The sequence below is a fragment of the Pituophis catenifer genome, unplaced genomic scaffold (genome assembly GCF_029215685.1).
Source record: "Pituophis catenifer annectens isolate HBS135680 unplaced genomic scaffold, rPitCat1.0.hap2 SCAF_6, whole genome shotgun sequence".
Lineage (NCBI taxonomy): Eukaryota > Metazoa > Chordata > Lepidosauria > Squamata > Colubridae > Pituophis > Pituophis catenifer.
In genome coordinates this window covers 67,435,158-67,501,795 of record NW_027256886.1, presented here as the reverse complement: position 1 = coordinate 67,501,795, position 66,638 = coordinate 67,435,158, and the positions used below count along the sequence as shown (strand labels likewise).

The window sequence follows — 66,638 nt, the reverse complement described above, 5'->3', positions numbered from 1 at the left end:
AAAGAATTCCACACTACAAACCATGATTAGATGCACATTAGAGGATGCTGGTTTAGGCAAACAATTTTGGTCAGAAGCCTTACATTATTCAAATTACACTCAAAATAGAACATGGTCCAGTATTGTGAATAAGACACCATATGAGGTGATGTACAATAGAAAACCCAAATTAGCACACATGCACATATTTGGAGTTACTGCAGACGTACACATACCTAAACAATTGAGAAGAAAGGGAGAAAACGTATCCAGGAGATTAAGATTCATGGGATACGAAACTGGAACCAAAGGGTACAGATTCATTGATAATAATAACAAATTTATAGTATCCAGAACAGCTGTGTTCCATGAGCAGGCCAATTGGTCTAAATTGCACCTTAATGAAATATTTCCTAATAAAAGCAAAGATAATATATCTTGCGAGGAAGGAACAACAGAAAATCAAAATATTAACAAAAGTAAGAACAAAACCAAAACTTGGACAAATAGTCAGCATAAAATAAAGACAGACACATTAACAAAAAAGGAAGCCAGATATTTGCATGACAACCATAGCAAACCTGAAAGAAATATTAGAAACAATAGAAACCAAATACCAAATAAATACAAAGATTACATAATGCATATGGATGGAGAACAAATAACACCTAATACATATGAGGAAGTATTGAAACTTCCCCGTGAAGAAAGAGAAAAATGGGAACTAGCTATGGAAAAAGAGATGGAAAGTTTACAAGAATTAAATGTATTCACACCTGCGATCGCACCTAAGGACAAAACAATTATAGGTACCAGGTGGATTTATAAAATTAAGAATTTGGAAGGAGGTAATACCTTATACAAGGCCAGACTAGTTGCACAAGGTTATGCACAAAAATATCCAGAAGACTATACTGACACTTATTCACCAACAGTGAGAACAGAGAGTGTCAAAACAGCTCTTGTAGTAGCATCTGCACTCAATCTGGACGTGTTTCAATATGACATACAAACTGCATACTTACACGCAAAATTAGATAAGGAAATATATGTAAGAGCACCACACAGTCAATACACTAATAAGAACGAAATTTGGTTATTAAATAAGAGTCTGTACGGATTGAAGCAATCTGGCAAAAGATGGTACGATTGTTTGGTAAAAGTACTTAAGACCATGGATTTCAACGCCACCACTGCTGATAACTGTTTCTTTGTAAAAAAGAGTAATGATCATATTGAATTTGTATTAATTTATGTGGATGATATTTTATATATTGGAAAGCATAAAGAGAGCAGGGAAATCTTTGTAAATAAGTTAAACGAACATTTCTCATTGAAATCACTAGGTAGAGTGAATAAATACCTTGGTGTACAAATTAACAAAACAAAAAGGGGATTCAAACTTACTCAGAAAGATAAAATTATTGAACTCCTAAACAAATGTAACTTAAATAATGCCAAAACATGTGACACACCTATGCAAACTGATTTTCTTAGAAACACTGATGAATCTTCCCCTGAGTTTAAAGACAACACATTTTACAGATCAGTTATAGGTTCACTCCTTTATATATCTAATTGGACTAGGCCAGATATTGCATTACCTCTCAATTTATTGTCAAGATATGTTAGCAAACCAACCTTGTATCATTGGGAAGCTGTCAAAAGAATTTTAAGATATCTGAAAAGTACATTAGATTTTTGTTTAATATTGGAACCAAATAATGACAAAGAACCAAAAATTACTTGTTATGCTGATGCAGATTGGGCTGGTGATACATCATGCAGAAAGAGTACCTCTGGTTATGTTTTTCTATTGAACGATTGTCCAGTTTACTGGTATACTGGTAAACAAGAACTGGTAGCCACTTCTACCACAGAAGCGGAATATGTTTGCTTGTCTAAAGCTGCAAATAACCTTGTATGGTTCAATGATTTGATCACAGATGTTTGGAAGAAACCTACTTTACCATTTATTATGCATGAAGACAATAAAGCGGCCATTGAAATATCTAGATCCGATGCAATTGGACAAAGGTCCAGGCATATTGATATAAAATTTAAGCACGTGAGACAACTATCTCAAGACGGATTCATCAAAGCAATACATTGTGATACTTCTGAACAATTAGCTGATATATTAACAAAACCCTTACCTTCTAAACAACACAAATATTTAACTTCTAAATTATATGTATTATATTGTCCTGAATCTGAATGTAACTGGTGTTGTATAACGAACCGGCATTTAGAGGGGGATTTGTCAGATGTAAATGCCTTATTCTCTAATGTGTAAATAATGTATATATGGAACATCAGGGGTTAACTTATTCTTTGGACTTTAATGTATTCATAATTTACCACTCCCATTCCTGGCTCCACCCCTTGTATATATAAGGAGCCATCCTCCCCATTTTCCTTGCTTCTATCTTGAATATTCAGCGAATATAGAATGCCTATTATAAATAAAGAGAGATATATTTAAATCTCTAACTTCTATTATCTTTATTGAGTCTGATCCTGAAAATATTGCAACACCCATTTTTTAAAAAAAATCCTTTGTGTTTTATATTTTGATAAACTAATGAAAAAAAACTTGAAACAGGAAGAAAAAAAGGCAGCTTGTAAAAGAACAAGCCTATTCAATGTTTACTTGGAATTGAATTGAACTGTAGTTTCTTGGATGCTAAGTAGGCTTCCTCAGTTAGAAAACCTTTTTGACATGAGCAAGATGACAGTTGAACAGAGGATGTTGCTGTTGCAAGAGATGGAGGGGAAACTGATGATTTTTCTCTCCTTTCCTCTCCCTGTCATTCTAGAAATGTCTTGGTATTTTAGAAAATATAGGTAGGGATCATAAAGGAGAACCAATAAAAACTCTTTCTATAGATGTAAGCTTTTTAACTCTTCACAAGTCGGAATGGATTGAGGTTCCCTGCCACTGTGTTCAAAGGCGTTATCTGAATGTAAGATTGTAGTTGAAGGATTTGTAAGCGAGAATTATAATTTCAATGAATTCCATACTAGGAGAAAAATTCAGCTGTTCGTATTTCAAATGACCACAACTAGAGATTGAGATGGGGTTTCGTAAGCTGAAGGAAACCAAGGGCACCAGGCCGAAGAGAATCACAGAGGTGGAAGGTAGAAGGTGGAAGGTAGCTTAGAAGACATCTACTCCATTACTCCAACTCCATGCTCAGCACAGGTTCCATTAGAGAATCTTTGACAGATGAACATTCATCTGTCAGATGAATCAGCTGCTGTTTAAAGACTTCTAGCACAGAATTCAGTAGTGAATGTGGCAGCCTGTCCCAAAGGCTGAGAGCTCATATAGTCAGAAAGATACTGCTGGTGTCTTGTTTCTTTATTGCAGTTTTAGAGGGTCACCCTAAATTTGGTATTTCAGTCTATGGTTTTCCATAAAACTATGAACAAATTTAACTCCCCCCCCCCTTTATGTTGTTTTTGGCATTAAGTACAAAACCAACTTCCTTCCATCTATTAATTTGAAGTATTTTTTTCTCAATTCCCAGTTCAATGTTATTTGTTCTAGAGTTTAAAAAAAAAATTCAGCAGAATGCAGTTTTGCTTTGCTAGTTTTTAAATTCAACACAAAGCAGAAAACTTGGCCAGACTGCAAAACTGACTGGCAGGGGAGTACTGAGAATGAGATACAATAGTTCCCCCATTCCCAATTACAAAGTTGATTATAGAGACTACTGCCATGCACAAAAATTATCCTGCCAGTTGTTGTTTTTTTTTCCTTTCAGTTCTCATTCAACTTAAGGAATAATAATTTGCTTTCAAAATTAGCATCAAAGGAGAGGAAAAACTTTGATGAAATTCTCAAGAATGGGATGTGGAGTTCTTGCAATAACATGATTATAAGGTGGCCCAGTGGATGCATGAATGTTGCATCTTTCATGATTCAATCATCTCTTCCTCAGTCTGTAGCCTCCTTGACTTCCATTAAATCTCAAGAGACACATCATGGGAAACCCTTTCTCTGGATTCTTTTAGATAGTGAAATATAAGCAGCCAGGCAATATTTCAAAATGATAGAAAGATGTGTAGCAGAATATATAATGACCAGCCACAGGTCCTCCCTGTTCCAACTACCAAGTAACCCACAAAACTCCACCAAGAGAAGTTCAGAATAAATTCTCAAGCACTGTGAAAGTGAGTTTTTTTGTTTTGTTTTCCTTTAGTTTTCCTTTCTTTCTTTTTACAGAAGAAAACGTCTGAGAAATTTCAAGACAGATTTTGTTTATGGATTTTATACAGACTGTGTGAGCATTTCTCCTTGCTGATTATCTCCATGCTGGAATGCACACTTTGAAGGACTGTGGGGACTTTAAATGAGCCAGGTTTATACTTCATACGCCCCCCCCACCACCACCACCTCATTATTACTATCCAATAAATAGATCAGTAATATCACAGTTTAATAGATAATTTGTAATTTCTTAAAGTCTAAACGAAAGTCTATAATTTGCCTACCAATGTTCCTTTTCTGCTGTAGTAATGTTCCTGATAATCAGATATATCCTGTAAAGCACTCCAGTGCATGAGGGACAGCAATTAAGTTCAAAATGGCTAATTCAGTATATTTAACATGTGTTAAATCAGCAATTGTCCAGATGGCCCTTACCAGTGGCCAAATAACTAAGACAATGAGGCATTGCAGTTCAGCAACATCTGAAGGTCTATAGATTCTATATGCAATAGGTTACCCATCCCTAATGCAAGCATGCTACAGCACCCTTGGTCTACAGCAGTGTTTCTCAACTTGTGGTCTGCAGACGCCTGGGGGGGCTGCCAAGTCATCACGGGGTCCACAAAGGCTTGAAGAAATGTTAATGATTTAAATCTTGAGTCTTGGTGATCCATGGCTGTTCTGTTCCCCAGGCCTCTGGCTCCACTGGGAACAGGCAGATAAACTCTAGCAAACAGGTTTTCATACAGATCGTTTATTAGGGTATCCTCAAACATAGACTTACAATCGTGATGAGTCATGGTGAGTCATGTTGAGATTCATCCTTATTTCATAATCTGTCCCATTTCCTAGTGTAAAATGATGGTAGTTCTGCCTTCCTGTTCAGAAAGCATGCTTCTCCCTTCTGTGGTAATTCAAACCACAGCCTGGTGGCGCAGTGGACTAAGTGCTGTTAAAGTAGCACTTAGTTGCCAGCTGCCTGCAATAACTGCAAGTTCAAATCTCACCAGGCTCAAGGTTGACTTAGCCTTCCATCCTTTCGAGGTAGGTAAAATGAGGACCCGGATTGTGGGGGCAATAAGCTGACTTTGTATAAAAAAGAACACCGCTTGGGGGGGGAGGCGAAAGCCCTACTAAGCAGGTATATACAAACGTATGAAGGCTATTGCTTAATGCATTGTAAGCCGCCCTGAGTCTCCAGAGAAGGGCGGCATATAAATCGAACTAATAAGATATGGTCACATGTCATGGACTACATTTCCCATAATGCAATCTCTCTCTACATCTCCCACAATGCAATCTCTTAAGGAGACAGCTCTTAATCCTTAAGGTAAATAATTCACTATGACTCACTATCTGTAACAGCACAATGGCCATGGTCTGTGGCCACAAAAGGTATTTAAAGGGAATCTGTGGTGAAGAAAAAGTTGAGAACCACTAGTCTACAGCATATACATGCTATAGAAGATTTGAATTCAGCAGGAGTCCTAGGTAGAAGTGATGTACCTGAACTCTGGAAGTAATTAATCACCAGAATATTGCATTGGGGAAAATGCATATAACCAAAAGAATACAGTTGTCTGGGGTTCAGAGGTCAGGTATTTATGATTGCTAGCAGACTACTTCATTTTGTACTTGAGGGAATAACTAAATTTATTAAGAAATACATGAAGTTAGAAAAGCCTATCTAAACGACATCATGAAGGAAGGGAATGTTGTGATGAAGCTTGAAACATGGGGAAGAAAGAGAAGGAAGGATAGCTTCTCATTTAAACAAGAGATTCCCAGGCATGTCTTCCAAGTGTAGTGGGGGGAAATCCAGATGGTGGCCATGACAAATGTGGTTGAAGCACATAAACAGGTGGGGCTTCAATCACACTTTCATGGCAATCATCTTGATGTTGTTGATCACAACCAACAGACAACTTGGAGATTCATTTAACTAATGGGCTACATGACATACAGATGCAAGGACAGCCTGTGAAGATCCTTCCACTCAAATCCATCTTATCATGATCTTGTGGTCAAAGTCGAAAAGGATGAGGCATTCCAACACCCATCTAATTTTCATGATATGTGGCATATAAATAGTTGAAGCTTAGCTGTTGGTTTCAAGTACTGTAGAGCCACTGACAACTTTCTTAAGGTATGCTGAGCAATTAATTTATTTGGCAGGCACACAGATGTGGGAAGACCCTGAAAATCAAGAACTTAGATAGCATAATCCATGCTCTATTTAACTGATTCCCAGTTTCCAGCATTGGACAGGTAGGCAGTCTTCCCTATATTGATGTTTGACGTTAACATATTTTATGGTTTTATCTCAGCATCCAGTTTTATCATTTTACCTACCGTATTTTTTGGAATATAAGACGCACCTTAGTTTTTGGGGAGGAAAATAAGAAAAAAACTGATTGGTGGGTGGATCGGCCTCCCAGAATACCCCAAATCAGCTGTTTCCAGAGGTTAATTTTAGCAACAGATTCCTTGGTTCTGAGCTCTGTGCCTTGCTTTTTTTTCTGCCTCTGAAACTTTTGAAACTGTTTCAGAAAAAAACTTTTTTTCTCCCTCTGAAAGCCTCCGAAACAGAGCTTCAGAAAAAAAGCCTTTTTTTCTAAAGCTTCTTTCAGAGGCTTTTATTCTGAAGGACTATCTGTACTCTGTTCAATCTCCTTTCTTTGTTATTGGTATGTAGATTAACCTCTTTGGATCTGTTGGTTATTGTGTCATTCTCCAGGTTTATTAGCATAGTTTGGTTAGAACCTTTACTGATTCTTCTTTTGTTTCTTGCCATATTATTTTAGATAAAAGCCTTTCTGAGGCTTTTTTTCTGAAGCTTCTTTCAGAGGCTTCTTTCAGCTTCTGAAATCTCCGTTTGGGAGGCTGGGCGGGGCTACATTCGGAGTATAAGACGCACCCAGATTTTCACCCTCTTTTTTTGGGGGGGGGGGAAGGTGCGTCTTATACTCTGAAAAATACGGTATATTCTTTTGATGTTCATTGATGGTGATCAAGGGTGGGCTGCTGGGGGTTCGCAGGGGTTCGGGAGAGTCTCTAGCTAAGATTCTGTGCAATTTGGAGAACCCCCAAATCCCACTCCTGGCTGGCCCTGCCCACCTCGCCCTGCCACTCTCAGGAGTCCCCACGCGGCCCGTTTTGGAAGCAGGGCGTGCTCGGAGGCTCAGGGAGGGCAAAAAACAGGCCTACCAGAAGTTCAGGAAGGCCGGATACGGGCCTGTTTCCAGCCTCCAGAGAGCCTCCAGAGCCTGGGGAGGCTGTTTTCGTCTTCCTGGAGCCTGGGGAGGGCAAAAACATCCACCCACCCACCCACCATGGTGCAGGAGGCCAACTAGGCCACACCCACCATGACCACGCCACCCAATAACCGGGCAGAGAAACCCTTGCTAAAATTTTTGAAGCCCATCCCTGAGGGTAACCTATTAGTTCCCATTTTTCATTTTTCCCTTTTAACAGTGTTCCCCCATACACAAATACACATTTCATTTTTAAAGGATAAACACTCTGATTTTTACAGTACCTTTAGAAATTATGTAAGAGCAAGAAGCACTCCAAACCATCAAAACCTCACAAGTCTGTATTTATTTGTGAGCACAATGGTGTCTAAATGGTTACCATTGTTGTTGGAATCAATTCTGAAGTTATGTCACATTTAATATGATATTGATTCTCAACATAGAGAATTTTTCTTTTGACTTGTAGTAGAGCAGTTACAATTGCCTTCTTCTCCTCTGCAGTCTCTGAATTTGGTGCAAATAAATCTTGATGTTGGTCTTGTAACCAAAGGAGGGTGATAAAACTCATTTATCCAGTTTTGTCAAAATAAATTGTAACAACTTGACAAATAGATGAGAAATAAAGCTTTTACTGATATAAACACATTCTTTCTGACTCAATATATGTGAAATCAAACTCTCCCTCTGGATCTCTCCCTCTCTTTTTTTTTGCTGAAAAGCAGGGTAAATCATGGAAAGAAGTGTTTGTAGGCAAGGAAATCATACCATGGAAATAGCCAATATCCACAGTGAGACAGATACTTGCCATATTTTTGCCACAAGATGTTGAAAATTTTGTTTCTCAAAAGCAGTTAACTGAATTTTTTCTCCATTGAAGTATTCCAGTTTAGCACACCATGGGAACCTAAAAAACCTTAATACTTTGCCAGGGGAAGACTTAATTTTTTCATGATTGGCTATTAAGAAAAAATAGCCACTTAAAGCTTCAGCGCATAATTCAACAAAGAAAAAGACACAATAGCCAAAGGTTTCTGTACCCATATGCATAATAAAAAGGCAAAATAAATTATTAACACAAGCTCAGCAAGGAGCGGAAAGGGAATGAAGCCCCAGGGTTACATTAAAATCTACAGACATTCAAGCTTTATATAACAGCTTATTCCAGATACAAAAAGTCAGTTTGATGAAGATCAGCAAAGCAAGATTCTGATGAGACAGGACAGTTCAAAGACACCAGTTCTGTTTAATCACACACTTAACTCAGATAGCTTATTCCAAGGCCAGGTTGATTGACTATTGTAATGCTCTCTACATGGGGCTCCCCTTGAAGAGCACTCGGAGGCTCCAGCTGGTCCAGAATGCGGCCGCGCGAGTGGTTATGGGCGCAACCCATTGTGCCCACGTGACCCCCCTCCTGCGCGAGCTGCACTGGCTCCCAGTGGTCTTCCGGGTGCGATTCAAGGTGTTGGTCACCACCTTTAAAGCACTCCATGGCATAGGACCCGGGTACCTTCAAGACCTACTCCTGCCACAAACAGCCTCCCACTGGCCAGTTCGCTCCCACAGAGAGGGTCTCCTTAGGGTGCCATCTGCCAAGTTTATTTATTTTATTTTATTTTATTTATTAGATTTCTATACCGCCCTACTCCCGAAGGACTCAGGGCGGTGCACAGCCAGACAATAAAAACACATACAATACAAAATTTAAAAAATAGAATAAAATCAAATTAAATAATTTTGGCCCCGACAAATTTAAAACCCCAAACTTTTAAAACCAATTTAAAATTGAATATATAAATACTAAAAGATATTTAAAATTTTAAAAATCTTTTATAAAAGAGGGGGAAAATTAGGCCAGGCCGGCCTGGTGAAATAGTAAGGTCTTTAAGGCGCGGCGGAAAGTGCGCAGATCCGGGATCCTCCGTACCTCTGGGGGGAGCTCGTTCCAGATAGTAGGTGCCCCCACAGAGAAGGCTCTCCCCCTGGGGGCCGCCAGTCGGCATTGTTTGGCTGACGGCACCCGGAGGAGCCCCTCTCTATGGGAGCGTACCGGCCGGTGGGAGGCTATTGGTGGTAGTAGGCGGTCCCGCAAGTACCCGGGTCCTAAGCCATGGAGCGCTTTAAAGGTGGTAACCAAAACCTTGAAGCGCACCCGGAAGACCACCGGGAGCCAGTGCAGCTCGCGCAGGAGAGGTGTTACATGGGAACGCCATGTCGCTCCCATTACCACCCGCGCGGCCGCACTCTGCGCCAGTTGGAGCCTCCGGGTGCTCCTCAAGGGGAGCCCCATGTAGAGAGCGTTGCAATAGTCCAGGCGGGAGGTGACAAGGGCATGAGTGACCGTGCGTAAAGAGTCCCGATCCAGAAAGGGACGCAACTGGCGAATCAGGCGAACCTGATGAAAAATCCTCCCGGTCACGGCCGTCAAGTGCTCTTCTAAAGACAGCCGTGAATCCAGGAGGACGCCCAAGTTGCGAGCCCTCTCCGTGGGGGCCAATGATTCGCCCCCAATAGTCAGTGATGGCGTTATGTCAGCTGGAGACACCCAGGGGGAGGGCCTTCTCTGTGGGAGCCCCTGCCCTGTGGAATGAACTGCCCACGGAAATGCGCAAGATCTCCGACCTCCATGTATTTCGCTGTGCCCTTAAGACCCTGCTGTTCCGCCAAGCCGGGCTATCAATTTAATGATTTTTAAATTGGGTTTTAAATTTTTGGGGTTTTAAATTTCAGCCGAATTATGTAATAATTTTAATTATTTTTAACTGATGTTTGTCTTGTGTTTTTTAATAGGCTGTACACCGCCCTGAGTCCTTCGGGAGAAGGGCGGAATAGAAATAAAATTATTTATTTATTTATTTATTATGGGAGTCATCCACAGGCCCTCTAAGTCCCTCTGTATGGCAGACACACAAATCCCATTTTTGGGAATTGAAAATTCTCAGAAGTAACATCGTGAACTCCAGCCCTTGGACTTTGCAACATATGGCAGGAGTTGCTGATGAAGATTGTCCTAAAGGTCAGTAAGTCCCATGTTTAGGTCCTTCCCCATTCTCCTCCAGCAGAGCTCCATCCTTCCAACCTTAGATAAATTTGCCGTTGCAAAATCTGACGAGAGATCCTTCAGCAGGAGCAGCATTCATAAACAATGAAGTTGACTATAACCTGGATCAGAGGTTGACTTTAAGATGTCACAGACTGTGCTGGAAATTCAAATGGACTGGTAAAAATTTAGGTGCTGGCTTAACACTTTTCTTTTGACAATTTTCAAATATGTCTCTGCAGGGACTGAACTCTCGTTTGCTTGTATGTACAGTAAGTGCTCCAGCCCATTAGGCCTCCCCTTCATATCTTCAGAGAATGTCTGGAGATCAAGGAAAATACAGTAGAAACAAGGCTGAATGCTTAACTTTGTTATCTATTCCTGCATTTTCACGCATCTACCTGGGCATTTAGTTGAAGTCTCAGATGGCTTCATGATCTTGGAGTACTTTCTCTATTGTTACAGGTATGTAGATATCTATATGCAGATATCTAGGTGCAGTTGTCCATGCCTCATAACCTCTAACTTGGATTACTGCTACATGTTATGCATTGGATTGCCTTCCAAAATGATCAGATATTGGGATTATCACAGAAAGCCACTTTAAAAGTATATTTTGCAGCAAGGGGTAATTGAGGACAATGTCTTCTCTTATTATTATTTTTTTTTTGTCAACAGTTAGATACCTAACATTTTACTTAGCCTAAGCACCCAATCTTACTACCACCTTCTACCTGCACATTTAGATGATGTCATCCATTTGTTCCTGGCACTTTGGAAGCAGACAAGAAGGCTGGCCCTTCTCCCCCGCAAGAATCAGGTCATGTGCTTGTATTTCCCAAGCCTCTGGGGCAGCTAAAAATGCCAGAGGCATTGAGATGCCAACCAGCCCAATTCCTAAACTCAGTAGTGGGATTCAAATCCCGGCGCTACCAGTTCGCTATTGGGAGTGTGCGGGTGTGCACGCTCGCTTTGTGAGCACATGGCAGTTCCACGCATGCGCAGAGTGTTTTTGATGACATCTGGGTGGTTGGGTGGAGCCTCCTGCCGCTGCTGCTACCGATTCGCCCGAACCGGGGGAAACCAGTAGCAACCCACCCCTACCTAAGCTGCATTCTTTTCCACACAGAGGAAAAATTGGTGAATTGCAACCATTCTGACAATGACTTGGGTGCCCTGCTTTCTCACAAAATAACCTCCATTTCCCAATCAGTCCTCCAATGTGTGTTTGTATGTGTGTGTGTGATCAATTAGCTGAGTCCACAACTAATCAAAGAGAAAACCAATCTAGAACTAAGGAAAAATTTCCTGACAGTTAAAACAATTAATCAGTGGAATGAATTGTCTCCAGAAGTTGTGGGTGCTCCAACAGTGGAAGTTTTTTTTTAAAAAAAGAGACTGGGCAACCATTTGTCTGAAATGGTATAGGATTTCCTGCTTGAGCAGAGGGTTGGACTAGAAGACCTCCAAGGTCCCTTCCAACTCTGTTATTCTGTTATTCAATAACGTAACTGTGAAATATCCTGGAAGAGGATAAGATATGGGGGGAGGGAATGTTACGGAGCTTAGCATGTGTTGGGGAAACTGTGAAGATAGTGTGGGAGGTATATGTATCCTTTAGAGATTGAGATACACATCCACTGCCTGAGAGGTTCTGATGTTCTCATTCTTTGAGTGCATGCTGCACACCCCACTGCAAATGCAGCATGGAGTGATGCTCTAACAGCATCACCTGTTACCCAGACAGAAGATCGGGATTGCTCCATTCATGGTACCATTGAACCATTATCTCTCTGCCTGGAAGGGAAGAGAATGTCTGTCCCCCCCATAATGGAATCTCTGCTATTGTTTCTTAACTGGGGATGAGTTCTGAGATTGAGTTCAGTTTGGTGAGATGTGCTCAGATTTCCAAGTCCCTATTAAGCACAGATGAGGAAAAAGATAGAACCTCATCTATCCAAAAGCTTGTATAAACGCTAGCAACCAGTCTTGCTTTCTGCCTGATCAACAGATGCACCAACTGGAGTTGTTTGCAGCTGCCCCAGGCAGTAAACCACTGAACTGCATGTTTCAGCATCTGTTTGGCAGCTTAGTAGATGATCCCTTCCACTTAGGCTAGGTCTTCCTCAGCAGGAAAAAATATCTTATTCTTACTAAGCCATGAAACTCAAGGTCTTCTTACATTTTGGTAACCCTGAATAACCTTGGATCTTGGATCTGAATTCTGTCAGACTGTGACAGAAAAATGGAATCTTATCACAACGTAGGAAGCCGCACTCAATCTAATCAGCTAGGATCTGTTCGCTAATCAAAAGTCTGTACAAAAGATATGTTTTTAAGAAGGAGGGAGGGAGACATGCTTCCAACCTCTCAACCTAGTCCAATTGTGAGCAAAATCTAAGCAACTTTACCCTCCAGAAGCCTAGGATATTCTTTTCAGCAGCCCTACAAATGATCCTGTGCTTGTCCTTCCCCAGCAAGAAATGGACCCACCATAAAGAGTTCTGCTAGTGTGATTGGCCGATGTAAGAGCACAAAACTTTCTTTTGCTGCTCTTTTTGATACTGTATAATCCCTAACGTGGGCTCATATTTGTGCTTGTCTGATTCACTCTTCTTTTTCTTCTAATGGTGGTCTTGGAATCTCTGCTGATGAAGTTCCTTAGAAGAACACACGAGGATCAATGCACAGTGAGGCATTAATCCAAGGCATGTTCATTCCACACAGCAACTAAATCTCAGTCAAACTACCAGATACTCAGAGAACCCCCAAATTCCCTCTAGGACCAGTCAGACTCCATCATTTGCCTAGAGCAGGGGTGTCAACCTCAATTTCATTGAGGGCCGCATCAGGGTTGTGTTTGACCTCAGGGAGCTGGGGTGGGCGTGGCCAGCTCAACGTCACTCATGTTGGGGGGGCAGTAGTGGCCCGAGTGCTCTGCAATGCAGCCTTCGCGAGCTCTTTTTCACTGGCAGAGGCACCGTGGGCTAATCGTTTGCTGTTTTCAGGGCAGCCCCACATGTTGTGGCCCGTCAGCGGCCTGTGCAGTTAGCAGCTGATTCCGACAGCGAGGAGGCTGGTGTGGTGCTGCGCCAGCAGCTTGTTCAACTGGTGCTTGAGTCAGACAATGAGGAGGCTGGAGAAGATGTGGTGCCAGAGGCGGAGATTCAGCCAGGGCCTTCAGAACCTCCAGAAGCTCCCATAAGTGAAGAGGAAGAAGAGGAGGAGCCTCTTCTCAATGCACAATCATGCAAAGCTGTTAAAAGGCAGGAGTGGCTCCTCAGGAGGACGTCTCCTCGAGAGTAAGGCTTGGGGCTAATTGGCCACTTCCCTAGCCTATTTAAGGAAGGACGACGACTGATGCAATTTGCAGGAAACAACTTTGTTCATATTCCTTCGCGTCTTGATTCCAGAAACACTTGATTCGGCTCTTGTTTCTCTCTTGTCAGTTTTCCTGCAAATTGCTTCTGGGCATTCTGCCAACCACAGTAAGATTACGGTTATCTGAAATACTGTACCTCAGAATTGAGTTATTATTCTTTGGATTCTTGTTGGCTGTTAATGAAGTTAAATTAACAGCCCTTGTTCAGAAAAGACTGATTTAAACTGTATTTGTGTTCGAACAACTACTAAGAAAGCTCATTAGTAGTCTTTAATTAGTAAGCTAAGGTTTGTACGGACTTTGTGTGTGCTGCGTTCTTTGGGGTCTGTAGCTGGGGCAGAACACCACAGGACATATCTAAGCACCCTGTGGGCCGGATCTGGCCCCCGGGCCTTGAGTTTGACACCCCTAGGATGAACTTTGCTAATAATTCTTGCTGCATTACAATGGGTGGAATGGGAAGCAGTACAGATAAGCCTAAAAACAGAGACTGACTAGACCACTGCAAAGGACCAATAGTGAAGTCCTTTACCAACATATCATATCACAATTGCTTGGAGTCAAAAGCCAGATCTAATGTGTGTCTCCTAGTATGTAATGGGTCCTCAGTCATTTGGGCCAGGTCCATGGTTGTAAGGTGACTAAGCTCCGCTGAGCTGCTCCAAGTGCAACATTTCCCAAGGACACGTCAAAGTTGCTAACCTCTGTATGCCTCATGTGTTCCACTGCTCATCTGATAATGAAATTAAGCATGTCAAGCAGGGATGTCACCATGCCACAGGAATTCCTCTTCTAATTTTCAAGATTCTGCATTTACCGCAAACTAAAGTATTAACCCGATTTGATATAGTGATTAAGGCATCAGGTTAGAGATCAGGAAATTGTGAGTTCAAATCCCATTTAGGCATGAAACTTCAGTGATCGTGAATTAGTTACTTTATCTCAGCCTAGGAAGTTGGCAAGGGCAAACCACTTCTGACAAATCTTGTCAAGAAATTGCAGATATTAATCCAGCCAAGAATGAACATTGACATGAAGCTACCACCAAAAAAAAAGAGAAAGAAAGATCAAACATATCTTCCTGAAATTTATGTCATTTTTGTTTCCTTGGTCTTGCTAGCTGTGCAGGACTGGACAGCCTACATATTCTAGAAATAATATGTTAAATATTTAACTAGTTCTGTATTAATTTTATATGGATTGTTTTTAATTAAGTTTCAAAACCAAAGCCTCAATTACTCTTGATCCAGACTCTTGGCTAGGATGTTTGAAGCCTCTTCAAGGCACCTGCTTCATCTTTTTGCTATCTTTTGTTCCTTGGAGTGGGTTTTTTTTTTTTTTTCTGTTTTTCCTGGAACCATCCAGCCACTGGGAGTCAGGCAGCATACAAATGTAATGAATGAATAAATAAATAAATAAATGTTCTTCATCATTGTGTACATTTTTCTAATTGTTCTATCGTTATATTATAATTACTTGGTTTATTATATATTTCGCCCAAAGTATAATACCAAGGCATAAATAAATACGAAATCATTGATTAATGAAAATTAATGTCAGTCTAGCACTGAAGAAAGCAACAACAATTTGTACTCTGTTTCTGGGTTTTACAGGAAAGGCCATTTCGTGTACTGAAAAAATCACTCTCAATCATTATCAAGAACCTGTTCTAGGGAAAACAACTTGTCCACTCACCCCAAAGGCAACAACACCATCTGTGGATGTGAATATTTTGTTTGGATTTTATATGGATTGTAAACTGCTGGTGCATCTTTACCTTGGCCACACATAGCAGAAATGTGTGAAGGTAAAACAACACCTTTCATATTAGTTAATGGAACAAAGGAGGAAAGATAATTTCAATTTACCAGGCCAAATGCAGCCCACCTTTAAAGTGCTACAACGATTCTTTATTTTAATTGATACAGGTGTCATGTCAATTTCTCACCAGACTTGGCCAAACTAATTCCTGTAAAATTTGCAATAAGCTGCCTCTAGGAAAAGAAACAAATAAACAGGTAGTCCTCACCTTATGACCAGAAATTTTGTTGGAAGCCCAGGCACTGTTTTTTTAAAAATGTTTTTGTGGTAGCTGTTAAGCAAATCACTCATCATTAAGCAAACCCATTCTTCTGAATGGGCACTTTTTGCAGAAACCAGCAAAAACCACTGGAAACTGACAAAAAAGTTACAAATCATGATCATGTGACCTTAGGACTCTGCAACTGGTCCTAAAGGTAAGCCAACTGCCAAACACTTGAAATATAGTTGTGTGACTGAAGGGTGGGGGACATTTTATGATGGTCGGAAGTGCTTTACAGGCCATCAAACATTCATTCCAAGGCTGTCATAACTCCTAAGACTCATAGAACAACCGCTCATAAATCAAGGATTACCTGTATATATTTTTCCATATGTTCCATATTCTGTGTTTTCAAAGATGCAGGGATGGGGTCATCAGACATCGGGCTCATATTACCATATGTGGTTGACATGTGTAGAAGCTAAAAGATACTGGACTAAAATCCACACATGGTTGGAAAAAAATGACAAAAAAAACACATAGACTTTAAACCAGATATTTTTTTATTAGGGATCGTGCCAGAAACATTCAATAGAGAATTGAGATATTTGATTGTGAATGTATTAACAGCAGCTAGAATTGTGTTTGCTAAAAACTGGAAAAATGAGAAAATACCAAGATGAAGATGATTAAGAAAATACCAACAAAAGCGAAGCTCAGGGGGGGCCCTGCGCGGTCCCACCAAGCTCCATTTTTGCTGGCAGACGTCCAAGTGCTTCAACGACCCTCTAAAACAGGGGTGTCAAACTGGCAGCCTGAGGACGGATGCATCATGCGCAGGCCACGCCCATCTCAGTTCAGCAAATGGGAAAAAGTCGTGAAATGTCACGTGACGGCAACGTGACACGGCCACCCGTGCTGTAAAAGGATGCAAATGGCTAGCTGTCTGCAAGGAATATAAATCCTTCCACTCCCCACTATCCTGTCAGAGCTGAAGGAGCTTCTTGGATGAGAAGCAAAATGTCTTCAAAAGAAAAAACAAAAAAGGCCAGTTGCCTCCTGAAAAAGCACTTGGGGATCCCTCCATAAATGTTACCCATAACCTACTTCTTGCTTAGCATGAACATCCTTGCACATCCATCCTCTCTGCTTGGGGTTTCAGTTGGTATTTAGCTTGCAAGGCTTGTGATTTTAGCTGTGAAGAGCTGCCTTGTTTCAAAACAGCTTATAACACTTAACACACATATCAAATATTTATTTTAGAAACAATACTGACTCCGTTTTGTTTCCTTATGACAAATTCCCATTTCCCCCTCTTTATTGATTTCTTAATCTCCTTTTTAAATTTCTAGTTCCCAGGAGTTGTCTCTAGAATAACTATCATAGCAGAGGCCTTCCTACATACAATTCTCAAACTTCAGCCTAGCTCATGAAAGTAGAAATTTATATACAACGTATTTTATTTACAGGCTAGCATGTCTTCTTAGGGTTTCTGTAAAAACAATAAAACTCTTCTTTCCCACGCCATTAAAGACGGGAAACCACTGCCAATTTCCTGAAGAATATACAAATACACAAATAACATTTTTCTTCTTCCTTTCCTTTAAAAAAAAAAAAACTCAATAATTTACAGCCCTAGCTCATCGGACGTGCGCTGCTTCCTTTTCGGGTTCTGCGGAAAAACGAACACTAGCCAACTCTGGGCAAACTAAGTTTTTAGAAAAACTACATTTCCCAACATGCAAAGCATGTTAAAGGCGCAAGGCTTGTTTTCGTTTTGCTCCGGCGGTCCCCACGTGGATGGAAGATGGCCGCGTTTGCGGACCTGAATATCCTCTACTTGCCGGAGAAAGAAGCCTTGCAGAAGTTGGTGGAGGCTGCAGCGCACCGTGAGTTTAGATCCATGCCTTCTATAAAGGCGAGGGAGGCCGGGGTAAGAGGAGACGGCTCCGCTATTTTCTAGCGTAATCGAAATCCATGAACTAGCCTAAATTGGAGACGGTGGGTTTCCTTTTTGCCATTCAATCTTGCCACCTTCATATTGTGCGAATGGTTGTGTAGAATAGGAGGTCAAGAGGGCAGATTTGCTTTCAATCTAAATAGAAATGGCACAAGCATCCCTTTTGGAAGATTGGATCAAGACGAGTAAAGACTCTTGAAATAAAATGTACTGTATGTGAAATGCTTTTGATTATTACCCATTGCTGCCTATTTCCCCATTTAGTGTTACTGTTTTCACAGACTGAAGTGAAATGGTTGCATGGGGGTTAAATTCTCTTCCTTAAAATAATAAATACATTGGATGTGCTCAAGGGCCATAATGCCGCATTGATTTTTTTTTTAAAGTTACTACTACAAAAAGCGAAAATCACAGCTCTAAGATCTCATGTAACTTAGAATAGCCACAGGCATGTCCACTGAATTTGTGAAAATATATAGTAAAAATTTAAGAAAAAGCTAGAGATGAACAAATCCAAATGCTGTAATCTAGTATTCTTTTTAATGTGCATGTGTGTGTATATAATATTTTGAAGATTGTGTTAACTATTTCATCTATTGTATTATTTTCATCCTGCCTTTATTATTTTTTTAATAAATAACTCAAGACACCTCACATACCTAATATTCCTTCCTCCTCCTAGTTTCCCCATAACAACTAACTTGGGAGATAGGTTGGGCTGAGAGACTGACTGATGCCTAAGGCGGAACTCCAAAGCTTCTGGGTTTAGCCTGATGCTTAAACCCCTTTAACAATCTCAACAGTTTTAGTTTTAACTTTTTATCATTTGTTGGATTGATACCTGCATAGAATCAGAACAGAAATACAGTATTTGGGGTCGCAAAGAGCCAGACATGACTTGACAACTGAACAACAGGAAAACACCAAGCATATTGTTCAAGGCTCTTTTAGTTTAATTACTAACTTGTTTTTGACACTCTGCAAAATGATAGTGAAATTTATCTTAAGCCTCTTGGGTCTTCAGATGGAAATAATTTTGTTTACAATTGTGTGTAATTCAGTCCAAAGTCTCAATTTCTATTTGATGCCTGAGAATAAGCAAACTTCATATGTATATTCATAAATTGTGTAATTGCAATTCAGAATAAGACAGAGGAAATCATCTGGTATACATGGAAAGCAGCATAAGGGTAGCTTCCAGCTGCATCAACTAAAATGCTTTTTTTTCTTTTTGAATATCCTGCTTCTCTTGATTAACTCTATTATGTTTTCTTTTTTAAGTTGGCTATTCAACTGTGGCAATCAATTATGTTGTCAACTATGAAGAAAAGAAAAAAGTAAGTCTCCCTTCTGAAACATTTATTCTTTATGACCTTATGTGGTTGATACCTTTGCAGGCTGTAAGCATGACTTCCTTTTACAAGGGTAAAGAGTGCTAGAGCAGAACAAACACAAGAGTAGCATGATTTCTGTGCATTAGATAATCAGTTTGCTTTACTTTATTTTACAAAAAAAATGCATCTTCTTTGAATGGCTAGAAAATTGGCCAGGCATACTTGGTGGGGTTTTTTTCTTTCTTTCTATTTTGTATTTCTTAACCACCCATCTCCCTCAGAAGATGGGCTAAGAAGCTGGTTGTTGTTGTTTTTAAACTGGACAAAAGATGGTGTGATATTTGTGTCTTGGCAGTGATAAATCTTTGTATGGCAGCAAAATGAGTGTGGAAACAGTTGGAATTAGTCTCTGAACGAGCCTTGAAAATCTGGGGAATGAAACAGCCACTAATAATAATGACTAAGGTGTTCTGAATATAAACCACCTCCCCCTTTCAAAGAATTTGCACAGCCTTGCTTTTTATACAGCAGTAGTGGGTTCCTCCCGGTTCGGCCCGGTTCAGCCTAACTGGTAGCGGTGACGATATGACATACCAAACCGGTTCTCTTTGTTCGGGAGCTGGGCCCTCCCGCCACTGCCACCCACGTTATTCTTACATTTTATTTGGTCCCGCCCTCAATCTATTCTCTGCCTCCCGAGTCCCAGTTGATCGGCTAGAAGGAAAAAAACTGTTTAAACTCTTGCGGCGGGGCTTCAAAGGGCTGCCCTACAGCTGATCAATGTTAAAAGGCAGTGTGGTGATAAACCGATGCCTCCAAAAACAAATGAGTAGACCAGTCCCTCCAAAAATAAATGGGTAGACTGGAACGCTCCCAAGAACAAATGGGTAGACTGGTACAGCTCTGCAAGCAGTTAAAAGCCTGGTAGACCAGTACCTCTGCTAAATCCTAAAGAATTGTCACATGACCATCAAACCATGCCCACAAAATAAGCCACGCGCACAGAACCGGTAGTAAAAAAATTTAGAACCCACCCCTGGTATACAGCCTTTACACCAGTGTTTTTCAAACTTGGCAATTTTAAAATGTGTGGACTTCAACTCCCAGAATTCTGTGTGGGGAATTCTGGGAATCGAAGCTCACACGTTTTAAAGTTGCCAGGTTTGAAAATCAAGCTCTATACAGATACTTCTTGCCAATCAACCATTCGAAGATAACCGTGGACCTCCCCAGAGCTACCTACAACCAGTTTTCTAAATTCCGAGGGCCTGTGGTCACATGGATTGAATTTGGGGCATTAGGTAACTGGCTTGCATTTCTAGCCATTTACAGTAAGCACAATTTTTCCTGATAATTTACTTCCTATTTCCAGCCCAAAAAAAAAAAAAAACCCACCATCACCCACTGGAGAAAACAGATTCATTTAACAACTGCAGTATTCGCTTAACGACTGTGATATTTGTTTAACGACTACCATAAACAAAAGTCATAAAATCCGCCATGGTCATGTGGTACCTGCCACGATTTACCATTGTAATTCCTGGCTCAATTAGGTTGCAAATTGAGGACAATCTGTACAGAATCTGTTACATGCAGATACACATGCATACACATAACTTTGATATGACAGAGATGATGGAAGATGAACTTCAGGACATTCAGAGGGCACTAATTTGAAGAAGAGCCAGCCAGTTAACGGACTGTCTTGAGTATCTGCATCATCCAAATGTTTGAATCATAAGATTCCACAGAATTTCAAACTGGGGTGGCAGCTGAGCTGCATTTTAGGCTTTTAATAATTCACAAATATCTACCTTGGCAAATAGGACAGTAAAACTAAAAACAAAGTCATGGTGAGCATGCTTGGATCATCAGCATTTTTTCAGTCTTGCTGGTTGCAGTGAGACAAAAAAAATGTAAGGGAACAGCTGGGTTTTGTGAGATTCCAGATTCATGAATGTTTGTTAGTAGATTGCCCATTGTGGGTTATTAATATTTCTTTGGAAAGTCCAATGCATTAATTCCAGGCTTTCATAGATGTGGATAGGATTCAACTGTAAAGGAAAGCATTTTCTCTTGCTTTTCTGTCCTATAACTGAAGCCTAAACAACTATTCAGTGGTTTGCAGAATTGATTAATACCAATTGATGGCTATGAAAAGAAAGTGTAGACTATGGAAATAGCTCTTTATGCCAGTTGGCTTTTTTGTTGTTTATTTCACAAACCTTTTTTTCAGTATAGCTTTGCATACAAGTTATCTGTATTTTTTTTCTGTTGGTGGATATATTTGTGATTTTTTAATATATATATATCTGTTCCTAGGAAATTGTCAAGCCAATGACTCCCGCAGAACTGTTTTCATCCTTGCCTCTTGTACAGGTATGCTTATGCATTTAAAACCATTGTATTCTGAAAAGCAGATATCACTTGGTAGACTTCATTGAGACTGTGACATTATTTTGCTTCCTTGAGAGAAATCCCATTGGAACTTTCATGCCCAGGAATTATGGTCTGGTTGCACACAGCAAACAGGTGAAATGAGCTGAATGTGCTTAGAACGTGGAAGATATGCCTTTTTTTAAAAAAAGTTCTGAATTATTGTGATTGAAGTGGTATGGAAGCATTCAGAAGAAGCAAATTCCTTTATTTAAAAATCCTTGAAAATCCAAACTTAACCATCTGAGGAGATCCTAGGTTAGCTGGTAACGTCTTCTATTGTTCCTGATTTATTATTTGTTGTTTGTATGTACACTGAGAGCTTATGCATCGGAGACAAATTCCTTGTGTGTCCAATCACACTTGGCCAATAAACTATTCTATGTGTGGAGGTAGTTGTTTTTTTAAAAAGAATATTTTTTTCAGTTCAGTTTATAGTTGAATCCAATCCAATCCACATCACCATTTCATATAACTTCATTCTGCAACCTGCATAGTACAGCTGCACAAATGACTTGAAAGATGTTTTTTGCCTAGTGTGTGAGCACAAGAGCCTTGGTAGTACAGGGGTTTAAGGCACCCTGTTATTAAGCTGGTTATTAAGACAATTACTGCAGGGTTCGAATCTCGCCAAGGCTCAAGGTTGACTCAGCCTTCCATCCTTTCTAAAGTAGGTAAATTGAGGACCCAGTTGTGGGGGCAATAAGCTGACTTTGTATAAATATACAAAAGGATGAAGGCTATTGCTGAGCACATTGTAAGCTGCCCTGAGTCTTCGGAGAAGGGCGGCATATAAATCAAATTAAAAAAAAAAAAAGGGAAGCATCTTTCCTTGAATAATGAAAGCAACCATAATTTCCAAAAGGATGGATGAGCACTGTAATGGTATGTGGGAATGTCCCTGAGAGGCAGGAGGAAGAGCCATTGCATGGACAACTAACAGAAATCTCAGTCCACAGAAGGATGGAGGGTGTGAGAAACGTTTCAGAAGGGACTCTCCAATAAAGAAAGTAAGAGGAAGGGAAGGGAGACATATTTTCAGTCGTTCAAGATTCTTTTAATGCAGGGGTGGGGAACGATGTCCCTTTTATGACTTGTGGATTTCAACTCCCAGAATTCCTGAGCTAGCCATTCTGGGTCAGGAATTCTGGGAGTTGAAGTCCACAAGTCATAAAGGGGACATCGTTCCCCACCTCTGTGTTAATGTGTTACAGTAAAGATAGACTGCTTGTACTTCTTGCCTGGATTACCTTGCACGGCCAAGAGCATGCACGATAGGCCGCTTTTCCCCTAGGTGAGCATCCATCCTATTGGTGGAAAGTAGCTAAGTCCCGCCTTCCAGTGGATGCTTCCCTTCTGCAATGCATTTTGTGAATTACTGCTTTCAGAGACATTGCAGTGTTTTTCTCAGATTTGTGTTTAGGGTCATGATGTGGAACTGTGTAAATGTTTTCCAAATTAAATCATACCCAGGCAAAGCAACTCCAGAGAGGCTTTGAGTCCACTAAATTGCATAATACATTTTAGGCTGTTAGTCCCCAAGATGCCTGATCTGTTTCCCATAAGTACTAGAGACAGTATTTAGGACATTTTAATTTGAATCTAAATTTTATTGATATGAAACAAAATGACCTGTGGCTGTTGTTATTATTCTTGGTTTATTTGATATTCCCCTCTTCTGTCATATTCTAAGGAGGATCCTTGCAAGACTCTGAATTTGTACCTTTAGATCCTGGGAGGTCTTCAACATTTGTTTGGTTTTGTCTTGTACATTTTACTCTAATGTTATCTGGCTAGAATCCATTAGAACTGAGGCAAAATGTAAATATGGAAACTCTCTCTCAAACCCCAACAAAGCCAGTGAACTCTTCTTAGAAGGATCTATTCAGGCAATTGGAGGACAAACTGAACTTTTGAGAGTGACTGCAAATTTAGGAGAAGGGGAAGCAAGCTGAGTCTCTCTCTCATACACACACACACACACACACACACACACACACACACACACACACACAGTCTCTCTCACTCCCACTCTCTCTCACACACACACACCTCCCCTCTGCGCTTCCTACTCCTCCTCTGCCCATTTTTTTAATTATCGTATGTTTATTTTTATTGTTTCATTGTTTTGCTATTATTTTTGTGTTTTGTTTTATTATTTTCCGTTTTACCGTTGTAAGCTATCCAGAGCAGCCCTATGGCAAAATTGGTGACAAATGGATTTAGTAAATAAATAGGAATGACCACTTAGAACCAGAAGTATCTATGGGTGGGAGCAGGGGTGAAATGCTCCCGGTTCGGACCAGATCTCCCGATCCAGTAGCAGTGGTGGGTGGTTTGGAGAACCGGTAGCAAAAATCCCTCCCCCCCCCCCCCCCGCCCAGCTGAGCCACACGATCATTGCGTGGCTCAGCTGGGATCGTCAGAGGCTTCTAAAAGCAGTTTTTTCTGCAATCTCTTCTGCCGAAGAGGTTGTAGAAAAAAAAATGCCTTTAAAAGCCTCTGGCGATCCCAGCTGAGTTACCTGATCGTCAGAGGCTTCTAAAAGCATTTTTTTCTGCAACCTCTTAAGGTTGTAGAAAAAATGCTTTTAAAAGTTTTTTTTAAAAAAGTTGGCCATGCCCACCCCGTCACATTACTCCCCCACCTACCAAGCGATGCCCACAGAACCAGTAGTAACAAATTTTACATTTCACCACTGGATGGGAGTGAAGATAGGAGACAACTGTGTTATTAAACTACACCCCTTTTTATATGTGCTCAAGTGTGACTTATAAAAAGGGGTGCAGCTATGTTGTCAGCATCATTTTGTCCTGCTTGAGCTCTCCAGAAAACACTAATGAGCAGAGCAACTTTAAGGAATCTAGCTTACATACACATACACACTCTTGATATACCATATTTTTCGGACTATAAAACGCACCGGAGCATAAGATGCACCAAGATTTCAAAGAGGTAAACAAGAAAAAAAAATTTTTTTGCCCTTCCCAGCCCCCAGGAGCACTCTGCAGGCCTCCCAAACCCTCTGTGCATCCCATTTTTGGAAAAAAACGGGTCTGTTTTTGGCAAAAACTGGATGTGTGGGGCAGGGTTGCAGGAGGCCAAAAATGGCTGCATTCGGTGTAGAAGACGCACCAACATTTCCACCCTCTTTTAGGAGGGGGAAAAGTGTCTTATACTCCAAAAAGTATGATATTTACTGAATAACAGGAGTGGAAAACAAATTGAAAAGTACAGTAGTAAATGATAATGCGGAAAACGAAACAAAATAAACCCTAAAGTAATTAAAATGTCAGCCACCATCAGCCCTATTAAAAATAACCTACTACAACTGAATAATATTGATTTACTTATTTATGAAGTTTATATAGTGTCCTCATCTCACAAATGAGATGGCTTAGTGCTACTTTCCTAGCAGTGGCATCAAAACGAATTGCGGTTGTAAAGTAAGACAGGAAACTTGTGGACTTCCTTGTCTTACTTTAGATAGAGCAAAGTAACACATAGAACCCTGTTTGCTTTCAAGGTGGGCTGTCTGATTAAGAATCCTAGAAGAGACAGGAGGTGCCATAGGTTTTCTGAATTAAGGAAAGGACATGTCTCTGTGGTGATGAAGATTTGTGTAGGCTCCTATTGAGAATAAAGTATCCTCCTTCAATAATGAGTAGGTGTCTTGTTGCCTAGGTTTCTTTTCTCACAGGTTTTTCTTTACAGGGGAAATCCAAGCCAATTAAGATTTTATCAAGACTGACACTAGTGGTTTCTGATCCATCCCACTGCAACGTTCTAGTAAGTTTCTAAAGCTGCTTTGCTTCACAATCCTTTGTTAAGTAAGAGGTGTGGGATATGTCTTGTTGATTGCTAATAAGAGGGAATAGCTGAAGGCTGTTTTCACTTTCTCGTACCAGTGGAACTCTATTCCACTAGAAATAGGAAAGGGTAAAGTTTAATTATTATTGTTGCTGTTATTATTATTATGGTTAATCTTCAATTCGATTCACCATCTCGGACTGTTAAAAACAGTTCAAGTTCTAATCAAGGACCTAAGTAGCATCTGAGTATATAGGCAGTTCCGAGTAGGGTGGTTTTTTGCAAAGTCAGGATATTTAGGTCTAATAAGTTCAAAATTTCCATGTAGTCCTTTTGGTATTGCTCCAAAGGATGACGATGATGATGATAATGATGATGGGATTAATTATAGTTCTAGTCCTGCCTCAGATATGTTGGGTGACTTTGGCTCTGTCATTCTCTCTCAGCCCAACCTACCTCACAGGAGAAAAGAGGACGAGGAAGGAGTATTAGGTATGATTGCTGCCTTGAGTTATTTATAAGAATAATAAAAAGTGGGATAAAGGTAAATAGATAAAATAATGTAAAGAACCTCTGATAGAGCTCTTTGGATTTTTTTTTCATTTTAAATTTGTTAATTTTATTTTTCAAAGCATTTAGAATAATTAACTATACTGTGTGAATCCTAAACATTTCTTTATTATACAATATTTTCTATGTGCTCACCTATAATCTGTGAACTTGTCACAAGTAAGACATTTTATTTTAATATATCAGGTATGTTAGTAAGAGAGGAAATAATACTTTTGCAAGTATGCATATAAAAATTATACCAAGTCATTTTGTGGTGAATTTTTTATTCATTTAGCAATTCCATATGTGAAGCTTCTAAAATGAACGTAACATCTTCCTCATATAGATTAATTTTTGAGCAACTTGGTGATGAGGAAGCATTGTTTTATGAATAATCTGTAATATTTACCATCATCAATTTATCTTTGATCCATACACTGAGTTTTAAAAAACGTAGTCCCTAATCTGGGGCTGCTTCATGTTGCTTCAGTAATTTTTTATCACATTTTTTATCACATCTTTATTATTTTTTTATAAATAACTCAAGATAGTGACCTATTAGAGATGTTCTGGGTTTATTTTGAGTAATTGAAATCCTAAGAGTTTGACAAAGAGTCTTTGTTCCATTTGATTGATTTCACAGTGCTAGCAACAGCTTTGATATTGAATGGAACAGCTTATAAATGCAGTCTGTTGTTTGGCCACTGAATTACTCAATATTTGTGTGTGCTACATAAGCCACAAGCGTTCTTTCGTTTAATCTGATAACAGGTTATCTTTTGTTTTGGTTTTTTGGTTTTTCTATACCCAGAGAGCGACGTCTACAAATATCAAATATTATGACATCTTTGCTGTATTTCCTAAGAATGCGAAACTCTTTCACGTAAGTGGGCCTTTCCCTGGCATGGGAACTGAAATATAAATGGGAGGGCAAAGGGAGAAAGATAGGGTGAAAGTTTGCATGCTAATACCAAGTACAAGTAAGCCTTGGGTTATGATCCTAATTGTGACTGGAATTTTCACTACTAAGCAGGGTGGATAAAAATCAATATTTTTTTAAAAAAAATCAAAAAAATCAGATTTTTTTTATTTAAATTGGATTTTTTTGATTTTTATCGAATTTATTTTAATAAAAAACGGGGTAAAAATCTCGTAAAATAGTTTTCTATTTAAGATACATAAATAATTTAGTTTATTCAGCATGAAATGGAGCTTAGTTATGTAGCATGAGGCTGTATATTCTGCAACACTGGGACTATCGGTGAGTCAACAGTGGGTCAAAGGAGTAGTAGAGATGACAGTTGCTTTTTAGAAATTATGATTTAAATCAAGTTGATTTAAATCAAGCCTTTTTACTAGTGATTTAAATCATGATTTAAATTGTGATTTAAATCAACTCGATTTAAATCAAATCCACCCTGCTACTAAGCAAAATGGTCTTTAAGCAAAACCTCACACGGCTGCTTCTGGAGAATTGGAGGGGTTGAGGTGATTAGCACTGACAGGGCCTCTCCGGCCCAACTCCTCCTACAGGGCTAGCAGCTTCCACCATGAGTTGCAGAGTTTATGTTGGGCTTCCAGGAAGCATTCATCCCTCTACTTCCTCCAGCTCTGATGCCACCCCAAATAGCACCTGTCCTACCCTCGCCACTTTTACCCAGAGAGATGCTGTCTCTCCATCCCATTGTACTCTCTGTGCTCTGCAAGATAGAGTCTTGTGCTGGCATCAGGAAATGGGGCTCCTCTGCTTATACCACCAGCCTGCCTTTGCCAACTCCATCCTTCTGCCTCTTCTCTGGCCAACCCCTGATGAGCTCCCTTGGTCAGAAGAGGCTTTGCTACCTTGCTACACATGCCTTGTGCATTCTGGGACTGCACCTTCACCCAGTGCCTAGATCCCAGGCCATCAGTGGGAAGAAGACGGCAAAGGTCAATTGAGGGTGGTGGACTGCAGGGTGTCCAAAGGGTAGAGATGAGGAGAAAGTAGGTGGTAGTTTGCCCAAAGTAGGAGAACGTGACTGGGATGCTGTAACCAGTCAGAAATGCAGGCTGATCATCAAGCACCCAAAGTTTGATCACATGACTGCGGGGACACTGCAGTGGCCAGAATGTCAAGAACCAGTCATATCTTCCCATTTGTTCACTTCTATACAAATGGTCATCACCTGAGGATTACCTGTATCTATAGATATTTTTTCAAGTGGAGTACCAGCATCCATTGAAACCTTGTTTGCAAGTCAACCTATATCATTGGCAACCTTCAAAGACTACGGTATCATGCTCGGGAAAGAGGTCCTAAAACGGCATCTGGTGTGACTAAAACTAAAGTCACCTATAGCAGAGCTGTCAAACTCGCGACCGGCAAGGCAGATGCATCACGCACTGGCCACGCCCACTCCTGTTTTAGCAAAGGGGGGGAAGTGGTGATACCTCAAGTGACACCGCGAGTTTGACACCCCTGACCTATAGGATTCCAAGCTTTTGTCCTGAAGTGGAATGAAGTTCCCTAGAAGGCTGCAAAATTATTCCTTGTCTTACTAGGTAGGATAGGCAAGTGTTTCTGCACTAATGGCTGTATGTAGCAAATGGTACAAAATTTACATATTTTTTGGGGTTGCACTTCCATTGAAAATTACTAAGCAATTCGCATGGCAATTAAATATCGTTAATACAATTGCGCTCCATGTTAATTATCTCTAGATCCCAGGGCATTGGAGGGGAAGGTATCGGTGGTGGTGCATATAAATTTTGCAAGATGGCAGACACAGAGCTGCAACCATAGGCTCACCTCTTTTCCATTTGCTTGAAGCTTTAAAAAAAAACTTCCCCAGAGTTCCTAATTATACAAATCCTATCATGTCTAGCTGTGGTTGTTAAATCTTTAACACACACGCACACACACGCACACACACACAGAGTGTAACTGCCTTCTGGGAGAATTAACATGATGTATTTTTTATGTACACAGAGCTTATGCGCCGAAGACAAATTCCTTGTGTATCCAATCACACTTGGCCAATAAAGAGTTCTGTTCTATTCTATTCTATTCTATTCTATTCTATTCTATTCTATTCTATTCTATTCTATTCTATTCTATTCTATTCTATTCTATTCTATTCTATTCTATTCTATTCTATTCTTTATTTTTTCTATTCTATTCCTATTCTATTCTGCCAGAAAGTTGGGTCTTTTGCATAGCATCTATCCTATAGTTAACAATCCACTCTTCAGCAGATGGCACTCTTGCTTTGATTATGGAGACTGAAAATTGTCATCTACGTCTCCTAATAGTAATAAAGAATCCTTCCCTTTCTTTATGCTAAATCCATTGTTTATATTTCTGCAGAATATGGAAATCAGGGCCTTTATCCTGGAAAAAAAATCAAGGCCTTTGTCCCCCAAAAGGTTTCACAGCATATATGATCTTGGTGAACATTGGGTTACAGTTTTGTTTTTGGTGGGAGCTTTTTACTATTTCTAAAAATCCTTTCAGAAGACTGGCTCTGTTGTTCTGTGCTGATTTTTTTAAACAAATTCTCTTTGAAGAATGATGCTGATAAAATGTCAGAGAATGGCAAAATGTACGTGGCAATCTACTTTATAAAGCTCTAAGTGACTCACGGGGAAACCAAGAAAGATTTTTTTTTTCAGTCATAGCTAACAATAGCAACAACTAAAAATATATTTTCCCTAGATTAGATTGCTGATTAGGAAAGGATTTTTGTACCAAGTGATTTGTGAACTAGGGTCCTGCCATTGATCACAAATTTCTGGGATAATCCTGTCTGCAACCTTCTACTATTTTTTAGTGAATTTAACTCTGCTTTCACAGGAATATATAGGAGGAAGTATCACAAAAGTCAAGAGAACAGCTGCGGTGATAGTATTCAGCTGTTTCAGACCAGTTCGGGTGAAGTGGTAGTGGCGTCCTATTTAGCCACTTTTTCTAAGCCACGCACATGCGTGCAAGCCACGCAAAGTGCATGCACGGAAGGCCGCACGAATGTGCAGAAGGCGTGCAAGCAAAGCGAGCATATTCACGTGCACTCTCACATTTCCGGTGCCCGGCAAACCGGTGGAAAAATGTTGTGAAACCCACCTCTGAACAGTTGCAACAGGTTGTGTGTGGCTGGCAAGCTGATGGAAGCTGGATGGTTATAGCCTGTTTTGCAGTAGAAGATTTGAGACTCCTACTTTGTGTAATATAACTTGGTCTTTCGATATTGTCCTGCTAAATATTGTGCTGATCCTGTTGGAAACACAATTATCATTTCTGCGTGGAACAGTTTCTTTTGAAGTGTATTGTCTGACCATATGCTTTCATAATGATAATTTAGGTGGCATGCACAACCTTAGATGTAGACTTGGTGTGTGTTGATGTGACAGAAAAGCTGCCCTTCTTCATCAAGAGACCGTCTGTCAATGTGGTAAGGGGGTCCTTTAATAAGCGTCTTGACATTTCTCTTTGCGGGTTATGAGGTGAATAGAAGCTGACACCTTACTGGCTGCTTTCACATGTAACAGTAAACCTTGTTGTGATTTAGTCAGATTCACACATGTTAAATTCAGCACCACACCTTGGAATAAATTGCATGGTGTTTTCAATAGCTAACTTCATTTAGTAGCCAGGACTTGTTGTAGCTTACAAATTCTGGCTTGTTTTGTTTGTGACTTGTTATCCAAGTTACTGGAGCCGGTCTGGTGTCATGTTTGAGGCAATCACTTCATCCCAGAGGCTGTCTCTTTTTTTTCCCTATCCGTCCCCATTTAATTCAACTGATGATTATTTTTCTCTTTCTTGTAAAGGCAATAGAGCGAGGTGTCTACTTCGAACTTATTTACGTTCCTGCCATCAAAGACACCACAATGCGACGGTACACAATCTCGAACACCTTCAGCCTGATGCAGATCTGCCGTGGAAAGGTGAGATAAAAAAACAAGGAATGTTCGCCCCATGCCTTCTATCACTAGAGTTCCCAATTATCTGGTTTGAATTAATGTAACATAGCTTGCTTACCCCTATATTTTGGAACGCTGAGTGGTGCGGAGGTGGGGGATTTGAAAAAGTCAAAATGGCGGCCATGTAGCCAAAGGCTCAGCCATTCTGATGTATTGACACGTGCTCGAAGGAGTGAGGGCTTTGATCATTGAGTTGCAACCGCCATTGTGGGGTTTTTTGACACCCTACTCCTCCCTAGTGCCCCTGCTACAACAATGATAATAACTGGATTCATCAGCAATCATCAGTTCAATAAACCCAACTAATCTGTGTTAAGCGAAGAGGAGAACAAGTTCTACTCCCCATTATCCTTTCAGAGCTGAAGAAGCTTCTTGGATGAGAAGTGCAACGTCTTCAAAATTAAAAATAAGAAAGTCCAGTTGTCTCTTGAAAAAGCATCTTTAGGAGAACAAGTTGTTCGTCATGGCATTGAAAAGCTAGCAAAATCCTGAAGGAAATCAAATGTCTATGGAGACACACAAATTGTCCAGATCATGGATGTCCAAAAGGCATCCATGTTTTTCAAAAGGCAACTGGACTTTCTTGGGTTTTTTTTTTTCCTTGAAAATATTTTGCTTCTTCTCCCAGAAGTGAAACATTTTCAAGGAAGAAAGCCCAGTTGCCTTTTGAAAAGCATCTTTGGGAAAGAAAGTAAAGAAAATATCTAAGCAGTGAGCTGCGTACAGGGTCTTTTGGTGAAATACAAGGTGCTGAGGCAACCTTGACCACTTGTTACCCAAAAAGGGGAGGGTTGTGATTGGTGCCCATGCTTGTATAAATATTGGCGTGCCCCCCGGTCTCCCTGGGAATGCTGCTAGAAATTTCTGAAAAAGGAATAAAGAATTAGTTTGTCTTCCAAGAAAATCACCCTGATTTCCTCCACTGGTGCTAAAATGAATTGCCAGAACTTTACTTAATTATTATGTTTACATATACACAATTAACAAGACAATCTTTAATCTTAAAGAAAATCTTAAAAAATACAAATACAAACTGAGAAAGGAAGAAAAAAACCTTACATTTTAAGGTGGGGGAGGGGAAACTTCTGAAATGCTTGAGGAGTAATCTCATTAATGGTATTGTTTTAATTTAACATTGAGTTTTATTTAATATAATGGGATGGCTTACCAAATTTAGGTTTTGTAGTTTCTTTTAATGAAATGGACACAACATTAAAACAAAGGAAGGAAGGAAGGAAGGAAGGAAGGAAGGAAGGAAGGAAGGAAGGAAGGAAGGAAGGAAAAAAGAAAGAAAAAAGCAAATTAAGAGGAGAGTAGGAGTATAAATAACAAAAATAAGAGGGACAAAGTACAATTTGGCGGTACTTACACATGGAAACACTTGTGTGTTTTAAGTGTTATATGAATGTAAACATACAATGACGTTTTAAAATGGATTTTTTTTCCACCAGATGTATCCACTTTGATTTGGCCTTGGAAGCTACCGCTGCCACTCCACTCAAAAGCTAGATGTACTTATTTTCTCCTACCCAACATACATACACACATTAATCCTTTCTAAAGACTGATAGTTTGAGTCAGCTTTCATCCTTTTACCTTGTGCTCGGTCTTCTGGATTTAAGCTTAATGGCAAGGAATGTCCCTCCCTCCCTCCCTCCCTTCCCATTAAAGTAAGCAATAAATACATGAAGAAAAGAAAGCTTCTAGACAGTGAGAGAAGAAAAGGATTTTTTTTCTTTTTATTCTCCAGTTAATTTCACACAGATAACGCAGTGTTTTAGCTTTTGTCCTCTAAAAAAGAACGTCCTGACATTTGGTCAGATGGGAACATTCTCTGAGAATGTGGTGCTCTGGCACTTTGGTCCAATTATGTGGATACAATGCCTAAAATAAATAACACTTGCATTGTTCTTCTTTCCTAGAATATCGTTCTGTCCAGTGGAGCTGAAAAGGTAAGGATGGTCTTAGATGTCACTCTGATTCTTTAAGGATCAGCAATTGTTTGAATGGATGCCTCCTCTATTTAAAGCAGCCAATATTTGATTCAGCCGACCCGTATTTGATTTTCTGTGGCTCATTCAGATACCGAAAATTCTCTGCTTCCTTCCATCACAAAGTCAAGGGACCGTCTTGTACCTCCTGGTGGATAATTACACTTTTCATTCAGTGGCTTGTCAAAAACTCCACTGGAACTTGGAAAGTTTGTCCGTAAATACTGATTCATTGTAAATATGAAAGAAATCAGGGGAAAATATGGTACCTACTTGCCGAACATCATATGTATTTAATATTAAATCTCTGTAGCCTAATCAAATGAGTCAGTCAGGTTTTCTGATCTCTCTTTTCCCATCATCACACTCCAGCCCAGGCGGGTGTGTCAAAAAATCCAAGATGGTGGTCATGGCAGTGCATTCAAAGGCCTGCCCCTTTTGGACATGTTAGATTGCTTTGACGTGACCACCTTTTTGACTTTGTGACACCCACAGAAATGCTACCGACAAATGTCACTGCATCCATTTGGCTTGATGGGAGGAGTATGGATGTGAACAAAGGGAAGATAGGCATGTCTGTCTACCTTCTCCAGTGGCTAATGCTGCATCCAGCCTTTGACACCTAAAATTTCATTATTAGTGAAGACAGGCAAAATACTTGCTTTTAAAGAGAATCCTAAGGGATTCATGAGATGTCCAAGAAAAATAGGAGGGATCGGGTGCCTGTACTTGAGTTGGAAAAAAGAGGATAGGATGGGATGGGATGGGATGGGATGGGATGGGATGGGATGGGATGGGATGGGATGGGATGGGATGGAATGGAATGGAATGGAATGGAATGGAATGGAATGGAATGGAATAATAACTTTATTTTCACTTTGAATGTGTACTAATTGGCATACATTAAAATGAAATTTTGTTTCATACAGTCTCAAAGGGTCACCACCTCCAATATACGCTACACAAACATGGCTAAATAAATAAATACAAAATTATGTATATAACCACATACATTATATGACACAGAAACAACACAGTCTAGTTCAGATGGATACATGTTTATGGCGAGAAGAATGAATCTTGTGAGTTTACGGCATAGGGAAAATGCTGTTACAGAATTGGGTAGTCCTGCTAGAAATACTTCAAAACCTCCTCCCAGAGAGGAGCAAGAGAAACAGACTGTAAAGTGGTATCTCTAACAATGCTTTGAGCTCTAAGCACATAGCAGTATCCTGAATAACAGGAAGCAAGCTTCCTATAATCTTCTCGGCTGTCCTTACCACTCTCTGTATGGACTTTCTGTCTGAGGCACTGCTGCCACCAAACCAAACAGTGATGCAGTTTGTTAAAAGGCTCTCAATTGTGCCTCTGTAGAAAATGACCAGGACAGAAGGAAAAAGATGTGCTCTCCTCATCCAACACACCAAATGCAGACGCTGGTTTGCACGCTTCACTAAGGATGACGTGTGGAGAGACCAGTTCAGATTGTTAGTTCAGATTCTATTACAAATACTTCAGCAAAAATTGAATATTTCTTTGTCTGGGAGAAAGCTGAGTGTTTTTTTTTTTTGAAAAAAGTTTTTTTTTTATTTTTTAAAACACAAACATAAAACACATCTTTTCCAAAACGAAGCATTGATCCGGTCACAAATTAGTACAAATCACTAACAATTCTTAACTTCCAATTAACACAACTTAATATTTTACAGTTATTTCTCTAAATTCTGTCAATTATGCCATTATCCCAAAAACCCGTTACTTAAATCTTAGAGCCTAAACAAATGTCATTCCATTTTTCTCTTCCTTTTTACTTAGATGAATGTCTTTTAACAATATAAATCGTTATCATTATTATAAACATTTAAAAAATATTTTAACTATTACTCCCATTTTAATCTTCTTCATTACTTTACAACATAATCATTTTTATTTCTTAGCTGTTAACTCCAACATAATCATTTTATTTTACTGTTGAACTCATCATTATCATCTTTATTTCTGTTGTTAAATTAAACTTATACATTCCATTTTTGCTGTTATTCTCAACATATTCCTATTTTTGCTGTCCTACCCAGCATAATAATTTTTATTTTTGGCTCTTAATCCCAGCAAAATCATTTTATTTTCACTTTTAAACCTAACATCTTTATCTTTATCTTTGTTGTTAAACCCAACATAATCATTCCATTTTTGCTGTCGAAAGCTGAGTGTTGTTACATAAAATCTTGACCATTTAAGTGGTAATTACATGACCCAGCTTGTCTCCCATCAAAATTAATGAACCGTTTGATGGTTGTAGGAAGAAGGCTTCTCTTGTATGGTCCAACTTATTGACACTCAGAGTGCAGTGCTTTTAATTCTCAAGTATGCAATTACAATTTATGATCTGCATCTGTATTCATCTTTCTCTCCCACGCACCCCTTCCGTTGTAGCCTATCCAATTGCGAAGTCCATATGATGTGGCTAATTTGTATCCTTTTCAAATGAATCGATAAAAGCCCTGAACTGTGAAAGATGCTATGATACGTATCTGAAAAAAGGGACAATCGGGCATAGAATAGCATCTCTTCCTTGAGTGATGTAAAAGTTTTGGAAAGGAAATGGCATACAAAACACGGCCAGCAGGATACTAGACCATAGTATTGCTAATACGTCAGCAAAAACAGAATCTGCCTTGGTTTGAATAATAGAATCTATAGAGGTTTGGCCTTAAGTGCGTAAATACTGACTCAGTTTAGAATGAAAAAGAATCGGGGAGATAAAACCTGGATTTTCTGCCAGATATCAGATACATTTAATACCGAATGCCTATGGCCAGAAAAGGATGTAATGAGATGAATCATTCCGTTGGCCAAGATTTCTGAACTCTTTTTTTCTCCCACCCTCTTATTCCAGCACAGATAGATAGGCAGGTAAGAAGAGGGTGTGTGTGTATTGAAAGTTGAGTTCTTTCTTTCTTTTCCCCTGAATTGCATTCACTCTTGTCCATTGATGAAAAGCATGCTTATCTTTTGAGACATGAAGAATCCTTAATGAAAGTTGCAGAGGTTGGTTGTTCGGCCTTTCAGAAAGCAATGGCAAGGCAGCTGTTTCAACCAACAGCCGAGCTGTCCTTCTGCATGGAGGTGAGTCCAAAGAGTGATGAACAGATAGTCCTTGACTTATGACCACAATTAAGCCCAAAATTTCAGTTGCTAAGTGAGTTTTCGCCCCATTTTATGAACTTTCTGGCCACAAGTGAATCACTGCAGTTGTTAAGTTAGTAACACTTTTGTTAAGTGAATCTGGCTTCCCCATTGACTTGGCTTGTTGTAAGATCGTAAAAGGTGAACACATGACCCTGGGACACTGTAACCTTCATAAATATGAATCAGTTGCGAAGCGTCTGAATTTTGATCACATGACCATGTGGTGCTCAAGTGTGAGAAACAGTCATAAGTCCCTTTTTTCAGTGCCATTGTCACTTCAGATGGTCACTAAATGAACTGTTGTAAGTCAAGGACTACCTGTATTCTAAGATTAGAGCATTACCAATATTGACAGATGTATAATACAAAGATGGAAGGATGAGCATTTCCCTTATTTGTTCCACTTGTCACCCCCAGCAGCTGTAATTACTGAAGGTAAAAAGCATAGTTTTATTTTTAAAGATAAGTTTTATACTGTTGGTTTTCAATTGTTATTTTATTCCACTATGATTTGTTTGTTTTATATGGTCTTTGATTGCAAGAAACTTGTATTTATCCTCATTTGGAGGATTCTAGGTTGAAAAAGGTTGTCTTTTCCTATTGTTCTGAACAGGCACTTGATTTGTAAGCATCTTCTTGGATTAACTATAGTCCTTCACCGTATAAATTGTAGATAACCAAGAAGATAATGGAGTGATTTGTACCAAGCTAGCTTCTGGGGCAACTTCACAGTTAGGATGAGATAATCTACCCTAACCCACAGTTTCTATTTTAGGGCGGCTTATATAGGAAAGAGAACTGGATTCATTATGGCTTAATACCACATTGCATGTGATGCTGAATTTTCTTTTCATCTACATAAGACTGCTATTTGGCCCCATAATATTGCAATGGGTAATTCAATCCCACGTTGCATTGGCTAGATCAGGGGTGGCAAACTGGCGACCTGCGAGCTGGATGCGTCCATGTGTAGGCCACGCCCACCCCCCCAGCTCCGCGAAGGGAAAAAACGTCACCATATGTCATATGACGACAACGTGACATGGCAAGTTTGACACCCGTGGACTAGATTGTCTGCAGTAGAACAGGTTCTTACATCACACATCTCGTCATACTTTTCCATTGGCGTGGTTTGTAAAACATTCTTCTTTAATTTCAGAAGCCAGGAAGACCGCCTGTGGAGTGGTGTATACAGTGAAGAAACCTCAACCTCCAGATGATGGTGATGATGATGATGATGATGATGATAATGATGATGATGATGATGATGGTGCTCCACTCAGTAAAAAAGCCAAAACTGATTTGTGAATTACAAGTTTACCTCTCTGACACCCATCATCAGCCCAAATCTCCAAAGCTGTCTTACCTTAACAGATGAAAAGGAGGAATCTTATCCCTAAGTTGACATGAGTATCTACTTAGGTGAATTCTCTATATAGACTTTAGGAGAAATAGATGATGCTCCTTGAATATTGACTGGTGAAAAATGGCAATACAACATTTGAAAGAAGCGGGAGAATTTGTATATAGCTGTGCCGTCTTTTATAATAAATATATCTTATCAAATGCAACTTTCACTATCCTTTTGACCATGATCAAAACAAGAATTGACATTCTACATATGCAACCTAGATTTTTTTTGTAAAAAAAAAATAAAAATTGTGTTGGCTTTTATTAATCCGACTTACATTTGCATGCTGAAAATCATTACAGTACTGTAATTTCATCACAGGATTATCATGTTACAAGAATTCCACATTTGAGTTCCTGATTACAAAGTTCTTAACGCAGCATACTGTTGGTAATCATTTGAAGAAATTGCAGCTTGAGCTATGAGCAAAGTTTCTGTCACATTACTCACAGCTATAATAGTGGAGCATCCAGATTATTTGTGTGATTCGACTAGAAGAACTGTCCTATCCTGGGTTGAGAAGTAACCATGCCCTGCCACTTGAAGTGTGAGACAAGATGAAGTTAGGTCAGAGACAATGTGTATTTGTCAAACAAGGCAATAAACGTACATATTTGTAAGACTTGTTTGCCCATTTCCATCTCATTTTAGGAATGTTACATATAAGTCTTCCTTTCTATTTCCAATTCCCATTTTAATGGCTTTATCACTTCCCGGCAAGATGACAATAAAGGAAGTGTGCTAGAAGTGCAGCCCCCCTGAGCTCCGTTTTCATTGGCAGAGGGTTGCAGTAGGCCGTAGCAGCCGAAAACAGCTCGAGAGCCTGTTTTCGCTGGCAGAGGACTCAAGCCACCACAGGCGCCCCCAACAGAAGTGATGTCGAGCTGGCCACACCCACCCTGACCACTTCCCCCCCCCCCCGAGGTCAAACACAACCCTGATGCGGCCCTCAATGAAATCGAGTTTGGTACCCCTGCACTAAATGAAGAATCTTAAGTAGATATCACAGTAACAGTTCTGTGTTCAAGGATCCTGACAGTAGATCTCAGATGTGAGTTAAAAGATGTTTCTGTTCAAAGAATGTTGGGTAGAAGGGAGATACTCAGATATCCAGCATATCAGGAAACCAAAGCTGGGATACAGGATTCAGCACCCCAATACCTCCAGCCTCTCTCCTCTAAATTGCTCCTTCAACTTTCTGCCTCTCTGCCTGATCAGAACATCACACACAATCTATAGCACAAAAGTTGTGCTGTTGGCATATGTAATTAGATCTTGACAACAAGCTCGTGGAAAACGTGGAGCAGTTGTTCAGGATCCAGGTTTGCCAATGTTGAGGCCATTGGGAGGTCTAACCCTGAAACCAGCAATCTCTGTAGTAATTGTGATGTTGGCCAAGTGGCTTGCAATTTTATTTCATCTTTTCCTACTTCCGAAACATTTCAGGTAAATGTTGAAGTTGTTCCATAAAATTTGAATTGGAGCTTTATTGTTTCTATGTCTGTGCAATGACGTGTTTGTGCTATTTTCTTTTGGGATAAGCTATCTCACATAAAATGCTGAAGAATTAAAAATCCCCAAAAGAAACAACAGGAGATAAAAGAAAAGGAAGTTTAACTCTAGTTTATACCAAAACCATTCACTATATCCCTCTTGTGTGTTTCTGTCATTGCAAACCATCTTTCCCTCCACCATCACACATTGCTTTTACTTTCCTTTTGAGGATCTCATCCAAGTTCATTTAGCTGCAACTTTTAGCAATAGCACTTACTGTATATGCCACTTTACAGCGCTTTTCAGCTCTCCAAGCATTTTACAGAGTCAGCATATTGCCCGCTGCAATCTGGGTCCTCATTTTACTGACCTCAGAAGGATGGAAAGCTGAGTCAACCTTGAGCCAGTCAGGATCGAACTGCTTGCAGTCGGCAGAATTAGCCTGCAATAAGGCATTTTAACTGTGCCACCATGGCTCCTTTTATTGGTCGTCTTCATCTCAACCGACACATTCATTCAAAGGCAATTCATTCATTCCTTCTATATGGCCAAACCATCTCAACATGCTGCTTTCACACTGGTTACTGGTCACTCACCTTGTATTCAGTCTGCTTTCATTCATCACCCATTCAAAACCGCTGTGGGTTTTTACCACTCATTATGAGATGCACACAACAGTATTTAGTAGCCTTCCATGGTGGCTAGCCATGGTTTGTTTAAACTTTAATTATGGATGCAGCACCATTGGCTTTGTTCATGTATCTTTCTTAAGCCAGTAATGATGGTATAGTACCGCGATGGCGAACCTATGGCACGCATGCCACAGGTGGCACACAAAGTCATACCTGTGGGCGTTGCCCTAGCTCAGCTCCAGTATGCATGCGCACACCGGCCAACTAATTTTCAGGCCTTCCGGGCCCACTGGAAGTCAGAAAATGGGCTGTTTCTGGCCTCTAGAGGGCCTCCGGGGAGGTGGGAAAGGCCGTTTTTGCCCTCCCCAGGCTCTTAGAAAGGCTCTGGAGCCTGGGAAGGCAAAAAAACGGGCCTTCCAGTTCCACCGGAAGTTACGAAATGGGCAGTTTCTGGCCTCTGGAGGGCTTCCAGGGGGGTGGGGAAAGCTGTTTTCGCCCTCCCTAGGCCCACTGTCCCATCGTGTTCCAAAAGTGGGGGGAGCACGGGGGAGGGGTCACACGCACATGAGTGGGGGGCAGGGCGCATTGAATTATGGATGTGGGCACGCGCCTGCATGACCCCCTCCCGCACTCCCCCGCTTTTGGCACACGATGGCAAAAAGGTTAGCCATCACTGGTATAGTACCACAATTTACCTCAAATATTAAGCCCGAGCTAAACAAATGGCATCATACTTTGGTGCAAAGTATTGATCCAGTCAGTGTCAACAATTTGAGTATTGGCCACCTGATTTGAGAAGGTAAAGATTTTTCAGTTTATTTATAACCTCTAATGCTTATCTGAGAATTGGCAAGCATTTTTTTGTTAGCTGATGGAACATGACAATCTTCAGACAAATAAGTAAAAGTATTCAGGCAGAACAAGCCATTCTCTTATTTAAATCTTAAAGGGAATTTAATACAAAATGTACATAAAAAGCCATACAAATATACAGAACTTTTCTTCCATTACCGAGCATGTAAAAATAATTGCATTTTCTTCTACTTCACTTCAACACCTTCCTTTACGTAATGTTCCACTTTGAACTTTGTAGTTCATTGTCCACTATTTTGAGTAAAACTGGTCTACTCTTCGTAATAAACTTAAAATAAACCAGATCTGTTCCTTTTTTCATCCTACTTCCGCTGTTCCTTTCTAATGTCATCGCTTTCCATACCTCTGTTCTCCAGCCCCCATTCTTTGGCTTTAACAGTTTACTCTGATAATAGCAATTCAGCAGAAATGTTGGGTGACACCTAAAAATTAATTATGTTGGGGTTAAGTTGGGAGGAGAGAAGCTTGTTGTGAAGCTGCTAATACATTCAGAAACGTGATTGTCTTGTATAAATGCTCTTGGATGATTATCACTTCAGTTACCTTCTACGATTCTAGTATCAACAGGACATTTTGAAAAATCACCAGAGAAATTAACAGCCAAAGAAACTTCATCCAAGAAAAAGGGAAGAATGGAATACAAGATATAAATAGGAATAAATTAAAAAAACAACAACTTGAAACCAGTGGAATTGTAACATTCAAGCCGTGCCTTTGAATCTTCTGTCCTCAGACTTATTCCAAAGTTAAAACACTAGCTTGAGGCAAAAATGGCATCATGTATCCAGGATCTATTCTTCACATTGTTCTTTACGCTGATAATGATGCCACCTGCAAAGAAACGGTCATTCCCTGAAGCTTTCAATCTGGTTTTCAGAACGTATCTATGGGGGAATTCTTATAGGTATTCTCTTTCAGGTTGTTGAAGATTTCCTTGGTGCCGTTTTGCCACTGTAGAACAAGATCCATCGGAGTTTTCCCTTCCTGCGCAAAGACAGTCAAGAAAATGGGATTAGGCTTCTTGGCATGTGATTTTTGCTATCTTTTAATTTTATTTTACTTGATCGATTTCTTGTCGGGCAAAATGAGGGAGACCTGTCTGGTCGCATTGTTTAAATAAGCATGTTCAAGAAGATAGGGGTTTCGCACTTCTAGAATTCATGCAGGGGTGAAATCCAGCAGGTTCTGACAGGTTCTGAAGAACTGGTAGTGGAAATTTTGAGCAGTTCGGAGAACCGGCAAATACCACCTCTGGCTGGCCCCAGAGTGGGGTGGGAATGGAGATTTTGCAATACCCTTCCCCTGCCACCCCCACCAAGCCACACCATGCCCACCAAGCAACACTCACAGAACCGGTAGTAAAAAAAATTGGATTTTACCACTGAATTCATGCTAATGTGGAATTCAATCTGAACAATGAACGTGCTTCCAACATATATAGTAGTATGTGTTGTAGCCTTGCCATAAATTCTTATTCCATCTATTACTTGTACTTCACCCAAAATCCACAATAAATGTAGTATCTTTATTACAGGAAACCAAAATACCACAAAAGAGTATCTTCTGTTCCAGATGGCCAACCCAGATCCTACCAGTGGTATCCAACAGAAAATCAGTAATTGCTTTCTCATAAAACTGCCTACTTAATCATTTTTTTAAACTATTTTGTTCAGTGGCCTATATTTGCCCCATAGAGCCAGCGCCACTTGCATAAATGCTCAAATTTGGAAAGACAGTGATGCACTGAAATATGGAAGAACATCAAATAGGGACAAAAAGTGACTTCCTTTACTCATTTTATTTTACCCTGGCTCTGTTTGAAGTCCAAAAAATAATATAACCCAATCAATTCTATCAACGCATATCCCAAAAGTGGCATCATCAACAAAGGTATATAAGAAACTATTTCAATTAGTTGTAGGATCAATTTCTATGAGATGTTCTTAGGTTTATAAATGAGTTTAAAGATCCAAAGTTCCACTTTGGGTTGTATATTCTGTATAAAATCTGTAGCGCTAACAAAAGCGATATTAATTTCACAGCTGCAGTGTGAAACTATGGCCAGAAAGGTCGTAAAATGGGGTAAAACTCACTTAACAACTGTCACACTTAGCCACAGAAATCTTGGGCTCAATTGTGGTTGTAGGTTGAAGATTACGCATTGAATTCCATCTTTAAAATAGCCTGTATTAAGTTCTGTCTTTCCTGAATATAACATTAGAATCAGTTGAACAAAAAAATCAACCGAAAAATATATTTCAAAACAGTAAGAAGATGTTTTTTGGGGGGTGGGGAGAAGCCTTGTAATGCATTTTGCAGTTTGTTAGTAATGAGTATGATCTGACATGTAATTTGCAATTTGTGGGCTTGATCCATCATATTTAAAATAGACACAGTAAAATCCATGAGACTAAACTGAATCACAGTTACTATAAATAACATTGATTTCAATGCATCTACATTGTCTGATTTCAACTCAGCACTTCTACGTGACTTCAGTTTCACAACAGTGGGGGAGGGGGAACACTGCAAATGGAGTAACTTACAATGTTCTTTACGTTCAGGTTAGCCCCATAGAGAATCAGGAGTCGAATCATTTTATATCGATTTAATCTCACTGCATCATGCATGGGAGCATCCCCTTCCTAGGAGAAGGAAGGAAAATTGAATATGACAGTCTTGGAGGCTGGTCGTGCACAATATTGACAATGCTCAACAAAGGATATCAACATGTTGCAACCAAAAGCTGTTATCTAATGTAAGTGAAGAGAAGGACCAGGGGTGACATGATAGCAGTGTTCCAATATTTGAGGGGCTGTCACAGAGAAGAGAGGGACACCCTATTTTCCAAAGCACTTGAAGGCCAGACAAGGAACAATGGATGGAAACTGATCAAGGAGGGATTTAACCTACAACTAAGGAGAAATTTTCTCACAGTGAGAGCAATAAACCAGTGGAACAGAAGTTCTGGAATTCCTATAGGGAGGAAACAAGTATGCAAATGTAAATATGCCCTCACTTAGCCTGTATCACTATGCTAAATGCTCTGTGTAAACTAATATTAGCTTCATAAATTATGAGTTATTCACTAATGGCATGTAATCTAGACAAAAAGCTAAGGGAATGTTTTCTAAATCTAAAAAACAAGTTTAGATTTAGAAATAAGCTTAGTTCCTGTACTATTATGGGTGTGCTACCACTTTTGGGGGGATATGGGTTTGGGTCAGGCTGCAGACCGAGATGGGTGAACATCTTCACTTTCAGACATTTAGTTCCTTATTCAACAGATTTAGTGGCATGATAGTAGGTCTATTGCCTTACAATCACAATGACTTACAATTGCAATTCCGGCCTCAGTTATAGTTGTAAATTTACCTGTATGGCCTTGGCATAAAATATTAGAATGTGGTTATGTCTGGTTGATGGTCATGTATTCATGGGACACTATTCAGTAGTACGAGAAGCCTCTCTTCCTCTATATTTGAATCATTTTGGTCCATTTTTACAAGCACAAAAAGCCACCATTACACCAGGTCCTTCTTGTTCAATATTGCCTTCTAACACCACTTACTCTATCCGTTACCAAGGAAGGAGATGATATACTTACTCTGTCTTTGGCATTCAGATCCGCTTCACATGCAATAAGATGTTCTCCACATTCATACTGGCCTGTCCTTACTGCCACATGCAAAGGACTGCTGAGCAACTAAAGGAAAGGAAAAAGTGGAAAAAAAGCATCATCCATAACTGTAGACAATAAATTTGGATGGAGAAAAGAATTTCATACAAGCAGGTTCCAGATTCACATCTTCCGTAAATCAAATTTTGGAGACAATTATCATAAAATACCTTGTCTTTGGCATTTCTGTTGATCCCTTTGTTTAAGAGGAATTTCAGAACTTCTACGTTTCCACCTCGACACGTCCAATGAATAGCCGTTGATTCAAGCTACATTAGAAGAAGCAAAACAAAAGACCAGGAGATTACAATAAAGTAGGAATAATTAAATTATAGATCTATTTTAAAAGTGTTCAGGCTCTTGGCTGGTCATCCTTTCGATTGGCAAAAACTTTTCAGGTTCCTGGATTCAGAGATTAACTAAAGCTGGAAGATCTTTCAATAAAAGATCCAGATTTTTCTGGATACAAGCCAATAAGTTAAGACAAAGGAGATGATCTAAGATCATGGTGGCTCCTGAATATAAACAGTAATTCCTAGTGACCAAGACTTGATTAAGTTGTATTCATTGAGGAACATAAGCAGAGCTTTATTCTGGGTTATTATTTTCTGTTTTGACCAGTAGCTACAGGTAGTCCTCAATTTATGACCACAACTGAGCCCAAAGTTTATGTTGCTAAGTGAGAAATTTGTGAAGTGTTAAATTTTGCCCCGTTTTCTTGCCACATTTGTTAAGTGAATCACTGCCATTGTTAAATTAGTAATCCCATTAACAATTTAAAGTTGTTAAGTGAGTCTGGATTCCCCATTGACTTGTCAGAAAGTTGCAAAAGGTGATCACATGACCCCAGGATATGTTGTTAAGGCGAGTCAGTTGTCAAGCATCCAAATGTAAATCATGTGACCATAGGGATGGTGCAACAGTCATAAGTGTGAAAAATGGTTATAAGTGCTTTCAAACTGTCACTAAGCGAACTGTTATAAGTCGAGGACTACCTGTATTAGTTCCTAGTGTCAAAAACAAATGCCTTTCTCCATCTAGTTCTCTATTTAAAACATACATTTTATTATTAAGCTGCAGTCCCTCTTTGGTGCTCTCTGGATATGTTCAACTCCTCTTGGACTAATTTAATCACATAGGCAGTAGGTCAGAAAGCCCTACCACTTGACCAGAAGAACATAACTTGGCATGGAGTCAGAGAAAGTCATGTGTGTATCTTTGCAGCAGAAGCATACCCTTAGAAGGCAACTTATCATGAAGTCCCTTTTATGAATTGTACAGTGCAGTAAACAACAGTCTCCTTAAGCAATTACATCTGACCAGAGGCATGCATTGCTAACATGAATAACAGGGGGTGGACCCTTATCTGCTGGCCCCACTCCAAACAACTCACACCCCTATTATCCTGCTCTGTTCTTCATGTCAACTGGGAAGGAGGGCTTGTTGTCTACAAAAGTTTGCTTGATGTGATTGAGAATGTGAATGAAGCAGATTCCTGATGTGACTTCATTCATAGTCAAGTTAATTTTAAAGACACCTCCACCACCACCGTATGGCACAAGGAAACCTGGCAGGTATATGAGATGACATGTTCGTTCTGTCTCTTTCCTTGTGTTAGCATACTCCTATTAAAAATAATAATGGACAGGCAAATGGGCCCCATTTCTTTCTCACAATTCTTTCAGGTGCTTTGCATGTTTGTGAGAATCAGTCTGAAGAACAGTATAAGTGCGCACAGTTTTTGCTTACCATATCTTGGTATTCAAGATGAGCCCCAGCTGCTACTAACTTTTCCACAATTTCCAGATGTCCTTGTGAGCACGCTCTGTGCAAGGCTGTACGCTTGTACTGTCAGTGGGAAGACAAATAGCACAATCAATAATAAACAATTGCCTTTTTAAAAAAATTTAAAGCATTATTTCTCCCTCTCTCTTTCTCTTGGTGATTTTCTAATCTATAGCCTTCAGGTTTCCTGGTGGTCATATAAGTACTAGCAGAGGTGACACTGTCTAGCTTTCTTGATGAGCCTGATATTAACTAAGTATTGCCATCTAGATTGTAGGTGTATATGTATGACACCAGCCAGAGCATAGAATGATGCTCTTAAAGAAGAAGTGCAACATTGGAAGATGTGGAGAGATTTGGCCCATATGATCATCAAGAAGGGGAGGGGAGGGAAGGAGGGAGAGAGAGAGAGAGATGAGAAAAAAATATTAAGTATTAGATGTAACTGTCTACGGAGACAGTTGCTAAGATGCTTTTTCAAGAGGCAAGTGGACTTCCTTTGTTTTTCCTTGCTTCTCATCCAAGAAGCTTCTTCAGTTGTGACTGAACGTTGGGGAATGGAAGGATTTGCAGTCATCTGGTTGTTAGCACTCTTTTTGAGAGACCTTGAGTCCACTTGAAGGTTTATCTGGGCCCTCAGGGTCACCTGAATAGTGCAAATGGGTGTGGAACTTCTTGGAACTGCTGAACTGCTACTGGATGTGACGCTTAAGTCAGACTTTTGTTCTTCCACAGTGTTGGTAGAAGAAAGACTGGATTACACTCTAAGAAAATGACACTCTAAAACTATTTTGAAAGTTGTTGCCTCCCCTCCCAGAAAAACCTGGAAACTGGAGGTAGAATGCTTAGGATGTTTCAAAGGCAACGATTCATTGAGCTACAGCTTCTAGTATCCTTTGGGGGAAAATGTTCAATTAGGATCAAACAAATAATACAGAAATCAGTCGAAGCCAATGTACCTCATCACAAGCATCTGGGTCTCCTTTGTCTGCTAAATACTTTTCAATCACTGGCATTTTGTTCTCCAAGGCAGCTTTTAAAAACGTGGGAACATCTACAGGTCCTGTCTGATATAGAATAGAAAGAGCTCATCATTATTGGGAGATACCACTAAATGCAGAACAGAAGAAATTAAAATTCTTTGTCGCTTGAACGTACTATAACTTCTTGCTCAGGTTCCTTCTCAACTGGGATTTTGACCTTCTTTACTTTTTTCCTTTTCTTCAGAGTGATGATTTTTTCAAGGTCTTCCAAATTGTCAAGCTTTGTTCTCGCCTCTAGTTTCTTTTTCTTGAGCTGGACAAAAGGAATGAACAATACAGTAAGATGGTTTGTATATGACTGTCCCGAAATAAATATTGTATTATTAACATGTGACTCTCTCTCAAGGAATCTCAAGCATTACCAACCATGGTAATAAAAAGAGTGATGGTGATAAAAAGAGGAAAATCTTCATCCCCAGATCTGTAGCTTTTTACTGTGCCTGTCTCTCCTCCACCTCACTGATGCTTCAGGGCAATTAAGTCTCATAGTATTCAATGAGCACATTTCTCTAAAGGAATCTCATGATTGCGTCAGTTTTAATTGTGTCTTGACAGGTGAAATTACTGGGGTTTTTATTTGTTTCTTAAGATCAGTAGTCATATCCTTAGGTGTCCAGCTGATGTGCAGGAGTGCAGAAGCCTGGCACTCTGACAAATCAGCCATCAATAGACACATAGACATTAACAACATCTACAGACTATGCAAAAGAGACAATCAACCAGCCTAAAAGACAACAACAACAACAAAAAAGACTCCAGCACCTCTCCACCAGTGATCAGCAACCAGATCAACATAGATTAACTCCAAGGTTAATATCAGACCAACAATCAAGTAAACAATCCCCCAATCAAGAAACTGCCCAAGAGCCATCAGTAAACAGCCCAACCAAAGAATCTCTAAGACCTCCACCCACACAGACAGGCAAGTCAACTGACAGCAAACAGCACTCTTTACTAGCACTGATGATGTTACCTAATTAGGTTAATGAAAGGTCTGCAAGAAAACAAGCAAGCTCAGAGAGCATCAAGGACCCACTCAGTGCTGATTTTAAAAGTTATGTTATCAGGAGGTGTGCAGAAAAAAAATAGCCTTGAGAAGTAGAAAACAGCTATGGATTTTGTTTCTGCAATTCCCTTTCTTCCTGAGAGCTCGGTAAAGAAAATATTGGACAAAAGGTATTGTACAATAGTTATATTTGTACATCTGTACCGCAAATCATTATGCCACTAAATACATTAGAAGGTTGAATACTTGATTGCATGGGTAAACTCACTGTAATAAAAAGTTGTGATAAGAGTAGCTTTTTGAGGGAATCAAAAAGGAGAGTCGAGAGTCAGTTTGATTTATTGGTTAAAGGTGTTAGACTATGAAGTGAGAGAGACTCGTGTGGACTAATCCTGCCTTAGGCACAAAGCCAGCTGAGTGACTTTGGGCAGTCCTTCTCTCTCAGCCATAAGAAGAAAGCAATTCCGAAAATGCTGCTGAGAAAATTGCGTGGACTTGTCCATGTAGTCATGAGGAATCACGACTGGTTTGAAGGAGTGGAGAGAGAGAGAGAGAGAGAGAGAGAGAGTCAGAGAGAGAGAGAAGAGAATGAGAGACAGAGAGAGACAGGGAGAGAGGGGGGGAGAGAGAGACAGAGACAGAGAGAGACAGAGAGAGAATGAGAGAGACAGAGAGCGACAGGGAGAGAGAAAGGGGGAGAGAGAGAGGGAGAAAGAGACAGAGATAGAGAGAGGGAGAGGGAGAGATTGTAGTAAAGATGCATTTTTAAATTAGTTGATCAAGAATCACTTCCAAAAGAAAAGATGCAAAGGGGTTGTTGGTGCAATAACTATTATACATTATGGAATAGGTTGTCACTTGATGTCGCACTCATTAACACCTCGTGAAAAGTCACTTGAGCTGCTACCCTGTACGAAAGATGTGTCAGCTTGTATTTAAAGCAGAGGCAACATATTCCTAAATGGTTCTCAAGTAACTCATAAATGCATCATGTAACAGATTGTTGTTGCTTACTCATCTACAGATCTTACCTTTGAGGGACTAAGCAGGAGAATTTCAGGAGCCTGTTCTAGTAAATGTCTAGCTCATTTGGCTGAATCAATACATTTCTCAATTTGTTCTGCTGTCACTATGGTATTAATATGTAATGTAACACATTACATATTATGTCCTTCATGGCACAAGGCCTGGTTGCTTGCAAGGATGACCTGTTTCTGAAAAAATTTGCCTACTTGAAAAAATCTGCTGTGGGTCTTCTCACCTAAGGAGTATCATCTAGCCAGAATGGGACAACTCACCGCAGCCAAATTGTTGCAGCCAATTCACCACCGTCATCTCAACGCGGGACAACTTGCCATGGCCAACTTACAGCGGGACAACTTGCCAAGGGACAATTTAACAATCTAATTTAATTATTTAAAATAAATGAACATTATTTTAATTTTTGCCATTCACATTTCGTTTTGCATCCTTTCTTTAATGATCCTATTCCACCATTTCTTTGATATTAGTGTAACTCTTGTCCTGCAGCGAGTTCGGCATGGCGAGTTGTCTCATAGCAAGTTGGCTGCTTTGAGTTTTCTAATCTGATATTCCTTTTTACAGGTAAATAGATGAGAAAGCAAATAACCTGCCACCACCTATAGCATCTGAGAAACTCGTTTGAATGATACTCATAGGAACCAGTATCATGTAGTTTCTGTGGTCAATCTTGTCTATTGCTCCATGAGTCGTTGACATTGTCCAGATTTTCAAAATAAAATTTCCCCAACTTTGTTCCCCAGCTAGAATTTCCTTGAAAGTGAAATTGTGTTATATCATGAATGCAAAGATTAAGCACTCCCCAAGGATTCTTAATAGCTCATCCTTTTAATTTGTTTCAAATCTCAACTTCCTGGTTTTCTCATTATAATTAAGTTTTGACTGAACATCTTTTTCCTGATCCTCAGCATAGTCCTACCAGATTATGTAGGCTTGTTCTAATGTGACCGTAGTAGAGAACAACAGTAAATCAAAACATTGGCGATATATTCCCAGAAGATACATAAAAACTCATTATTTTACCTCAGCTTGCAGCTCCTTCTCTTCTTTGTAAGTCAGAGTGCGCTGTGTTACTGAGGGATCAATGACTGTCTTCAGGTCTTCTTGCTTCTCTAATCTCACTGTAGCTTCATATTCTCCATCTTTGAAGTCCTCTGGAAGGAAATCCCCTGTTTCTCTACCTTCTGTCTTCTTGCCTGTCATCTGTCAAAGAAAACATGTGTTTTAAGATTAGAGTTCCAAAAGGTTGTCCCTGACAAACCAAGACATGGAGGAAACTTATAAAAAAACAGATTGTACAACCACCGAAAGAACTTGTTGACAAAAAAAAAAAAAAGTGAAATTGATGTCCCAAGATCATCATGACAGGCACAGCTTTGAGGAAATGGTAAGTGAACTGATAAGAAACCATGAGCTGTACAGTATTGCTGAGGGCAACAGTATGTTTGCAATTAAATAATTGTGGAAAAAATAAACCATCGGGATATTCAGAAGCAAGGAGGCTGAAAAAAAAGGAAGTAGTAGAGGCAATATCCCAACAGGACTTTCTGGTTTTTCTTTGAAGACGTTTCACTTCTCATCCAAGAAGCTTCTTCAGCTCTGACTGGGAAGCTGAAGAAGCTTCTTGGATGAGAAGCGAAACATCTTCAAAGAAAAACCAGAAAATCCAGTTGCCTCTTGAAAAAAGCACCTTTGGGACAACCATGACTTAGATGACTGAGAACCTCCATAGACAGTAGAGGCAATACATTGCAAAAGAAAAACCTGAAGGAAAAGTAGGTGATGTTGAGGCTTGGAAAGAGCCAGAATGAAAAAAAAAAAAAAAAGCAAGAAGACCATCATTATTCCTTAAGAATAGTGTGCTCAATTTTGTTGGGAGGAAGGACAAAATAGCACTAGAAGGATAGTTATCAAGAGACTAAGTGGTTTGAGAAAAATAGTTAAGTTTTGCAGCAGTCTGAGAAAAAAAGGCAACGGAAAGAGTGAAATAGAGAAGCCCAGAAGAAAACTACCCTACGGTTCTCCCTCACCCACAAAGGGAAGGGCTGGAGATAGGACAGTAGACTGACTAAGGAAACTGTAGACTGAGTGCTACTGTGGACCGTGAGTGTATTGGGTTGCAATATCTGACACTCACATTAGGATGTTTGCCATCGTAGCAGCAGTATGACCTGCAACAATGAAAGCCCAGACGTGCTGAAGGATGTCAGGAAAGATTTTTATATATTAATGGGAATTAGCCATACAATTGCTTAGCTGTGAGCAGCTGGTTATTAGCTAATACCTGCAGTGGCTAAGTTAGTAACCTGGTTGTTAAGTGAATCCGGCTTCCCTATTGACTGTTTTTGGAAGAAGGTTGCAAAAGGCAATCACATGACTCCAGGACACTGCAGCCATCATAAATATGAGCCAGTTGGCAAGAGTCTGAATTTTGACCATGGGGATGCTGCAATGGTTGTAAATGTGAAAAACTGTCATAAGTCACTTTTTTCAGTGCCGTTGTAACTTCAGATGGTCACTAAAGGAACTGTTGTAAGTCAGGGACTACCTGTATTGTAAGATTAAAAGGTAAAGGTAACAGTTCCCCTCACACATATGTACTAGTCATTCCCGACTCTAGGGGGCAGTGCTCATCTCTGTTTCAAAGCTAAGGAGCCAGCGCTGTCCGAAGACATCTCCGTGGTCATGTGGCCAGCATAACTAAATGCCAAAGGCGCATGGAACGCTGTTACCTTCCCACCAGAGGTGGTCCCTATTTTTTTACTTGCATTTTTTACGTGCTTTTGAACTGCTAGATTGGCAGAAGCTAGGACAAGTAACAGGAGCTCACCCTGTTACGCGGCATGAGGGATTCGAACCGCTGAACTGCCGACCTTTCGATCGACAAACTCAGTGTCTTAGCCACTGAGCCACCACATCCCTAAGATTGTAAGATTAGTTTTTTACTAATATTCACTAGTATGTGTGAATAAGATCATAAGTCACTTTTTTCAGTGCTGTTGTAACTTCGAACGGTCACTGAACGAACTGTTGTAACTTGAGGACTACCTGTAGTTGCCCGCAACCAAGCAATTGTTGCTCTAATGATCTGATTACTAGCCACTTCTAACTAAGCACTGGCCTCAGAATGAACAGACAGAAAAGGGAATGAGCTTGAATTAGATTTGACGTGTAGCAGGACGGCAATACATTGAAAGATTTGGATGCTAATGAGCTCAGATACAGAATATTTTACACTGAAGGATGTGTGCCCTTAATACGTTCAATTAAATTTAAAATCAAGTCTGCAGCAGTTTGCAGTGTGCAAGCAGCTAAAGTTAGAGATTGCTACATCTCACTGAAATCACCGAAACAACTCAGTGTGACTTCTATAAATCCCAATGCTTCCAGTGGGTTTTAGTCATGACTATGTTTAGCTGGATGAAGAGAAATGATGGAGAATCCACCCAAGAATGCAATGGGGCATATTTTTTGGTTTTTTGTTTTTAAATATCCTACTCCCTTGTTCCTCCCAACTCTTCTATATACTGACAGACTCCTATGCCATCTGTTTTTGAAATCCTTTCTGGCTTAGAAGAAGCTTAGAGAGACTTGGGGTCCTGCTATCGAGAAATAGAAAAATCTCCTGGGTTACCCAAAATTTACCATGTTGATTCTGAGTTCGTTCACACCAGCTTTGTTTGCGAGTTGCTAACAAACTATGTATACATTGAAAGTACAGAAATCCACATTTTATGAAAGAGATTTCATAAAATAAAATCTCTTTCTGATCAAACCACAGTAGTCCATGAAAAAGACCAACTAACGGTCCATCTAATTAAATTCAGTAATAATACACACAGGAAATTATACAGGGCTTACCCATATACTTTCACTTTTTATTTTCTAGACCTAATAAACAACAATCCAGATTGTCATACCTATATTCGATGACAAATTAAGCTCAGAGGGGTGGAATAGGTAAAGGGTTTGCTTATTTGCCAGTACAAAAATGTTGTGCTATTATTACAGCTAAAGTGTTTGAGATAAGCAACTATTTCAGAATCACTTCTATTTTCTTTCCATTCCTTCACTGTCATTTGCTGCCATTAATAACCCAGTCATAAACAGCAGAGGTGACTAGAGGCCTATTAAAGCTGGGTCATTTAAGTTCTGTTTTAATTCTTCATTATGTTGTCTGGAATGGGAGTTGGAGCCAGACTTGTGTGCCTGGCATAGTATAAGCGTAGTTGAGAATACTTTGAATCACTAGGGATGTTTTAATAGCTGAACCCATCACACTCCTACTGTTTTTGTTGTATTTTCTTGTGAACTATCCCGAAAGTCTCAATATGGCAAAAGATGGCATATAATAAATATCCTCTTTTGAAAATTTTGTTGACACTTAAATAAGACCAAGCTTTTTTAAAAATTAATTTGCAAGCTAAACAACAGTACAATGTATTGCTACATAAACTACTGTTATTAAATGTATAACATGTATTTATATGAAAGATAAATAACAACTTCAGCAATAAATAACCCATTCCTATTCATTCATCTTCATAATAAACTTTAAACATAGGAGAATATTATTATTGTCACAAAAGTTGCTAGCAATAAAAACTACGGGACATATGTGAATCAAAATTCAAATAGTAGATTTTCTCTCTTTGTTCTGTTTGCTTAAAAGGACCACACCCATTCCCCAATGACATTTTAATTACAATATAATTTCCCCTTAGGTACCACCTTCAATCAAAAGAAACAATTTGGTCTTAGAGATAACCATTCCTTTGTTTGATGATGGTCAACCCACATGCTATTGAACTGGAAGTGATGACCACCTTTTAAAAAAATTATCACACAAGGTAGTTTGATACTTACCAGATCTTCTACCAGTAACATCATCATCCTGGCTGTTTGGCTGATCAAAAGCTGATGGTACAGTGGAGTATTCCTCTCAAGAAAGATGCCTTTACTGTCCAAGGCAACTTGACTGAGACATGCCAAGCTCTGTTAGTTTATATATCTTTGCAAAAACTTCTTCTGCGTGAGATAATCTTCCAACCTGGGAATCCAAACAGTTCAGCAATAGGTGTTTTCACATTCCAGGCATATTAACTAGCCAGATCTAGTGTCAAGGATAGGAATTGGAGGGGGGTGGGTGGGTTGAGGGAGGGTGAGGGGAAGAGGAAAAGTCCTGCGTTGTAACGGCACCGAATATCTGAATTAGTATGAAATACAAGAGCTTCATTCCATTGGCAGTGACTACATAGCTCAGCAATGCAAACTATGCTGGCTGCCCGGTGTCCATTAAGACAGCTGTCTGCAGATACCACCCTTATCATAACTGGCTCCCACATGAGCAACAGACACCCAGAGGGGGGGGACAAAAGACAAGGTAGCCCTCGTTTTGTGGATAAACAAAGAAGTAGGTCAACTGATGGAAAAATAATTATTTTGGTGATACTATGTCCTAGGATTTATAAATAGTTCTGTAGGGAAATATATTCTTCCCCTTGCCCTCATCCCCTCACCGGTCTCTCTCATACACACACACACACTTATCATGATGTCACTTGTCTATATTTGTCAAGAAGAATTTTCTGAGGGGATTATGAAGCCAGAGTGATGTCTCTGGTGCTAAAAGGACTGGGTGACATGTTAAGTTACCATCAAGATAAGAACGCAAAACTCGCCTGCTTTTCATTTTCTCTGGAATCTGTCACTGCTTATAAACAGGGATTATGAGCTCTGGTTTCAAGGGTCAGGAAGGTGAAACTGCAATTTAGTGTAGGTAAAGACTTCCAATGAAATTGGAAAAGACAATAATTTTTTTTTTAAAAAAAATCTAACTCTTGTCCAAGGTATGCCTTTTAATGAGGAATTTATGGTGGGCATTGGAATTTTGGCCCTAAGGAAATATAAAAGATGCAGCAAATCAATAATATCCTGATCTGATTAATCAGTCCTCGCTAAAAGCCATTTCAAAAGTTCATGTATTGGATTCTGAAACCATATTCCATCTCCATGTACTCTGGGCAATGTGCAGCTTTAAAAAAAAAAACTCCTATCCTTAAAAGAAAATCAAAGTATAAAATACAGATCTAGTAAGCTACAGTAAAGAGAAAGAAATATCCTATTAAAATCAATAGCCATATTAGCAGCAGTAATTTCAAATGAGTATCCTCTGTATTCACATCCAACTTTACTGCACTACTATGTAACATTGCAATATAAAATATTCTTCGGATAGCCATTTCCTTGCCAGACGTACTCTCAGGAGGAAATAAATTGAAATAGGGAGGGAGGCAGAAGATATGCTTAAAGGAGGAGCAAAGTCAAGGGCAAAAGGAGGAAATGGCATTTTATCCTTCAGAAAAATATTGGAGGACATTCCGTGGCAGAGAAACAAAGGCTGGGCTAACATTACACAGAGTTAGTTAGAACATGGACATGGCCTTAACAGAACTCACCAGTAGGGGTGAAATCTTTTTATGGATTTATTAATTTGCAACAGAGACATAATTTTTTTTTTAATTTGATTTATATGCCGCCCTTCTCCGGAGACTCAGGGCGGCTTACAATGCGTTAAGCAATAGCCTTCATACTTTTGTATATTTATACAAAGTCAGCTTATTGCCCCCACAAACTGGGTCCTCATTTCACCTACCTTAGAAAGGATGGAAGGCTGAGTCAACCTTGAGCCTTGGAGAGATTCGAACCAGCAGTAAATTGCAGGCAGCTGTGTTAATAACAGGGTGCTTTAGACCACTGTACTACCAAGGCCCTTGGTAATATCAAGAAATAATGTCAAGGCCCTTGGTAATATCAAGAAATAATGTTGATAAGTGAATAAAGGAAATTACTAAAGCTTTACAATTAGTCCTCAATATAACATTAAGAAAAGATTAATTAAACATTAACAAGGTACAGTACATTGAGTTAGTTTATGGTATAAAAAAAATTATAAAACTTTGAGCTTAGTGCCAAAATTTCCTCTAAGAAGGAGGGGGAAGGGGGAGAAGGAGAAGGGGAAGGGGGAGGGGGAGGAGGAAGGGGAGGGGGAGGAGGAGGGGGAGGGGAGAGGGGGGAGAGAGAGGGGAGAAGAGGAAGGGGAAGGAGAAGGAGAAGGGGAAGGGGACAGAAAGAGGGAGGGGGAGGAGGAAGAAGAAATATAAAATGTTCATGTACTTTGTGCACATAACTGTCCATTTCTCTGTGTGAAGTTGAATATTTCTTGAATAATAATCTTTTTTTTCCCATAAATATGACAGCTGCACATCATCTGTCATAAAAAAAAGCAGGAAGTATGAGAGAAGCTGCTTAGCCTGGCCTTTCCTGTATTGCATTGTCTGACTGATTGATAGTTGTTCTCAGAGTTTCAGACTAAGCGTTTTCCAGAGATGAAATCTGGAATGGAATGTTTGTCAAATGTGTAGATGACATAAACTCGTTGAGATTGTTAATGCTTTAGAAGATAGAAACAAAATTCAAGAATATTTGATAAATTAAAGAAATGAGCTGAAAGTGCCTTGAGTTAAAGACATACAAACAAATGCAGAGATATAGGTTAGTAATAATATTTCTGAAATCAATTTTAAATTGTAATTGATTGCAAAATTAATATATGATCAGTCACTCTTTTAGGTTGAACCAGAGGTGGGTTTCAGCAGGTTCTGACCAGTTCTGGAGAACCGGTAGCGGAAATTTTGAGTAGTTCGGAGAACCGGTAGTAAGAATTCTGACTGGTCCCGCCCCCATCTATTCTCTGCCTCCCAAGTCCCAACTGATCGGGAAGAAATGGGGATTTTGCAGTAACCTTCCCCTGGAGTGGGGAGGGAATGGAGATTCTATACCATCCTTCCCCTGCCACATCCACCAAGCCATGCCCACCAAGCCATGCCATGCCCACCAAGCCACACTCACAGAACCGGTAGTAAAAAAATTTAAAAGCCACCACTGGGTTGAACCAATAGAGTTAATAACACTGGTTTCCAAATCAAACAAATAATTCCACTGTATCCATAGTGCACTGGTTAAATCCCACTTCAAGTATAGTGACGGGCCCTGAACATTAGATTCAAGGGTCAGGGGAAGTAAATTTGGCCCATTAAAGGCATTGAGGATGATGGGACTGGAAACTAAAGTCCTTTGAAGTCAAAATGAAGGAGTTCAATATGTTTTGCCTTGAGAAAAGATGGCTGGGGTCAGGGAAAGAGTATTTACTTACTTATTTGACTCATTTGTCTACCTAGCTTATGGAAGCATGGTTCAGTACCTAATGGAATGTCACATAGAAAAAGACCACAATTTGTTTCAAATAGATTCAGAGGACAAGATATGGAATAACATATTTTGAAAGTTTGGTAATAATATGAGCAATTTGATAATAGAACCAATTTCCTAGGGAGGATCAGTGGTGAAATGCTACCGGTTCGCACTGGTTCGAGCAAACCGGTAGTGATAAAAACTACCGGTTCGGGTGAACCAGTAGTTAAAAAAAGCTACCGGTATTTCCAACGATCAGCTGTGCCACGCAATTTAAAATAGCTAGAAAGCAGGAAATCCTGTTTTCTAGTGACTCTAAATTGCGTGGCACAGCTGTCCCCCGCCCCCCCCGGTGTTCTATTTACCTTCCCAATCCTTTTTCTGCACGCAGCGTGTGTTTGGTGCGCACTGCTCATTCACGAACAGCAAACCGGTGGCAAACCGGGGAAGATTTCACCACTGGGGAGGATAGCAGGTTTCCTCACTGGAAATGTTTAAGTAGAAGCTGGACGGTCATCTTTGGAAGATGCTTTAATTTGGATTCCTGCAATGGTCAGGGAGCTGGACACAATGACTCCTTTTTGATTCTATGATTCTTATATTACTTTAGTTATTTGTGAGAAGCCAGGATAGAAATTTTAAAAAAGCAATCAATATAACCCACTTTAATTTGTTACATCTTCTAGCTGAATGTTGAATGATGTCCAAGGAATAACTAAAATTCATTGAATGACAATGAAAGTATTTATTCAAGAAAAACAACTTTCAAAACAACTGCTCAAAAGTGTCCTTCAAATATAGCCATCTCGTACTGAAATCAGTCACCTGAGGCTATTCAATGATGCCTTTCTTTCCTTACAATGCAAATGTCCTCACTCCCACCAACAAATATGTAGGTTAGTATGCTTGTGTAAATGTGTATTTGTATCCTACTAGAATGTTGGAAGCAGTGCAGAATGACCCTTGGAATTCCATTAAAATTTTATAGACTCCATAATAGTTTAAATTGATTGTATCATTGATTACTCTATTAAATAAACTTCCTGCCAAACCTTTTCAGAAATCTTTGTTAACTTGCAGTTCTCAAGACATTTTCAAAAGGCTGATTATTAAGTTCTTTGAGCTTCTGCATAAATAGCAACTGTCCGCTAATCCTTAAAACATTAAGTTCACAGAACCCATAAATACTAACCTATTCTATGTACAATCATCAGAATTAATATATTGCTGGATTTGTTTTTATAGACATTCAGCCAGGAAGGTAGATTATGGGAGTCTTTGCTTTGTTACTCTCTCTTTCTCTTCATAATGATTCTGTTGTGGTTAATTTAGAAATCTACTATATTTACTATATCACATTGGCTTTAATTAAAGACAACTTAATATGGCTTCCTTCAGAATTCAAAAAATAAGAGGCAAAAGATACATTTTTGTAGAATATTTTTGTGCTTCCTGTATGGAAAACCCATTTCCCAAAGCAGCTTTCATATCCCAAAAGACTAAAACATTTACAAAACTAACATACTACGTTGGAACAATTCCAAATTTTTGTAATCACCCACAGTCCTAACAAACAAAACTGTAGCGTAGATTAGAACAGTAAAACTATTCCCGAAAAGGCTTGGGAAAAGTGAAAGGTAGGAGTTTGTTTAAATGTACATATATTTTGTTATTCGATTAGTCAGCTGGCAGGATTTGCAAATTTCTCAACCTATCTTATTTTCATAATAGAATTTCAGATTAATGATGCTGTGGGCCAAACCAGATGATGTTACTTCTCCCCAATCAAACCAAAAGACTGGTCAATGACCAAGAGAATGTTTGATCTTGGGGGGCCGGGGTGGGTGTGGCCAGGGTAGATCTAGCCAGCTCGATGTCACTCATGTCAGGGGAGCTTGTGGTGGTCCGAGTGCTCTTTCAGCAAAAATGGGCTCCCAAGCTCCATTTCCGGCTGCAACGGCCTCCTGCAACCCTCTGTCAGAGAAAATGGAGCTGCGGCCCTCCCGAGTTTCATTTTCACTGGCAGAGGCACCATGGGCTGGTCCTTCGCTGTTCCCAGGTCGGCCCTGCGGGCCAGATCTAAGTGAATCTGTGGTTTGAATCCGCGGGCTGGATTCAGACCACAGGCCTTGAGTTTAACACCTCTGGGTAGATGCTTCTATTTCTGTGTATCCAAATATATGAGGAAGAGAGCTCCAAAGTCAATGCAGACTCATCTAGAATTTATTGGACAGGTTGAGAGATGCTGGGACAGGAAGGTGTGATAGTCACCCACTTTTAGAGTCTTTGTATGTAGGTTTGGAATCTCTCCATGAAGCTTGAGCTATCTACTTTCATTGTTGGATGGGATAAATAGTGTTGCCCTATACTGGCTGCTTGTCCACAATGGGGAAATGACAGAGTGGCCAAGATATTCTTGTTGCCTGAGACAGGATAAAAGGTATTCCCATACAAATACATGACGCATACATAAGATGACTGGACTTCCAGTTGAACCTCCTTTCAACACTGGCAGTGGGGTAACATCCCTTCATTGGCCTTAGATAGTGACATGGTAAATGGCACAAATGCATGACACACACAGCTCTCATCTCCAACTAAGGGAATAACCAGGAGAAAAATCCAGAAAGGAGAGTTCTTATATTCATTCTGCCCATCCATATCAGCTTTGTTACCTGAGGTAGCCACTTACAGATTAACAGAGTTGGAAGGGACCTTGTAGGTCATCTAGTCCAACCCCCTGCCCAAGCAGGAGGCCCTACACCATTTCTGACAGATGGCAGTCCAGTCTCTTCTTGAAAGCTTCCAGTGATGAAGCTCCCACAACCTCTGAAGGCAACTTCTGTTCCATTGATTGATTCATTGATTAACAGACTTGACAGACCAGCGGTCACCAACAGGTGGTCCGTGGACCACTGGTGGTCCACAGAAAATTTTGATGGTTCGCAGAAAAAATATTTGCATTTTTTATTTTGCACTAAATCAGGGGTCCTCAAACTATGGCCCCTGGGCTGGATAAGTGCAATGAACACTTGTGTTGCTGCAGAGAGTTTCCCCCTTTGGGGTCTTTTTGTGTGGGTCGGAGGTCAGCAGAAATTCCAACTTGGAGTCTGTTTCAGCCTCCTGGTGCAGGACTTTGGGCGAAGGCTGGAGGGAAGCGCTACTGGTGGCGAAGAGCCAGAGGGCCTTGTTCCAGTGGGACTGCATCATGGCCTGGAATTGGCTGACCATCTCAACCTGCTGAGCTTCCAGGCGCCGGTACCTGGCTTTGCACTCCCGCAGATCTTTCCTTTGCTTGGAAAGCCTATGCTCCTAGTTCTCAGTGAGGTGCTTCTGCTGAGCTTCCTTCTCAGTCAGATCCAATTTGAACTGAGCCAGCTATTTTGCCAACTCTTTCTCGTGGTGGCTACTTAGCTCCAGCAACTGCTTCCTGTTGAGGCCCTAAGGAGCCTGGGCGGGGAGGCGAGGAGTGGCTGGCAGGGGAGGGGCAAGTAGGGGCCGGCGAGGCCCCCCTTGATGTGAGTGACATTGAGTTGGCCATGCTCACCCAGTCACATGACCACCTAGCCACGCCGATCATTAGGCAGATCATATTAGTGGTCCGCGAGATTTAAAATTATGAATTTAGTGGTCCCTGAGATCCAAAAGGTTGGTGACCCCTGTGACAGACTACAGGTAGTTCTTGTTCTTGACTTACAACAGTTCATTTAGTGTTCATTCAAAGTTACAATGGCACTGAAAAAGTGACTTTTCACCATGTTCATACTTACAATCATTGCAGTATCCCCATAGTCACATGAACAAAATTCAGACGCTTGGCAATTGACTCATATTTATGACCATGGCAGTGTCCCGGGGTCATGTGATCTGGTTTTGTGACCTTCTTACAAGTAAAGTCAATGGGGCAGCCAGATTCACTTAACCACCACATTAATAATTTAACAACTGCAGTGATTCACAGCAAAATAAGGTTGTAAAATTGGATACAGTCATGTGCTGCCTCACTTTACAGCAAATTTTTCAGTTTCTATGGTGGTTGTAAGTTGAGGACTACCTAGAGCAGAATTCCCCAACGTTTCTGGCTTTGTGGACCAGTGGGGGGGGAGGGGGCGGTTCCGTGAGTGAGCAGTCAGTAAGCACATGCGTCTGCAGCTCCATTCACGCAAGTAGCGTCCATGCGCTTCCAGCCACTTACATGGAGTGCGCATGCGTGCTCCTCCGCTGCTCACACAAGTGACCACATGCATGCATGTGTGCTCCCCGGCCATTTCCGCAGCCCGGTTGCAAACCCCTCATGGCCCACAGTTTGGGGATCCCTGACTTATAGCGCTAGGGAGACTCAAGTTCATATCTCCTTTAGCCATGAAAATACTCTGAGTGCCTTGGGGACTCAGAAATCTCTATTTTTCTCAGGCCACCCTATCTCATAGAGAAATGGGAGAAGACATCCCTATATACACTTATCTTATGATCCTGAATGAAATGGGATAAAAATCTAACCAATAAATAAATTAATTAATAAGCATACAGCTAGTTTTATGATGAAAACTGAGAGGATTTTGCTTCCCTATAAGAATTTATTTCTTTTTCAAAGATGAATTTAGAGCCAATGGACATCAGTTTGGCTTTTTATGCCCAGTGCAAGATTAGCTCCCAGGAAACACGTGTGGATTGTCTCTTGGTGGAGCAGGGCTGACATTCTCAGCTGCTGCAGAGTGGCAGAGCTTTGCCTGAAGTGACATGTTAGCCCACTTCTCAGAAATCTCCTAGAGCTGTTAACACTTTCATGAACCTCAAAGATGGAGACAGATGATGATTCAACCTGATGCTATTGGTGGATTAAGTATTTCTCAATCTGACCCAGCATCGAGCCTCACAAGCATCACAAATATGACAAGAACCAAACACTGTGGAGAGAGGAAGAGGGACATAAGAGATGTCCTTTTAGAGTAAATATTTTGAGTCACACAACTAGATAATTTGATGGGGGGGGAGGTCTTGTAAACAGTTTGAGGGGGGAAGATGACTTTCACATCAGCTATCTGAATCGATGAGGAGATCAACCCTGACTGCTCTTTAGAAGGCCAGATCCTGAAGATGAAACTCAAATACTGTAATTTGGCCATCTAATGAGAAGGAAGGACTCACTGGAGAAGAGCCTAATGCTGGGAAAGATTGAGGGCAAAAGAAGAACAGGACGACAGAGAATGAGGTGGCTGGATGGAGTCACTGAAGCAGTCAGCATGAGCTTAAATGGATTCCAGAGGATGGTAGAGGACAGGAAGGCCTGGAGGAACGTTGTCCATAGGGTCGTGATGGGTCAGACATGACTTCACAACTAACAACAACAATCTGAATCAATATCATGCCACTTGAATTTGATTTACATTAACAGGCTTTAGATCACACACACCACTTCAATTTGGAGACAGTTTACAAAATAAATTTGGGTAGTTTTACTTACTTATTTTTAGATTTAAATCTTGCCTATCTCCCCATAAGAACACACAAATTATAAAATCACAATCTCCCCATAATAGAACACAAATTACAGTAGAATTAAATCTACTGTATTATAATTAAAACTCAAACATTGGTATACCTGATTTACCTCATCATTATAGACATCGTCACTTATTATTTGACACCAAGTCAAATAATACAATAAGAAACAAATCCCGGCCCCGATTACATTTGCCTCCCCACAATAAGGCTACTTGAATGTTCAAATTCTGTCTGAATATAGCAATAGCACTTAGACCTATATACCACTTCACAATGCTTTACAGCCCTAAGCAGTTTACAATGTCAGCAGATTGTATTCAACAATCTGGGTCCTCATTTTTACCAATCTCAGAAGGATGAAAGGCTGAGTCAGCCCTGAGCTGGTCAAGAGAATAGATTTACTTGAGAGCAGACGGCAACGCCTTCATCTTGGCTTCCCAAGGCCAGAAATTCTGGAGTCTGGGAAATGCTATTCTCCTGTTACCAAATAGGCTTCCAGTGACAATATCTTATATGTCATGGTGCACCAATTATATGTCTTATATGTCTCATTTGCACCAATGAGAAGAATTATATCCTTCATATAATTTGGATAAAGATTTAATGATGCATGAAATGTCACATGCCTTCCCTTGCCTCTCGCAGCACTGGTGCTTTAGCTTATGTTCAAGTTGGTGGGATCAGGGGTGGGCTTCAAAAATTTTAGCAAGGGTTCTCTGCCCAGTTGCTGGGTAGGCGTGGCCATGGTGGACATGACCTATTTGGCCTCCTGCATCACGGCGGGGGTGGTGGTGCATTTTTGCCCTCCCCAGGCTCTGAAGGCTTTCCTCGAGCCTCTGGGAGGACGAAAACGGCCTCCCCAGGCTCCTGAGACTCTGGAGGCCCTCTGGAGGCCGGAAAAAGGCCCATTTCTGGCCTTCCCGAACTTCCGATAGGCCTGTTTTTCGCCCTTCCCAAGCCTCCGCATGCGCCCTTCATTTACCTGCATCTGAAACGGGATGGGATTTGGGGGTTCTCCAAACTGCACAGAATCTGAGCTAGAGGTTCTTCCGAACCCCTGCGAACCCCCAGCAGACAAATCCCTAGGTGGGATACAAGACACAAGTTGCAACCCAAGTTGAAACTGCACCATCTGTGCATATCTCCAGGAGGAAAAGGAGGGATGAGAAGCTCCCTTCGAAATGTATGCAACACTATCAATCCTGGACATGGTTCAGCATTTTTTGAGAGGATGCTGAATTTGTCTATAGTACTCAATACTGTATACTCAACTCAAGCCAATAAAATAAATGATTAATGATACCAATTTATAATATAAATAGTATCCTATTATATATTCTATCACCGTGATGACGAACCTATGGCACGTGTGCCACAGCTGGCACATAGAGCCATATCTGTGGGCATGTGAGTATTTCCCTAGCTCAGCTCCAGAGCACATGCACACACCAGCCAGCTGATTTTTGGGCCTTTCTTTGGGAAATGGGACATTTCTGGCCTCTGGAGGGCCTCGAGGGGGTGGGGAGGCCATTTTCATCCTCCTTAGGCTCCAAAAAAGCCTCTGAAGCCTGGGGAGGGTGAAAAATGGGTCTACCGAGCCCATCAGTAACCTTTTTGCTGTTGCAGGACAAAAGCGAGGGGAGCACGGGTGTGTGTGTGTGTGTCACACACACATGCATGGGGGGATAGGGTAGGGGGCATTAAACTATGGGTGTGGGCACGCCCATGCGCAACCCCCCTGCGCTCCCCCCACTTTTGGCATGCGACGGCTAAAAGGTTAGCCATCACTGTCCTATCATATATCATAAAAATGTATTACATAGCATCCGGGGACATGCAGCTATAATTGAATCCATGCAAAATAGAGCTACTGTTTCTGCACTGAGGTTCTTGTCAGGTTCCTGTCCTCTTGATGGGAGAATTTTGGGATCCTCCTGAACTCCTCCTGTAGCTATTGCAAATTGGGCAGGGAGAGACCATAGCAAGGAGTCCTTTGCTCAGCTTCCATTGGTATGCTAGTTGAAGCACTATCTAGCATGAGGAGACTTTGCCCCAGTAATTCATATGTTTATCCCCACTTGCAATGCATATGGGTCTATCTTTCAAGACCATCCAGAAACTGCAGTTGGTATAGAATACAGAAGCTCACTCAATAGCTACCACATATCATCAGGAGACATTATACAGGTTCTGGGGTAGTTTCCAATGGGCTTACAGATGCAGTTCAAAGTTTCCACTTTGTTTTATACAGCTCTTCCTGGATTGGCATCCAGGACTGCATTCTTCAGCCGGATTCTTAACTATCATCATATCATCACTAGCACCGATAATGTTACCCAGTTAGGGTAATGAAACGTCTTCAAGAAAACAAACAAACTCAGAGAGCACTAAGAGTCTTAACAGTCTGTCCTGGGAAAAGTTATAGTTGTTTCCAACTTCTCTGAAGGAAAGAAGTTTGAGGGTCAAATAAAGTGCTTCTCAGCAGCAGGATCTGCTCTTCAGAATGAACTTCTGATCAATACCAGATCTATCTTCTCTTTGATTTCTTCATTATTTTGCTACGCTTCTAGTTGGCTTTTTATTATTAGTTTTTTTTACTGACTTGTTAACTGTGGATCTTTATCTTTATCTTTATTTGATTTATATACTGCCCTACTCCCGAAGGACTCAGGGCGGTAAACAGCCAAACGATAAAATACATAAATACAAAATTTAAAAACAGAATAAAACCGAATTAAACAATTTGGCCCAGACAGATTTAAAACACCCCAATCATTTAAAAACAGATTAAAATTTTCATATTAAAAAGAAAAAGGGGAAAGATTAGGCCAGGCCCGCCTGGTGAAATAAAAAGGTCTTGAGAGCGCGGCGGAAGGTGCGCAGATCCGGGATCCTCCGTATCTCTGGGGGGAGCTCATTCCAGATAGTAGGTGCCCCCACAGGGAAGGCTCTCCCCCTAGGGGCCGCCAGTCAACATTGTTTGGCCGACGGCACCTGGAGGAGCCCCTCTCTATGAGAGCGTACCTGCCAGTGGGAGGCTATTGGTGGTAGTAGGCGATCCCGTAGATAACCAGGTCCTAAGCCATGGGGCGCTCTAAAGGTGGTAACCACAACCTTGAAGCGCACCTGGAAGACCACCGGGAGCCAGTGCAGCTCGCGCAGGAGAGGTGTTACATGGGAACGCCATGTCGCTCCCATTACCACCCGCGCAGCCACACTCTGCACCAATTGGAGCATCCGGGTGCTCCTCAAGGGGAGCCCCATGTAGAGAGATGTTTTACTGTTTTATTTACTATGGCTGTTTTATTATTGGGCATATTACAATTGTATTAACCAATATTATATTATCCCTGGAATTTTACTGGATTTTACTGGATCTTGTTAAATGAATGAAAGTGTGAGTGAGTTTGCGGATCCAAAGTGATTAGAATGGAGTACTGCAGGCTACTTCTGATGATTGCCAGCTGCCTGCAATTTGGCAGTTCAGAATCTCACCAGGCTCAAGGTTGACTCAGCCTTCCATCCTTCCGCGGTTGGTAAAATGAGGACCCAGATTGTTGGGGGCAATATGTTGACTCTGTAAACAGCTTAGAGAGGGCTGTAAAGCACTCTGAAGCAGTATATAAGTCTAAATGCTATTGCTATTTGGTTCTAACATAGGTAGGCTCCAGGGGTGGGTTCTAAAAAAATTTACCACCAGTTCTGTGGGCGTGGCTTATTTTGTGGGTGTGGCTTGGTGGGGGGGTAATGTGGGTGGGTGTGGCCAACTTTTTTTTTTTACTTTTAAAAGC

The 66,638-nt window shown here is 40.3% G+C and overlaps 2 protein-coding genes across 5 annotated transcripts; one reads left to right on the top strand and one right to left on the bottom strand.

Annotated features, from left to right (window-relative positions):
- Positions 1–17,701: 17,701 nt before the first annotated feature.
- Positions 17,702–37,799, top strand: RPP30 (ribonuclease P/MRP subunit p30). Of its 4 annotated transcripts, none has more exons than XM_070945407.1 (11): positions 17,702–17,783; positions 19,136–19,191; positions 21,511–21,567; positions 25,339–25,413; positions 26,798–26,869; positions 30,324–30,413; positions 30,793–30,909; positions 32,868–32,897; positions 35,370–35,407; positions 35,983–36,062; positions 37,285–37,799. In XM_070945407.1, the coding sequence occupies exons 1-11, from the start codon at positions 17,702–17,704 to the stop codon at positions 37,431–37,433; spliced, it is 846 nt and encodes a 281-aa protein (XP_070801508.1). In that variant the 3' UTR covers positions 37,434–37,799. The 4 variants fall into 4 exon arrangements, with proteins under 4 accessions (XP_070801508.1, XP_070801509.1, XP_070801511.1 ...); XM_070945410.1 differs by lacking the exon at positions 17,702–17,783 and adding an exon at positions 17,785–17,827; XM_070945409.1 differs by lacking the exon at positions 17,702–17,783 and adding an exon at positions 17,821–17,895.
- A 2,790-nt stretch (positions 37,800–40,589) lies between these two features.
- Positions 40,590–54,275, bottom strand: ANKRD1 (ankyrin repeat domain 1). The gene is made up of 9 exons (XM_070945934.1): positions 53,956–54,275; positions 50,113–50,292; positions 47,158–47,295; positions 46,959–47,066; positions 45,964–46,062; positions 44,385–44,483; positions 44,143–44,241; positions 43,082–43,180; positions 40,590–41,519 (listed from the first exon to the last, which is right to left on the bottom strand). The coding sequence occupies exons 1-9, from the start codon at positions 53,980–53,982 to the stop codon at positions 41,409–41,411; spliced, it is 960 nt and encodes a 319-aa protein (XP_070802035.1). The 5' UTR covers positions 53,983–54,275; the 3' UTR covers positions 40,590–41,408.
- Between the last annotated feature and the right edge of the window lie 12,363 nt (positions 54,276–66,638).

Excerpts from the sequence above, each read along its gene's own strand:
- RPP30 (XM_070945407.1), top strand. The coding sequence starts at position 17,702 with ATGGCCGCGTTTGCGGACCTGAATATCCTCTACTTGCCGGAGAAAGAA. Across the intron at positions 17,784-19,135 it reads GGTGGAGGCTGCAGCGCACC|TTGGCTATTCAACTGTGGCA; the intron begins GTGAGTTTAGAT and ends TTCTTTTTTAAG. Across the intron at positions 30,910-32,867 it reads TGCAGATCTGCCGTGGAAAG|AATATCGTTCTGTCCAGTGG; the intron begins GTGAGATAAAAA and ends CTTCTTTCCTAG.
- ANKRD1 (XM_070945934.1), bottom strand. The coding sequence starts at position 53,982 with ATGATGATGTTACTGGTAGAAGATCTG. Across the intron at positions 47,296-50,112 it reads AGAAGGAGCTGCAAGCTGAG|CTCAAGAAAAAGAAACTAGA; the intron begins GTAAAATAATGA and ends CCTTTTGTCCAG. Across the intron at positions 47,067-47,157 it reads AACCTGAGCAAGAAGTTATA|ACAGGACCTGTAGATGTTCC; the intron begins GTACGTTCAAGC and ends ATTCTATATCAG.